The sequence below is a fragment of the Saccopteryx leptura genome, chromosome 8, assembly GCF_036850995.1.
Source record: "Saccopteryx leptura isolate mSacLep1 chromosome 8, mSacLep1_pri_phased_curated, whole genome shotgun sequence".
Classification (NCBI taxonomy): domain Eukaryota; kingdom Metazoa; phylum Chordata; class Mammalia; order Chiroptera; family Emballonuridae; genus Saccopteryx; species Saccopteryx leptura.
The window spans coordinates 55843386-55914374 of NC_089510.1; the positions used below are offsets into that span (position 1 = coordinate 55843386).

The window sequence follows — 70989 nt, forward strand, 5'->3', positions numbered from 1 at the left end:
AACCTGTGATTCCTTCTCTAGTGGCTGCTCCATTTCCAAGTGAATCTCACAAACCTGGTCAGCCTCCTCCGGTGCTTGCTCTAGCTCCAGGGTCGGCATCTCTTTCTCCCACGTTTGCTCCAGCTCCTTCCACTGCTTGGTTTGCAGATCTTGGGCAGCCTCTTCCACAGAGCTCTCGGTTTCCTCATGCATGGCTGTAAAAGTCAGCCAGCCTACGACCCCAAAAGGACAGCCATGGGGAACCATAACAGCAGCCAGTACTCTACTCTACAGCTCAAAGGTGGTGGTGGCTCCTTACTCATCTGTATTGAATCTTGCCACAGACTACGCCAAATGTAAAGCCAGTAGCCATGGCCACCATCATAGCCGCCTGACCCATGCATGTTCACATTAGATTCAGACAGACGGTAATGAAACAACGGAGTAAAGAACTGGTGGGCCATTAGCTTTAATCCTAGCTCACACCCAGTGGGCAAGAAATACACAGAGTGGGAAAAACACTTCCTTTTTCATTCAGGGCTCCCAAAGCCACTAACTTATCCAAGTTTCCTAGAATCAAAGGTTTGTACCTTACCAGCCTTATTCACCTCTGTTCCCCATCTCCTTCTCTCTGCACAAACTGGCTTCTCCTTCAGCACTCCACCATCTTGGCTGCTTCTCCTCTCCTCCACGTGGCCTTTCCTTGCTCTCCTTCAGCATGGGCTTCTCTACCCTATTTTATAGTTTAGAAATCAAAACCTTTAATCTAATATACAAACAAGGAAGTCTCTGATACAAAGTCACTTATCTGAGGCATAATAGGATTCCTCATGAGAGTGCACCGCCCCACATCATGCAATCAGTCAAGGATGTGGGGAAAAGCTTAGTCTTAAAACTAAGCCTTAGGCTATAACGACCCCGCCTGCTTACAGCCTGTCCCCCATCCAATGCAAACTATAAGTGAGCAAACATATATATTATATTTGCAAACTTATTTGACCCACAGTCTATTTCTATAATGTTTGATTTCCCCTGAGTATAAAACACCCACACATACATAAATGATTTAGAAAGTTGAAAACGTTTATAAAAATAAGAAGAACTAAAAATTATTCATAATTTCACCACCCACAGTCGGGCGCTGCTAACTTCAAGATAAACAACATTCTGGGTTCTTTTCTCTGCAGAGTTAAAGCTGAACTGTTATTAGTAGCCATTACCATCATGGCTGCTTTTTTTTTTTTTTTTTTTTTTTTTTTGTGGCAGAGACGGAGAGAGTCAGAGAGAGGGACAGACAGATAGGGAGAGAGATAAGAAACATCAATTCTTCGTTGCGGTTCCTTAGTTGTTCATTGATTGATTTCTCGTATGTGCCTTGACCAGGGGGCTACAGCAGACCGAGTGACCCCTTGCTCGAGCCAGCAACCTTGGGCTCATGCTGGTGAGCCTTGCTCAAACCAGATGAGCCCGCGATCAAGCTGGAGACCTCGGGGTCTCAAACCTGGGTCCTCCACGTCCCAGTACGATGCTCTATCCACTGTACCACTGCCTGGTCAGGCAATCATCATGGCTGCATTTTGATTAAGATGTTAGCATGTGTTCAAGAAACCCATGTTTCGGCGTTGCTGTCCACCACGGCCAGAAGTTGCCCCTCCCGGCACCTTCTTCTGCATCCTCCTCCTCTAGCCTCTTCCACCTTCAAAGGAGAAACTTCCACTTGTGCCAAGGGCTTTACATTCTTTTCCTCTTTGAATCCTTACAACCACCTTAAACTATTTTTTTTTTTTTGAGGGAGAGACAGGAAATGAGAGAGATGAGAAGCATCAACTCACAGTTGTAGCACTTTAGTTGTTCATTGATTGTTTCTCATACATGCCTAGATTGGGGGGGGGAGCTCCAGCCAAGCCAGTGACCCCTTGCTCAAACCAGCAATCTTAGGCTCAAGCCAGTGATCATGGGGTCACATCAATGATTCCACGCTCGAACCAGTGACCCCACACTCAAGCCCGATGAGCCCGTGCTCAAGATGGTGCCCTCGGGCCCTGGCCGGTTGGCTCAGCGGTAGAGCGTCGGCCTAGCGTGCGGAGGACCCGGGTTCGATTCCCGGCCAGGGCACACAGGAGAAGCGCCCATTTGCTTCTCCACCCCTCCGCCGCGCCTTCCTCTCTGTCTCTCTCTTCCCCTCCCGCAGCCAAGGCTCCATTGGAGCAAAGATGGCCCGGGCGCTGGGGATGGCTCTGTGGCCTCTGCCTCAGGCGCTAGAGTGGCTCTGGTCGCAACATGGCGACGCCCAGGATGGGCAGAGCATCGCCCGTGGTGGGCAGAGCTTCGCCCCCTGGTGGGCGTGCCGGGTGGATCCCGGTCGAGCGCATGCGGGAGTCTGTCTGACTGTCTCTCCCTGTTTCCAGCTTCAGAAAAATGCAAAAAAAAAAAAAAAAAAAAAAGATGGTGCCCTCGGGGTTTTGAACCTGGGACCTCAGTGTCCCAGGTCAGTGCTCTATCCTCTGAGCCACTACTAGTTAGGCTTAAACTATATGTTTTGTCACACTCATTTATGGATGAAGAAACTCAGGCTCAAATAGTCAAAATAGTTTGCTAGAGGAAGCAAGTTAGAGAACCCAGATCTTTAGGTTTCAAAGTTCACACCCTTTCAGCAGTGACTGGCACCCTGCCAGAGATCCTTGGGGATTCTCCAGGCTAGAGAAGAAGTGGGGGAAGATTCAGGAAATAGCTCCTGGTCCATGCAGAGGTTTAACTGAGCTAGGGCTTGTCCTGTCCTGAGAACAAAGCTGTGCACATGGTCAGAGGCGTGGCCAAGCACCCCCCAGTGGTAGGGTTATGATGTTATAATGTAGGGTCTATACTAGGACACTTCTTTTTTTTTTTTTTTTAATTTTATTTTTTTACAGAGACAGAGAGAGAGTCAGAGTGAGGGATAGACAGACAGGAACGGAGAAATGAGAAGCATCAATCATTAGTTTTTCGTTGTGCATTGCGACACCTTAGTTGTTCACTGATTGCTTTCTCATATGTGCCTTGACCGCGGGCCTTCAGCAGACCAAGTAACCCCTTGCTTGAGCCAGCGACCTTGGGTCCAAGCTGGTGAATTTTTGCTCAAGCTGGCGACCTCGGGGTCTCGAACCTGGGTCTTCTGCATCCCAGTCAGACGCTCTATCCACTGCGCCACCACCTGGTCAGGCACTAGGACACTTCTGAGAGTGCAGAAGGATGCTATTAGCAATAACCAGGAGTAATGAGCATGAACAGGAATGTGCCAGAGAAACTGGGGGAGTCACCCAACTCAGTGGAGGCAGAGGGCAGGGGAAGGATGCTGGGTATTGCCCAGCATGGTCAGAATGTGAAGGTTTATCCACTCAGGTCACCAGGTCTGGTCACCAAGAGCAGGTCCAAAAAGTCACGTGATTTTTTCACTTGTCCTCTGACTGTCTTCATAGCTGGGCCCCTGGGACCCAGTTTGGTAATCACACTGCGTTTTTATGCAGCAGGCAGCTATGTGGGTGCTGGAGTCACCCAGATCTTAATTTCTATTTCAGAGCAATCTCCTTCCATGGCTTTGGGAAAGTCACCTAACCTTTCTGACCCTCAGTTTCTTGTCTATAAAGTGGGACCAATACAATCTAATTTGTGGGGTAATCATATGAGATAAGCTCTGTGAAAGTGCCAAATACTTAGTAGGTGCTCAATGAAACAGTGTCAGCCTCTGAGGTTGGGTTTGTGAATGGTGGGACTGGGGTCATCAGGGCGATGTTAATTAAGTGGCACAGCCAAGTTTTCTAGAGCAGGGTAAAGCCTTGATTGGCCTGTGGCTCTCTCCTATTTGAACACTTCAAGAGCACTCAGCTAGAAAGCCAAACCTTTTCTAGTCTGAGGCCTGCTGTTTGAGACTCTGGGAAGTAAATGGCAGTGGCAGGTGTATTGGGAAGAAAGCCAAAGCCCAAGTAACATCAAGCCAGAGGGAGTTTTCCTTTCTTTCCCTAGACTTGTGGTCTGGGTGCAGGCAGAGTTCCAAAACAAACTATTTCTGGTTAAAGGAACAGAAAAGGGGGTTCCTAGGGGTTAAAGTAAGTGGAGGAAATCTGCATTTTTTGTTGTTGTTTTGTCTGTTCCCTTTACCCCAGTTTCCCAGGCAAACCGACAGCAGCAGTGGTAGCAACAGCTGGACATGCACCTGACGTTCCGAGGGACAGGATCTCCGCTCCAATCGGAGGATCTGCGGTTCCGAAAGCATGAGGGAAATCCCAGTGCTTGTTTGTGTCCCTCTCTCTCCGCTCTCTCTCTGCGTGGTCAGGGGCATGGAGTCACGGGAAGCGGTGGAAGGCTCCCTTGGGAAGGGAGTGGTGTGCTTCTCTCTTGGGGCTGCTCTGCCCACAGCAGGGGCCACAGAAGGAGGTCCAGAAGACGGAGGACTCGCCTCCAACTAGCGCTGTGGAAGACGCCAGTTACAGACGATGAGGTCTTACAGCTGGAGGCCCGGACACACTGGCGCCCTCCCAGTTGCTCAGTCCCATTTCAAATGATGGGAAAAGATGCTCCTGAGAGACGACAAGACAGGGTGAGGCTGTCTGTGTGCAGCAGATCTGAGACTCAAACCAGGGCTCTGCCTGTGACCTGGGGCCTTCAGACAGGGGAGACAGAGACCGGGCCGAGGAGAGCAGGTGGCAGCTGTGGGGAGAGGTAGAGCCCCAGCCTTCTCCTCCCGGAGACAGGAAGCTGACCGCCAGAGGCGGTGGTATGGGGCTTTCTTCCAACACATGGTCCTTCGTGGACCTTTGTGGTCCGTGGAACTCAGGCCCAGGGAAGGACAGGGACTTGCCTAAAGTCATGCAACCAGTAACAGAAATACCTATTTTCCTCTATTTATGGAGAATTACGTACTGTAAGATTTTTAGAAGTTTCATTAAGGATTTCATTATTTTTTTTTAGCACCATGTGCACAGTTCGAGAAACAAGGTTCTTCTATTTAGATGTCCTTAGTAAATATTTTGCTAAAAATAGCATAATGGGCAATCATTATCTTTTTAGTAACATACTTAGCACAATCAGCCTCGGCAACGAGAACGAGAGGAAAGTGGGAACGACTTCTACCTTCAACCAAAGGGGAATGGTTAAGAGTATTCTGGCCCACGTGCTCATGCACTATGTTTATGACTCTATGATGAAATAGACACAGTGTAAATAAATACATAAATAAAAACAAACAGGACAGACACACCAAGATGGGAAACAGGCCCTGGCCAGTTGGCTCGGCGGTGGAGCGTCGGCCTGGCATGCGGGGGCCCCGGGTTCAATTCCCGGCCGGGGCACATGGGGGAGGCGCCCATTTGCTTCTCCACCCCCCCCCTCCTTCCTCTCTGTCTCTCTCTTCCCCTCCCGCAGCCGAGGCTCCATTGGAGCAAAGATGGCCCGGGAGCTGGGGATGGCTCCTTGGCCTCTGCCCCGGGCGCTGGAGTGGCTCTGGTCGCGGCAGAGCATCGTCCCCTGGTGGGCGGAGCGTCGCCCCTGGTGGGCGTGCCGGGTGGATCCCAGTCGGGCGCATGCGGGAGTCTGACTGTCTCTCCCCATTTCCAGCTACGGAGAAATGCAAAAAAAAAAAAAAAAAGCTTAAAAAAAAAAAAAGATGGGAAACAGTGGTTGTATTCAAGTATCAGGCTACAAATGAGCTGAAGATTCTATTTTGCTATGTTCTAGAAATTCTATAATCAGAATGTTCTTTTGGCAAAAAAAGAAAAGTGTTTTATTTGGGAGGGAAAAGGCCATCTTTTAGGACGGTGGAAGGACAGTAGCTGGAACAATAGCTCGTCTGACTGAGCAGCCTCCGTAGCCGATGAGCCATTTCTATTTTGCTCATGACTGTATCTCTGCCTCCCAGTACAGTGGCGGAGTACACAACAGGAATGTCAGAAATATTTGTTGATGAACAAATGAATGAATAGATAACATATTTAGAAATATTTAATACTTGAAATTTAAAAACACCTAATAGAGAACTAAAGGAGTTAAAAATAAGAATTATTCCAAACGGGAACTGTGTAACTGAGACAAAGAAAAATAATTACGTATTAGAGGAAGTGGTTAGTCTTCTCACCTGTGCATTAGGCTGTAGTTAAACAGAGTTTAGCTATCAGATGGGATGCTGTGCTCATAACCCCAGGGCTATCAGCAGCCAAATCTCTTGTCTGAGATGTAGGCCAGTGTTGATTTTCTGCAACTCTGCCACCCCTCTCAGCTCAGCTCGCCCGCACTTCCGTGGCCACATGAACTCTGAGGTTCTGAGGGGGAGCAAGTCAACGAGAGAAGTAGGCCAAGAAGAAACCGGGAGGCCTTCCCTCCAGGTTGTGCCCTTCTGCAAGCCAGGCCCTGACATGGGGTGCTCACTGCCCGGAGAGGCCTCGGTGGCTCCAGCAGGGAAGGGAGGAACTGGAGGGGCAGTGACTGACTGGCATAGACAGTATTGTCTTACATGAATACAATTTATCTTCTGAGTACCCAACAGTGGCCGCTCAGTTATAACAGGACCACTCAGGGTGTGTTGGGCAAATGAGTTTGTAAAATTTGTATTTTTTGAGTTTGCTCACTTTTATTGTTAAAAAGTGGTGCTGGTATGTGATCTGTGAAACTGCAAATTGCCTTCCTGCTTGGGAAGGACCATTGTCTTGCTGATGAATGCTGGAGGAGAGAGAAGCATGTTTGCAGAGTGAGAGCAGAGAGAATGCAGGGTGCTGAATAAGAAGCCAGTTTGTGCAGAAAGTTTGAAGAAGCAGATGGGGAACCAGAGCTGAGGGGCTTTTGTGAGCTCCGCTGAGACTGGTGAGGCCTTTGATTCTAGGAGAAACCAGAGAAGATTCTCCTGGTTGTGGAACCAGAGAATGTGTCAGGGCTTTGGGAGCCCTGTGTGTTTGCTCGTCGGCCAGTGCGAGACTTGAATAAAGGAATGGCCACCATTTTTTGGCTCCACTGTTTCTTTACCGTCTGAATCTAATGAGAACCTGCATATGAATGGCCACGGCCACAACAGTGGCTACTGGCCCTACAGGATGGGAGGGAGGGGAGGACAAAAGGAAGAAGAAAGGAAGGGGAATGAAATCAAAATGCTGACCTGGAAACTGAAATCCTATTGACACGCTTGCCTAGAGCACCTAAAGAGTTAAGATATAAGTCTGCTCGCTGGCTAGAACTTAAAACCTAATTGTGGAGACAAAGCCATCCTCTGAGGCCACCTTTCCAGCTTTTTTTTTTTTTTTTTTTTTTTTTTTACATAGGCAGAGATAGACAGGGACAGACAGACAGGAATGGAGAGAAATGAGAAGTATCAATCATTAGTTTTTCGTTGTGCGTTGTGACTTCTTAGTTGTTCATTGATTGCTTTCTCATATGTGCCTTGACCGCGGGCCTTCAGCAGACCGAGTAACCCCTTGCTGGAGCCAGCGACCTTGGGTCCAAGCTGGTGAGCTTTTTGCTCAAGCCAGATGAGCCCGCGCTCAAGCTGGTGACCTCAGGGTCTCGAACCTGGGTCCTTCCGCATCCCAGTCCGATGCTCCATCCACTGCGCCACCACCTGGTCAGGCCACCTTTCCAGCTTTTTTCTCTGGGCCTCTCCCCTGCCTCCCTACCCCATCCAGCCACCATTTCCTACCACACTCGGGCTTCTGTGATTCCAGACCTGTGCTCCTTCTAATTTTCCCCTTCTTTGCCTGGCACCTTCTCATCTTTCAGCATCCATACATGTCTTTGATTGTGCTGCCAGAGGTCCTTGTCCCTGTCTATCCCGTCAGAGCTCTTGGCTGGGCGTGACTTAAGGATCTGTGTGCGTGGCCATCTCCCTTCGTTATTGCCCACAAGAGCCAATAACTGCTCCGGAGAACAGCGCGTGGCTAGATGGGACTCCTGAGAAATAAATAAATCATGGGCTGCTGGCCGTGGACACTCAGAAGAGGCAGCCGGGCCAGAGGGGCGGGGAAGGCTGCGGGGAAGGCAGAGTGGGAGGCCATCAGCAGGACCGCCAGCAGCCTCCTGGTGTAGAGCCAGGCTAGTGGCGATAATAAGAGCCACACACAAATGCTTCTCCTCCAAGATCAAGCTGATAATACCCTGAAAAGGGGAACAGCGTGGATAGAAGGTGCCAGTGTGCGTGGAGGGACAGCCAGGTCCACGTCGCATGCTTGGGGAGAAAAGAAGGGCAGAAAGCAGGATTCCTAAAGCCAGCAAACTATATGGTGAGACCAGGCTCCAGGTCACGGGGTCCAGCGAGAGTGCCGTTAGAATGACAGAAAAACCAAACAATCCCATTTAAAAATGACCAGCAAGCAACAAGATGCTCAGCATAACTAATCATTGGGGAAATGCCGATCAGAACACAAGACACCACCTATGCTCATTAGGGTGGCTGCTAACTTAGAAAACAAAACACAAATGTTATGTTGTATATATTTTATCACTAAAAAAGTTAAAGATTAAAAATATGACAGGAAGCCATTTTGCCATAAAACAGAAGACAGCAGTTTAAAAAAAAATAGCCAGTCTCATCACTCAGAAATAATCTACTTTAGTTATTTTTTATTTTATTTAGATTTTATTTATTCATTTTTTAGAGAGAGGAGACAAAGAGAGAGAGACAGACAGACAGACAGAGAGAAGGGGTGAGAAGCAGGAAGCATCAGCTCCCATGGCAAGCCCAGGGTTTTGAACCGGCGACCTCAGCGTTCTAGGTCGACTCTTACCCACTGTGCCACCGCAGGTCAGGCCAGAAATAATCTACTTTAATATTACTTGAATATTAATTAACTCTTCTAAAGATGATCAAATTGCTGTGTTATTCCCCATTCTGTGGAAATAAGGAATAGGAGGTCCTCAGGTTACCACACAGTTCTGTTCTATGACAGTGACGTAACCTGAATTGTGGTGTAAGTCAAAACACACCTTAGCCTAAGTCACTTACCTATCCTAACACAGTTGTAAAATCATAATCTAGAACATAAAAACACAACTAAGCCACAGAAAAAGGAAAAAGATATAAATAAACTGTACTGTACACTGTATTGTAGTAACAGAAAAAATGACAAGAAATGAGTATAAAAAAAATTCTTACCTTTATTCCTGTGGTTGGTGTGCACACTGGAAGGGGCATTGCAAGGTGGGAGAGAGTGACCTATTGGGAGGAGGAAGCCGGAGAGGCAGGAGAACCTGCAGAAGGTGCTGGAGACACTGGGTCAGGTGAGTCAGGATTGCCTGAGGAACATGCAGGAGACGCTGGAGATGATTCTACCTGCACTACAGGTGTTTCATCTCGAGAAGCAGCTGATGTAGAGGATACAGGATCTGTTACAGGGCTCTCTACCTTCTTGAAGAATTGTTCCCAGCTAGTCTGGAAGGTTGATGGCTTCTTCTCTTCCAAACTAGTTCATCCACATAGTCTGTAAGTACTACACTAACAGCATAAGCAGGAACACTCATGTCTCAATTTTTTTAAGTTTTTATGAGTGAGCATCGTAAATTCTAAACGTTATATGTCAAGATTGTCTAACCCGGGGATCCCCTGTGTATTTAACCAATCCCCTATTCCTGAACATTTTGATGGTTTCCAATTGTTTACTATTATAAACACTGTTGTGATTACATTCTATGTATATTTTTAAATTGTTTATTTGAAAAAAGGGGGAAGTTAGGATGGGTAATGGGTCATCAGGGAGGGTGGGTGGGGAGCACAACCCTCGATTAGAGAGGCTCAGGGGCTCCCAGGAGCCAAAGCTCGCCGGCTCTTTGGGATGAGAGTGGAGCTGCCCTAGTTCATTGCATCCACTAATTCTGGAGGAATCTTGGTAACGTGAAGATTCCAGTCAGTAGGTCCAGGAGGGAGCCTGGGTTCTGCATCATTTCTAATAGGTCCACAGGTGATGCTGGCATTGCTGGACCTCATACCACCCTGTAAGAAGGCTCCAAGCCTGACCAGTGGTGGCGCAGTGGATAGAGCGTCAACCTGGGGTGCTGAGGTCCCAGGTTCGAAACCCCAAGGTTGCCGGCTTGAGTACGGGTTCATCTTCTTAAGTGCAGGCTCACCAGCATAAGCCCATGTACCCATGGTCACTGGCTTTAGCCTAGAGGTCAGTGGCTTGATGTCCAAGGTCTCTGGCTTGAGAAAGGGGTCACTGGCTCAGCTGGAGCCCCCCGGTCAAGGCACATGAGAAGCAATTAATGAACAACTTAAGTGCCATGAGTCGATGCTTCTCATCTCTCTTTCTCTCTCTGTTGCTAAAAATAAAGGGGAAAAAAAGAAGCAAGGCCCCGGAATAAAGGGTGAGCACACAGGAAGCTGTGATGACAGGACTACAGATGTTTCTCTCAGAATTTGGTCCAGTGAAACCGCTGGACCAAAACTCTACCTTGTTTCTACCTCACAGAGGCCATCAAGGGAAGGGGACTCTGTCTACCTCGTGCAGCAGCTGAGAAGGGAGAAGCCATGCATCCCTGGGGCCAGAAACAAAGTGCAAACCTCCAGGGGGACGGCTTCAGAGCAGACGCTGGCCCAGTGGGAACTCCCTATGTGAGGAGGGCGTGCATTTTTGTTTAACCTTTTATTGTGGAAAGGTTCATTCATCCTCTTGAGTACTACAATGGCCAGCTTCAATAACTATCAACTCATGGTCATTTCCTCCAACCATCTGGACTATTCTCAACAGATCACTTCATTCAGAAATATAAATATTTTAAAACAAATCTCTACAATAAAAGTCCTCTCTTTTAAAATATATGTTTTGTTTTAATAAAGAAGAAAGATCTTTTCTGGAGAGCCATTTAGTAATACAGTATCTGTTAAAATAATTTGTCACAAAATAAAGATGGTAACAAAATAATGTGTTAAATAGCAAAATTTTGTTTCATTTCTATAGAATGAAAAATATGCAGTCTAAATATCTTTTGAGAAGATGAATTTAAAGATAGAGAAAACCGCTTATAGCAAAATATTAAGTAAAAAAAGGCAGGTTGCAAAACAGTACAAGCCGGATTACCTTATTTTTATAAAACCATTATACATACAACATATATGTACACAGGAACTGGAAGAAATACTTCAAAATTTCAAGTGGCTTTCTGAGTAATTAAAATGTTCTCATTGTGCTTTTCCAAATGTTCCATCCAAGTTAATAACGAGCATGTATGACAATCAGAAACATTAAAAGAAAAATACAGTGGCGGGCGGATTCCCACAGGGCGCTTGAGTCATGCTAGGCCCACTCTGCATGCTGTCCCTTACCCTGTGGCACACTCCCGGGGAGCCAGCCCATGGTTTCCTTTAGGTTTAGAGGTGGCCTCCTTCAGAGCTCCTACCTAGTCCCTTTTGCTGACATTAGATCCTGTTGGCCTCTGATTTTCTCCATATGGTGTTTCCTCTTCTCCCAACTTCCCTGAAATGAATCCCATTAAGGCACCCATGGGCCTGGGCCAGCAGCTTTTGAATTGAACTGATTTTTGGGGCAGTAAGTTTACACAATCTTGATTTTCCCTGACAATTAGTCTGAGGCTGCAATGTCCCATTGTTGCCAGTAGGCGGTGCTGCCTAACACAAAATCACTCTTACCCAAGGGTTCTGAAGATAGATTTCAGCAATCATTAAAATATTGTCAATGCTGGAGAGGGCAGGCTGCCACAGCATTGCTACATAAGGGCATGGGGACAAATTTACCATCTAACACTAACTTTACCATTACCACACAAGAATAGCCATTTCAATACCAAAATTGTAGGAGTCCTTGAAATTAAATATGTTTCATTTTAAGAAAAACTCAATAGTGTGGTTATTATTTCACCTCAGGCCAGGGAAAGCTTGACCCTACTTAGGTCAGCACTGGCCCTGGACTGGACTTCAGGGGCACTAGCCGAGGATGCCAAGAATTGGTGGTTCCTCCATTCCTCAAGTGCAAATTTCTGTAAAAATTTGCTTCAAATTATGAACTCCTTTGTGTTCCCAGGATGCAGTGAGACCAGTGGTGGGATTCAAACAATTTCACAACTGGCTCTCTCCCTAATGATCGTTTTAAGTATAAAAAAAGATATACCAAAAGGTAGTTTATTATTTCATGCATTTAATATTTAAATAAGAGCAATAAAAGAGGTATACAAAACTAGATTATAAGAGTTTTAAAATATTAATGAAAAAATATTAAATAATACCTGAAAAAAAGATGTTTCCAATGACAGCTTGTCACTCCCTGGTTGTTTGGCATTTTTTCTCTATACTTTATGTTTACTGAAGTAACAAATCCATGGGAATGAAAATGTAGTATTTCACCAAACATACAATGACTTTTATGAAATGAATAAATATTACAAGCATAGTTCTATCAAATTTTTTTCACCTATGGACAGAATGAACATTACTAAAGGCGCTTAGAATATTGTTGCTCAGATGAACGTTAGAAAAGAGTAAGGAATGTGAATTTGTGATTTTCATATTGGGCAGCCGCCCAGGCACCCACCTTAGAGAGAACCCTGATTACAAGTGCCAAACTCAACAAAAAAATTAGGTATCTGTTCTGCCGAACCAGTGCAAACCGGCTGAATCCCACCACTGAGACGCATCCGCTATCTTTCCTCCACTCACGGCTGCAGTGGAGCGGCGAGCCACTCTTATGCAGAGTCATCTCGCTAAAAACGCAAATCTGACCACATCATTTCTCTGCTTAGTCTCCTCTGCTGTCTCCCTCCCTTTGTCTACAAAGTCAAAGAACACAGCATTTCACACCAGTGCTTCAGGTCAAGGCGTGCCTCTTGTACCAGGATCGCATTAAAACCACCTCTAACCCACCCCCCAAAACATAAAAGTGTGGGTGCTAGCTTTGCCAACCGTCAGTATTAAGCCAGTTTGCACCTCCATAGCTTTGCACACGCAGCTCCTCTCACCTGCCATGTTTTCATGCCCTCTCCCCTTCCTGGCATATGCTTCTTCTTCCCCATCAAATCAGCCCAATATCGTCTCCGGGGAGCCGCCCACTGTTTTCAAGGCACCTGGCAGATAATGATCTGAGAGCACTCATCATCGCGCTGTACCGTCAGCCTGCCGCAACACAGGCTCTGCCCGACTTGTATCCCGATTTCAGGGCTTGACACAAGGGTACCCAATGAGTCTCGCTGATTTATTGGTTCTCCATGTTGGCAAGCCAACCTAAGTCAGCTTTTTGTTTTAATTGAATTTATTAGGGTGACACTAATTTTTTTATAGGTTTCGGGTGCATAATTCTACAACTCATCTTCCCTACACTGAGCTAGCTTTTCCAACATCCTCCCTTAAGCTCTTTTCAATAAACCCAGGAAATGCTGGGAACAGCTGGCAGGCTGATAAGAAGTGAGAAAAAGAGCAGGAGATCCTGGGGTTTGGGGAACTGTGTGTCTGGCAAGAAAAGTACATTGGGTTTCCTGACCTCCTGAAGGACCCCTAGATGCTTTGTTTCCCCCACCAAAACAGCTTTCTGAAATGTCTTAGCTTTGTCATCATTTACCAAAAAAACAAACAAACAAAAAAAAAACACACACAAAACAAAAAAAAGACATTTTTTCTTAAATGGAATAAAAAACATCCATGATGTATAAAATAGGAATGACGTGTAGCAAAAAAACAAAATGTTTCCAAAATAAATTTAAGGGAAGCCTGATTAGTGGTGGTGCAGTGGACAGAGCATCAATTTGGGACACTGAGGTCCCACATTTGAAGCCCCAAGGTCGCTGGCTTGAGCATGGGATCACCAGCTTGAGCACAAGATCATCAACATGATCCCATGGTCACCGGCTTGAAGCCCAAGGTCGCTGGCTTGAGCCCAAGATTGCTGGCAAGGGCTCACTGGCTCAGCTTGAGCCACCCCTCCCCCTGATCAAGGCACATATGAGAAGCAATCATTGAACAACTAAGGTGCCGCAACTATGAGTTGATGCTTCTCAACTCTTTCCCTTCCTGTCACTCTTCAATTTCTTCCTAAAAAAAAATAAATTAGGGAAAATATGAAGACAATTGTATATACAGCTGTGGTCAGTGTATAATGTAAGCTATATAATGAAGAAATAAAAGTACGATTACTATTTATTGAGTACTTACTGAGACCGGCAGGATAAGCAGCTAGGAAACTGGCTGGCCCTAGGCAGACACAGAGGGCCAGGTCCCATCGGTAACACTTAGCATGGCCTATGCACTAAGCACAATGTTTTATCCATGTGATCTCATTTAATCCTCCTGACAATTCTATAAGCAAGAATCATTTCTCTAGTTTTTAGGCTCAGGAAAGTTAAGTAACTTTTCCAATATCAAACAACTGAGAATGGAACCCAGGTCTAGTGGCAATGCCCAAAGACTACTTAATATAAACTTTTCACTTTTGTATCATAATTGACTAAATTTTTTTACTATTTTTTTTCTTTGTATTTTTCTAAAGCTGGTAACGGGGAGGCAGACAGACTCCCACATGCGCCCGACCGGGATCCACCCAGCATGCCCACCAGGGGGCGTCGCTCTGTTGCATCCAGAGCCATCCTAGCGCCTGGGCCATCTTTGCTCCAATGGAGCCTCGGCTGCGGGAGGGAAAGAGAGAGACAGAGAAGAAGGAGAGGGGGAGGGGTGGAGAAGCAGATGGATGCTTCTCCTGTGTGCCCTGGCGGGGAATCGAACCCGGGACTCCTGCACGCCAGGCCGACGCTCTACCACTGAGCCAACCGGCCAGGGCCTTTGACTAAAATTTTTTAATTGTCTAAATATAATTCCTGTCTCAGTGAACAGAGTAGGCAGAACATGTTTGAATCTGAAGGCTCCTGACCTCCCAGGCTACAGGGCCCACCACACAGACCAGCCTGGGAAACCCTGAATGGCCTTTGTTTTGTTTTTTAACAAACCCAAGCCATCGTCTTACTTTCTTATGATTTACCTCTTTTCCTAAAATTCAGATAATATGGTAAAGCTCAAAGGACTAATTTCTTTGATCCAGTAATTTCCTAAAAACCAGTGGGAAACAGATTGATAATGTAACTTTTTTTTTTTTTCAGAGACAGAGAGTCAGAAAGAGGGATAGATAGGGACAGACAGACGGAGAGATGAGAAGCATCAATCATTAGTTTTTCATTGCGTATTGCGACACCTTAGTTGTTCATTGACTGCTTTCTCGTATGTGCCTTGACCGCGGGCCTTCAGCAGACTGAGTAACCCCTTGCTCAAGCCACCGACCTTGGGTCCAAGCTGGTGAACTTTTGCTCAAACCAGATGAGCCTGTGCTCAAGCTGGCAACCTCGGGGTCTCGAACCTGGGTCCTCAGCATCCCAGTCTGACGCTCTATCCGCTGCACCATTGCCTGGTCAGGCTGATAACGTAACTTTTTTTAATGGGCCAAGGATATTAATAGGTAACTCATAGAAAAGGAAATAGAAATGGCCTAACTAAATTTTTTAAAATGTTCATTCATTCAAGAAATGCAGATTAAAGCTACAGAGACACCATTTCGCATCTGTCAGACTGGTTAAAAACCAGGAAGTTCCATAGAACATGGAAAGTGCTCACACACCAGTGGCTGTGGCAACTGACCAGCCTCCTCAGGAGAGCAGCTCAGCATTCCTGCACACACTCTGAGGACTCACACTTCTGGGAACTCAACATCAAGTGGAAGATAATCCACACACGCCATTGATTGCAAATGCGAAGTATTAGAAACAACCAAATCCCCCTTCATCACAGGAGCCTGGTAATAAGGCACTGCCAGACATGCACGCGACCCTACACAAGAATAGGGAAGCTCTTTCAGTAGTTAGGAGCTGTTCCAAATACTGGAAGTGAAAAAAACAAACACACGAGACACTGATGGTCAAATCAGCTTCTGGGGAGGGGAGGTGGGCCGCTGGGGTGGGAGGCTTCCCTGTATTCTCTTTAGTACCTTCTGAATTTTGAATCATGTGAAATAACAGTTATTCAGAAAAACAAAATTAACATATTGAAGTTTTCCTTGTTACTAAAGTTCCTGGCTTGGCTCCAGCTGAGTTTCTATACTCTCTCCAGCAGTATACCGGACTTACATGGCACTCTAGAGCAGGGGTCCCCACACTTTTTACACAGGGGGCCAGTTCACTGTCCCTCAGACCATTGGAGGGCCGGACTATAAAAAAAACTATGAACAAATCCCTATGCACACTGCACATTTATTTTAAAGTAAAAAAACAAAACGGGAACAAATACAATATTTAAAATAAAGAACAAGTAAATTTGAATCAACAAACTGACCAGTATTTCAATGGGAACTATGGGCCTGCTTTTGGCTATTGAGATGGTCAATGTCTGATTTCATATTTGTCACTGCAAGCCGTAACAAGTGATATGACGTGCTTCCGGAGCTGTGATGCATGCGTCCCGCGTCACCAGAAGTAGTACTGTACGTGAGCGACGCCATGCTTTGTGGCACTGCCACATACAGTACTCCAGGAGCACATTGGTGGTCTCACTGACCACCAATGAAAGAGGTGCCCCTTCCAGAAGTGCAGCGGGACTGGATAAATGGCCTCAGGGGGCTGCATGCAGCCCGTGGGCCGTAGTTTGGGGACCCCTGCTCTAGAGCAAGGACATAGGGATTGTGAGCCAGTTGCTAGCCAGGTGGGGGCTCTGTCAGGCCAGGACACTGGGCCTGCACTTCCGTCCTCTGCCCACAGGTGATGCTATGAGGCCGATGCTCTGAACAGAGGTTGGTGGCCTGGGGAGCAGCACCCCAAGGCTTCAGGCTGCTGACCAAGACACAAAAACAAAGGTAGGCACAAGTAAGTAACATAAAATAAAAACTAATTTTATTTCTCTGGAAGAAGCAGGTATCCATAGCTGGGACAGCAACTTTGGCAACAGAGGCTGGTGGGAAAACACGGAATGGCACAGGGGAAGAGCTGGGTCAGAGGAAGCACTCGCATCCCTCCAGGGCAGCTACCCCTTGGTCTCCTTCCAACCTGGTCCCCGCCAGAGAACTATCTGGCACTAACGCTCCGCTTCCTGAGCCACCTCAGGCTATTCCAGGCACAAGATCCTAAGACCAGCCAAGTCCCAAAACAATGGCCATGGCGAGGCCACAAGTCACATTCTGTACGACACCCCAACTATCCGCCAGGGTCTCCGTGTAGAAGGACCCCACCCTGTGCTGGTCCACTTTCCAGTGTGGTCAACACACCCTCCCGGCCTAGGGTCAAGCCTGGCTTTCCCGTCGGCAGGACTTGGGGACACACTCCAGCCACAAGCCCTACAAGGGTGAATGAAGCCAGAGGCAGGTCAACCACAGGACATGCTGAGGCCATCCCCAGGCCTGCTTTCAAAGGACAACTTCCTGCATCCTGGCTTGGGGCACCGTGGGCTGAACCGAAGTTTCAGGAACGGCACTGGGTGAGGGAGGGACAGGCAAGGCGAGGCTCCCAGCCTTCTGCTGCCTTGAACTCGCTCAGCCAGGAGCAGCAGCAGCTGGCAGCAGGTCCTCTAGGCCTCAGACGGCCCTCCGCCCACCCTTGTCAGATGGACAGGCTCAAGTGATCCCTTCAGGGCAGACCCTCGGGCTCTCAAGACATCTCAGCGCCTAAAGGGTGGAAACCAACAAGAAAACCCTTCCATCAACAGGGCTGTTCCAGGGCCTCTCTGTGCCAGGCAGGCAGTTGAAAACTGGAGTTATAGGCAGTAATTTCGGACTTTATCTTGGGATGCCTTTTTTCTAAAAATAAGAGGCTGGCAGGATTGTGTACTGGAGTACCCGACGGTGACAGGCACAGTAAAGCCTAGGTTTATTTATTAGTCTATCACTAATAATTTACTAATGGTGTTGTGTGTGCCAGACACGTGGTATGAAGTGTGACAGATGCTTCGCTCATTAATTCTACTAATCAGGTCTATGAGACAGGCACCATCATTTACAGATGAGGACCCTGAGAGACACGTGTGTCACCTAAGGCTGTGATGCGCCCCAGCGGGCTGGCAGCCCAGTGTGAGACCCCGCCTCCCACCAGCGCTCCTGCTGAAATGACGCTGCAATTTACCACATCCACCACTTTCTGACTTGGTAGTAACTTCTCATGTATATATCTATACTACATACCACTGTATGTTATTTAGGTAACTATCATATATGAATACTTACATTTTTTACAGGAAAGAATGGATTTTTTTTTTTGGTTAGACATTCTTTTAAAAAGGCATTAAAACTGGTATTGCTTTAAACTGAACTTCAAAATCTAGGGGTGAGAAATATTTATTCTAATCACTGGGTCCTGAACTGCTGCTCTCTGGAGACTACTCAGGGTGCAGTGGGGGGAGCTAGGGAAACAAGCTGGGTAACCAGAGAGGTTCCAACTTCCTCTTTTACTCATTAATTCATTTAACCACATGGCTAAAAGTCTAAATAAACATGCTTAGGAGAAACTGTTTTCACCCCAAACCGTCTGCTTTCTGGATTGGGGCCCAACATCCCTCCCCCAAGCTGGGGAGCCCTGTGTCCCTGGCCCAGTGTGGCCTGCGGAGGTGTTGGGCCTTTTCCTAGAACGGTGTGCTCCAGACCACCCCTCTGGGACAGGAGGCACAGCGTGGAGCTCACTCACTTGTGGTGGGCGGGGCCGCAGGAGCCCAGCAGGTGACAGCCGGCTTGCTCCAGATTCCAGTCAAACATCTCCAGCACCTTGTGGCACTCGCCTCGTGGCCGCAGACCCAACCCAAAGAGCTGCTCCACCTGAGGAGCAGAGGGTGGTGCCATGGGACACACTGGGGCCAAGGGGCACCAGGCAAAGGTGGGGGCAGAGGGGGGTAAAGAGTAGGGGAGAGCAGCAGAACAGTCTTCAGGGTCCCTGAAAACCAGAGTGGCAGGTGGTACCTTCAGATACTGGGCAGCCCTTTGCACGTTCCAGCTGTGGCTCTGCAGGGCCGCCTGGCACTCCTCTGTGGTCACCCCATGCACCATGGCCTGCAGCTGGGCACACCCACCCACCCGTTAGCACCACTTGGGCCCCTTCCTCTGGGGCCCTCGGGCTCCTGACCCTCCTCACCAACAGCCAGGCCTGGTACTCACCAGCTGGATCTTATCTGTCGGCCATCCTGCCTCTGGCCCGTCCCCAGGGCAGCCCCTCTGTGGCAGCCGAAACGTGGCCCTCAAGGCTGGTGGCCGGACCCCTGGATTGCTGTTGTTGGTGGAGAAGTTGGCCTTGGGGTCTGGGGCAGCCTGGGGCATGGGTCGAACAGTGGCAGTGGGGGCAGCAGGGGCTGGGGTGCTGGGCGGGGGCAGCAGGGGCACAGGCAAGGGGGCCGGCTCTTCAGGGCTCTGGGCCTCACGTAGGAAGCGCTGGTAGCGCTCCAGGTAGGGCGGGCGCTCAGGCAGCAGGTAGTAGTGGGTGCTGCTGACCTTCTTGCCGTCGCGGACAATGGGCAGAATGCAGGGACCGGCCCGTGGGCCAGGTGCCTGGATCACCTGGGGTGAGGCATACTTGGGATCTGAGGCAAAGCTTTGGGTGGTGGGCATGGTCTTCCCAGGTGAACTTGAGAGCCGGGGTGGCAGTGGGGAGCTGCCACGTGGCACCAGGGGGCTGGGGGTTCTTGAGCCTTGAGGAGACAGGGGCTCCCGGGGAGGCACCCGGGGAGGGGAGGCAGGTCCAGGCCACCGCCCCATCTCCTCCTCGCCAGAGGGGGCTGGAGATAGCTCGCCACGTGGACGTGTGGGCCTCGGAGGGATGGGTACCCGGGGGGGCACCTGGGGCTTGTCGTCACCCACCGGGCTGGGTGAGGGGACCAGCGAGCCGGCCGGGACCTGCAGTTGCCGCATGCACTCCTGCTGCAGCGCCTGGAAGATCTCTGCGGTCTGGGCTGAGGTGGGTGGCTTGCTCGCACCCTGGGGCGGGAGGAACAGGTTGTCCTCCAGGGGAGGGAGGAGCCGCCCCTGCTCAGGCACGAAAGCGTAATTGGTCTCCCCCTGGCTGGGCCCAGGAGAGACCCCTGTGCCCACCAGGGTGCTGTTGATGGAGCAGACCTCAAAGTCATCCTCATCTTGGGCTACATCGTCGTAAGCAGGAGGCGGCGGCAGTGGGCGTGCATCCCAGTCCACCACAGGCGTGGGGTGCAAGGGTCGGGGCAGTGCCCGCGTGGGGCTCTGCGGCGGGGTTTTGTCCAATAAGGAGCAAGCGTCCATGGCCAGCTGTGCCAGTGAGGGTGCACAGGGCCGTGGGGACGGGACCACAGGCTCCTCACCAAAGTCGATGAGTGTGACCTCGCCACTGCTGCCACCACGGCCTGTCTTGGTAGCGGACACCCGGGCCGAGGGCTTTGCCAGCCACAGCCCACGGGGCAGGCCTGGCTTCCTCAGGCCCAGCCTCTTGAAGTCGCTGGACAGGGGGTCTTGGTCCTCACTCACAGGGTCGTAGGTTGGTTCTGCAAGGGGAGGGAGACCCGCACAAGGAGGCAGTGTCAGGCAGAGGGACAGGGAAGGTGGGGTGTGGGAGGAAAGCCAAGTGTCTCCTCCCAACTGCCCTGGAGAGCAGCCCTCGGCTGCCTAATTCTTACTCACAACCACCCTTCGAACAGAAGGGCGAAGCCTGCTATGGAGCTGCCAGCTCTCTATGTGGCAGGTGAGCCCTTGCCTCCCTCTCAGCAGCAAGTGACACCCCACACGTGCCCGCCTCTGATGCCCCTCCATCACCACAAGACCCCAGAGGCCCTGCCCCTGGTTAGTAACCCTACCCCCAACCCATTACAGCACCATTAGTGCAGGCAGGGGGTTACGGGTGAACCCCACCAGGAGCAGCAGGAGCCCCGACCCACCATCATGAAAGCCCAGCCTCCGCAGGTCTCTAGGGAGTGAGGCCAGGCAGTGGCAGAGAGGCAGGGGGCTATGGGTGAACCCCACCAGGAGCAGCAGGAGCCCCGACCCACCATCATGAAAGCCCAGCCTCCGCAGGTCTCTAGGGAGTGAGGCCAGGCAGTGGCAGAGAGGCAGGGGGTTATGGGTGAACCCCACCAGGAGCAGCAGGAGCCCCGACCCACCATCATGAAAGCCCAGCCTCCGCAGGTCTCTAGGGAGTGAGGCCAGGCAGTGGCAGAGAGGCAGCGGTGGCACCAGAACCACACGCTTGCTCCAGAAGCCCAGGATTTCTGTTTTTGTTTCTGGTTTTGGTGGTGGGGGAGGGGTGAAAGGAGAGGCAGGCATGCCGGGCCAGGTCAGCAGCAAAAGCTCACAGCACACCCCCACCCCCCCCCACCAGCCAGCAGGGTTCTGTACCTTCCAGGAGAGGAGGAATGAGAGGACAGAGGGAGAGGGGGCGGGGGCCGAGGCGCCGAGAGCAGCCCCACTTACTCTGAGTGAAGATGGCAGGCTGAGGTGGGCGAGGTGGAGGCTCCCCTGCAGGAAGGGCCATGCAGAGAGTAGAGGGGGGCACAGCAGGACAGACAGAGGACAAGGGAGAAAGACAGAGACAGACAGAGGGCAGAGCGTGGAGAAAGAAAGAGAACGCAGTGAATAAGGCGAGTGAGCATGCAAACCCAAGAGCAATGGGAAGCAATGGGGTGCAGGGTGGGGAAACCGTGTTCCGGAACCACAGGCCCAGGACCCAGGGAGTGGGTGAGGCTCCCGGCCAAGATGAAGCCTGCGGGGTGGTTTTGGCTTGGGAGAGGGGAGAGGGATTAGAGTGGGTGAGGGAGGCTGGGCTCCGGGCACGGCGGGAGGAGGAGGGTGGAGAGCGCAGGCAGGCCATCGCAGCACTGACCAAGGGTGCCCACCTCAGCGGATACAGCTGCCTCTCATCGTCCACCCCACAGCCAGCTGGAACCAGGGACCCAACCGTCCCCCCGCTGTTCTGACCCAGCGTCAGAGCCAGAACAGTGGCTCCGGGTTGGTCTTAAGAAGACAGTGCCCCTGGGCAGCCAATAGATGCCAGGGAACGGGGTTCTTACTTTTCACCCTTCCTAGATGCTGGATGGGACGGGAGGTGCTCTGCTCCACGCTCAGCAGGTCAGGAGGGTCCATAGGGTTCCCCAGATACAGTCTGTGGGGGGAGAACCAGAGCAGAGGGTGGGGGGCCAGTGTGGGATGGTGGCAGTGAGGACACCTCTAGAGGAGATGGGCCTATCCCCAAGCGTGAAGCATCCAGGGAGGCACCTCGTCCAAGCCCCGTGCAGGCATGGGTCTGGAGCACAGGACTTCTTAGCTCCCTTCTGTAGAACTAAGCTATAATCAGGGAGGGTGTTGTGGAGAGAGGGAAGGGAAAGGACTTCTGTCTGCAAGTCAAATGTTTAGCTGTTAGGGGCTCCAAGAACACCGTACAAGGGCAGAGCTGGCCCTCGGCAACGCCCACAGCACCCCAACCCACGCCCAGCAGCCACCTGCTGGCACACTCTCTTCTCTCCTGCCAGGACCAGAGGCATCCGGCTATACTCCCCGGTCAGGGTGGGCAGGAGACATCCTTCCACCCTGCTCCCAGTTCACCCTCAACCCCTGTGCAGACTGCCAGGATCTGGGACTTAGTCACTGGGGCTGATTAAAGCCCGGAGGAATGGGGCTGGGCTGGCCGCAGCCCGCCAGGAGCAGGGCGGAGGGCAAAGGCCTCATCCTGCAGGGTGTCTGTGCTCTCCTGCCCCAACCCTCTCAGGCCCTCACCTCGCTCTTGTGAGCGGGGCACACCGACTGACCTCCTAGAGCTTAGTGCTCCGCTGTGTGGAGGTGTGGGTGTGTGCGTGGAAGGGAAGGGCTTGCTTCACCATGGCCAGGACAGAAACGTGTGTCAGAAATCAGAGGAGCAAGGGCTCCTGGGAGCAGAGCCTAGAAGGCCCTGGGGCTGGCAGAGCTGTGGAGGCCTGGCCTGAGGAGCATCCAGCTAGAACCCTGGGGCGGGGCACCCCGGAAGTGACTAATTCTCCTCTGTGTCCTCCCCAGACACCCCCTCATGACCTCATCCTTTCACTTAAAGGAGAAAGAACCCCCTCCCAGGTACAGAGTGAGCAGGTAGGCAAAGCGCTGAGCTGCTGCCTAACATGAGCTCTGAAGCTTCCCCACAGGGAACTCTCTCTGTGCCTCACACTCCTGGGCCTGACCCAGTGGGCTCCCACCTCCTGGACTCGGCAACCACCACCAGGAGAAGGGAAACTACTACTCAGATGATGGTGGTCATGAGAAAGGCTTCCCTACCGACCTGCTTCCCAAGGCTGTGCTCAAGTCCATTTTCTTAAGGCTAGTAATGCCGGGGGGGGGGGGGGGGGACTTAAGGCTGTGGTGCCCCGGTGCGTTTCCACCAAACGAAAGTATAGGTCCATCCTTCGAAGCTCCTAACCCTGGCTCTGCCCACGGGGAGAAGCTGCTGGGCCGTGAGAGGCCCTCTGCCCCTGGTGTCCTAGGGACCTTGGCAACCTGAGAAACCTCCATGCCCAGGGAGGGGATGCCAGCCCCGGGATCCCAGGCGGGGCCCTGCCCAGTACTCACTCATCAATCTTGTCAGGGAAGCCCCAGCAGTGGCGGGGGTCACTGTCGCCATGCCCCGTGTGAATGAAGCTGTTCTGCAGGGGCTGGCTGATGTCCTGGGCCGACAGGCCAGCCACAGAGGTCACCACGTTTCGAGGGAAGGGCCCCACACACAGTGTCCGCGTGTTCTGCCCACGCCACCAGTAGTTCTCAGCCCTGCCCAACAGAGATGACATGGTAAACACCAGGGTGCAGTGGGATAGCCCCCAGGAGTAGGACCCTTTCCATACCAAGCTCTTTAGCTGTGACAACTAACCACGTCAGTAGAAAACCTAGGCTGTGTGCCATCGGCCTGCCCTCTCCCAACAGCCCCCGTGACCACTCCCTCAGTATAGGGCCCGGCTGTTTGCACACAAACTTACTCTAAGCTTCCTAGGTGGGTCAGACAGCTTTTCCTAAAGTTTACAATAACGAAACAGGTTCAGACAGGTAAAATGACTTGTCTACAGTTACCAGAGACTACAGAAGACCCAGGATTCAAATTCAGTTGTTAATCTGTAAAGCCAGCGCCCTTCCCACAATATGGCTTTGCCGCCCTCCTCCCACAAGGCCTGGGCCCCAGTCCTTTCCTGGCCACCGGATTTCACTCTTCAGCCCAGTTTCAGAAGTTCTGAGCTTCAGGGTCCCAAGGAAGCACCACAGCCTTGGCACAGGGCTTGGGGCCAAGCCCGCCAACCACAACCTATCTCCTATGTGAAGATCACGCATGTGAAAGCACTTGGGGCAACGCAGGACTTCACGGCAGCAATTCTTGCATCTCCAGTGCCTTCCACCACCTCCCGACACAGCTGTGGGACGTGGGAGGAGCTCTAGTCCCGTCTGAAACAAGGTGTCCTAACGAACCCAGCCTCCCAGTGCGGCTGGGCCCCCAGCACGCATTCCTACCTGTCAGCAGCCTGAGCCCCGTGGGGTGGGTGGGAATGGGGGAGGGGACAGACAGGCAAAAAGAACAGAGCATCCTCCTGGACACTTCAAAGCACCAGTAAGCCAACAGGCCATGAGGCTCCTGCATCCACTGCTGCAATCACTCACCCCAGACGACATGGGCAGAATCTGAGCTAAGGCAGAGGTGGTGACAGCTGCACGCTGCTAGGGTAGACACGTGTGCCACCAAGCTGCATGCTCTCTTGTCAACCCCCCACCACGTCACCTGTCCACAGCCAGGAGTGTAAAGAAAGGTCTCCTCCAAACTGCAGTGAGACCAGAGGGATCGGAGCTGAAGGAGGCAGTGAAGCCTAAGCAGCGGGCTTTCCTCTGTGGGGTCATGCAACCCACTGGAGCAGCATGAGCTCCAGACAGCTTTGTCTAGAGACCGAAAGTCGAACCTCATGAGCACAGCAGTCCTTGGGAAGCCGAGAGGGGAGGCGAGGGAGGGTCAGGAACCCAGCCTCCTTGTAAACAAGGCCGCTGACCAGCCCACCAGAGACACAGCAACCCTGTGATGACCACTCCGTTCTCTGGAGGGGAAGGGCAAGGAAGGAAGGGAGAAGTGAGGACAACGCCCGGGAAGGGACAAAGCCCATCTGAAAATAGCAGGGCCATTCGACAGAGAAGGCCCCAGGGCCGACTGAAATTGAGGGCCCCCATGAAGAGGGTGGGGGGCACATCTGGCACTGGGGGACCCTGCTGCAGCTCTCCCCCAACACTCACTGGCTCCCTGGGCTCTGCGTGCCCCTCCACAGAACTGTCTCAGGCACCAACCCCAGGGCTGTGTCACTGTTCTCCACACCTCTTCAGAGTGCTCGTTAGCCTGGGTGAGAAACACAGCTGAGGAGAAGATGCCGTTCAGAGTAGAGTGAACTTCAGTCCAGCGACATGCCCACGCCCTCCCCGTGTGGACCCTGAGCAAAGCCAGACTGGCATGACATCCCTCTCTCCATTCCCTTTCTTTTGCCAACACAGCCAAGTTTCTTCCATAGGAACCTCATCTGGCTCCACTTTGAAGAGCAAGAGCCCACCTCCCTTCACTTCAGATACGGCCAAGGTCAGAACCCCATGACTGCTGGGGGTCCTGACGCCCCTCCTCAAAAACCTCCTGCTCCTGGGAGGGGGAGTCAGATGCAGAGTGTGAGAAAGAGGCCCTTTGGGACTCGTACCCCCGCACATCGGCCTGACAAGGCTCAAATGTAACTCCTGAGACAGCCAAAGAGTTCGTCAATGCTGTATTACTCTGTCTGCCTGCTTCCCTCTGAGGCTCAGTGGGACCGAGGTGCCAGTCGCCCGGAGGACCAAGCCCAGTCCTTCCCACCAGCCTGCTCTGGCCACACTCTCTCCCCCCTCTCCACCAACAGGCCAGTCTCCACAGCAACAGGAGGGCCAGGCCCACCATGCCATTCAGCAGTCACTGCAGCAAAGACAGACACAGACACGAGGAGCCCCTAGGGCAGTGAGAAAAGGCCAGGACCTCCAGCAAGGATTTTCTATTTCCTGCCTCTTGTCATCATCCTGGGACAAGCAAAATGCAAAGCAGCACCTGGGAAACCGTGGTCTGGGCTAAGAACTGCGCAAGGGGCCCAGCTCTACTAGGAACCAGCCTCTGATATCCCAGCCCCTTGTCCCAGTCCTGGGCTAAGGCAGTCCAGAAACGGCTGGCAAATGTGAAATAATCAGCTCAAGACACCCCCCGCCCCACTGCCCTGGGTGTCCCAGGAGCGCCTGGCCGTGAGGAACAGCACACACCCTCGCTTCCCCTTGCCCCACCTACTGCGGAAATCAGAGGCTCCCAGGACCAGGCCAGGCCAAGGACCTGCAGGATTTCAAAACCTCTGTCCCCCTTCTCCAATTCTACAAACACAGAACATAAAAGTGCTGTCAGCCATCCCAGCCTCCAAATAAGACCCCCTGGAAAAGAGCAGTCAGCATCTGTCCCAGGCTAGAATGAGCCTTATAAGTATAGCTCTCCGCCCACTGCCCGGTACCCCAAGAGGCGTGGAACCCACAGAATCAGGCAGAGCCGAGGGCAAAAGGTTCCCAGACTCTGAACAAGGAAACAAATACTGGAGATAGCTTCCGCCAGAAGTAATCCCAGACTGACAGAAGAGGTCAGAAATGGAGAGAGCTGCGAGCCTGGCTAAGAGGAGACAGAAAACCAGCCAGCACCCCCACACACACGCACACACACGCACACACACAGACCCAAAGGGACACACACAGAGAGCCCATCCGCTTGGATACATGAAGACAGAGCCAGCCAAACAAGCAGAGATTTTGTCACCGAGAAAACAAGGGGGCACTGACACCCAGGCCCACTTCCAAAGCCCACCTGCTATCATGGCCTCCCACCCCTCACCTCCCACCTCCTGAGAAGCTCCAGGGACCAAGGGCAGGCACTGTGGTCCAAGTGGCTGGTGGCCCTGGAGGAGGAGCCCAGCAAGCCTACACTGGCCGGCAGCAGGGAGCCTGTGACAGAAGGGTGGGGCAGGGCATGCCCACAGCAGCCTCCTGGGAGGAGCGATCCCTAACCCTACTCCTCCCCCCACCCACCCCCCACCTTGTTCCAGAGGTGATCCAGGGCGCCCGCTCCAGAGACACACGCCTTAGAAACACAAGGAGCTACTGAGTCACACCCTGGGGAACAGGAGGCCCTGGCATCCAGAACCCCCACTGAGAGCAGGGATGGGCGAAGGAGGGACCTGGGGGCTGCTGGGCCCAGGTGGGTCAGGGTCCAGGCTCCTTCCTGAAGGGAGGAGTGACTGTAGGCCCAGACTTCTGGCTTGTGGTCCTGCCATACACCTCAAGAGGGTCCTCATCCTAATCTTCCAGAATGTTCCCCAAAGTGCCAAGCTTGCAGTCCCTTCCCGGGCCCCTTAACTCCAAACCAGACTATATATTCCTTCCTATCCCCAGGCCTCTATCCTAGAAGCTTTCTGCCTTCTTCCACTGCCACGACCTTGCTGGTATGAAATTCTTATTCCCAAATACTGTTCCCAAGGTGAGGGGAGCCCTGGCCTAGGGAGGAGGTGCTGGGGCCACAGCAGGTGCAGGTCATGCTCTGCCACACCAGCCTGGGTTCCAGCACCACTTCCAGCACCGACTCAGACCCCGAGGCTCTCCCTTGTCACCAACCCGCTGTGCAGAATAAGGCTTAACCAAAGGCCCAGACCCCCACACCTGAAGCCCATGCAGAAAGGACTCTGTGGGGAAACAGCCCCTGTCCTCATGCCTGCCTGGCTCTAAATCAGGAGCTTGGATCACAGAATGCCCTCGGCCTTCCTCCTTTCCAGGCCCTCCATGCTCACCACTACCCCAAAGGCACCTCAAGCCTGCCCTGCCCCAACCAGTTCCTCAGACACCCTGAGGGTCAGATAACAGAGGGTGGGGTGAGTGACGGGTGTGGCTTCAAGGCAGGAGTCTACAGGGCTTGTAGGCAGAGGTGACTCAGAAGATGCTGCCCACAGGCAGAGACACATGTTGCCAGATGTGCAGGGGAGGGGAGGATCAGGAACGGGGCCATGAGAGGGGAGCCCGAGGACAGAGACAAGGGCAGAGAGGAGAGTGTGAGGCCCTGCAGAGGAGGGAGGAGAGCACTGGGAGAGTGCCGCGGGGCTCTGGGGGAGGGTGGACACTGCTAGGAAGAGGCGGGCTGAAATGCACCCAGTTGTGTCGTGAAGAGTCCTTATCCTAGAAGGACGTGGGAAGGGATGGGGGGAGAAGTAGAGGAGAAATGTTTAGGAGCTCCAGTCTCCAGTTGTGGCTGAGCGGCGGCTGCCTCACTGTTACAGCAGTTCGGCCCTGACCCACACAGCCAAGGCTGGAGCCTAGGGTGAAAACGGTGCTCGAGGCGGCACCAGGTCGGGAAAGCCCCTTGAACGCGCACCTACATACTACACTTAACCCCGAGCACTCGGGCGGAGACCCAGGCCCGCCCTTCCGGTCGTGGCACAGCTCAGGCCCACCACAGCCTGTGTGTTGCCATGGCGGCCCTGGGGGCAGAAGAGCTGTTGGCCAGCAGGCCCCACCTCCCTGCACCCCTCAAGGCAGTGCAAGTGCAGCCCTATACTCCCTACCTCCCCTCGATGACGGTGATGACATCATTCATCTGGATGTGCAGCTTGTCTGGTTCCTCAAAGTCCTGAAGGGCCCGCATATCAGTGGGCTGGGCCTGAGGGTAGAGACAGGTCACCCCCCACTGTGGGACTGACCCCAGCTTGGATACCCCAGCCCCTGTGGGCAGACCTGCCCATACCTCCAGCAGGAAGTCCCGCAGTGCCACAAAGGTGGGTCTGTCCTCTGGTTTGTGAGCCCAGCACTGGACCATGACATTGTAGATATCTTGAGGGCAGTCCTCAGGCCGGGGAAGACGCTCCCCTTCCTTATCAATCTTATGCAGGATCTGGAGTGCAGGCAGAGTGAGAACAGGCAGAGCACCCAGTGTTTCACCTCCCAGCCTCCCTCCAGCCTACGGAACAGCTGGCGCTTTGGGCTGCCACACCCATACCCCAAAGAGAAGGTCTACCTCTTCTGAAGACAGGGCCTATCTCCCGTCCTCAGACCTTTACCCCCAGGTCTGCGGCTTCTGGAAAGGTGGCAGAGGCAAGAGCTAAGAATGGGAGCAAGCTCCACCATCCTACTCCTGACCATTGGGGCCTTCTCTTTGCTCAGCTGAGAGGTCACATAGACATGAAGCCTGGGGAACGGGACTCTGGCAGATAGAAGCCAGTTCTGACAAAGCCAGATTGGGAGCCAGGGATCAAATCAACCCCACCCACCCTAGAGGGGGCACATCCCCAGCCCCCTCACCTGACTGCCATTAAGGCCAATCCAGGGCTCCTGGCCATAGGTGAACATCTCCCACAATGTCACCCCAAACATCCAGGTGTCACTGGCATGGGAGAAGGTGCGGGTCTTCAGGCTCTCAGGGGCACACCTGGAGGAGGCAGGGGTCAAACAGAGGCCTCTCAGAGTATCCCACCCACATCAGCCCCAATAGATATAAAATGCTCATTCAACAAGCATGTTGTTGCCCCCTATGCCTGGCTCAACAGCAGGCAGTAGGGCCTGTAGGCAGGAGGTATGAAGGGAAGGACAGGATCTGACCGTGGGGTACACAGACCTGGAGAAACCCATCATGTTCAGGTCTCGTACCCACATGCGGCCCACAGTGGGAAGAGGGTGAAGGTGCTACGTCAGGAAAGCAGGGAAAGAAAGAAGGTCAGAGGCTCTAGAAGGGGCAAGGGGAGAGGGATAGAGCTCAGGCTGTTTTCTGGTCATGGTAGGAGGATGACAATTTCCAGATTTTGGGCAGGATTCTAGTATTTGGGTCATTTCAGCAGGAAAGTGTGGGTGGAAAATTTGGATAGGGCCTGGGGAAGAACCAAAATGAGTGGAAACAGTCACACTGGCTTTGCTCAAATATCTGCACACTCCCTCTGGGATACCCTCTGGGTGAGGAGGACAAACGCCACAGCTGGCAAAGAGATATTCCACCTGAGCCTACACTGAGGCGCGGGCCTTGAAGGAAGCCACTCTGGATAGAGAAGCAAAGGGCTGCTCACGGGGCTGGAGAGCCAGCCCTGCCACGCAAAGAGGGTCGAGTCCAGACAAAGTCACTCAGGGTCTCTAAGCCTCATATTCCTCGTCTGTGAAAGGGGAATGATAATAATCTGCTCACTTCACAGCAGAGTTGTTTTAAGGGAGCTGCATAAAAACAGGTGACCTTATCCTGTGTCATCATTTGCTATGGCAATAAATAAATAAGAAAAAATAAAAACAAAGAAAAAAAAATAGGTGACCTTATAATTTACTGTCCAAACCAGGACGCTTGAGTATGAAAGGGAGAGCTATTACTTACTCAGGACAACAGACATAATCCAGGATGCCTGGTATCCTAAAGTACAAAGTCAGTTACTAAGCAGGGTGACTATACAACTTGGATTAGAAGGTTTTCTGGCAAACTGAACTGGACTGACTCCTTTCACCCCAAAGCAGGGACACCATACTCCTGAGGGTGCCTTCAACACCAGACAACCACACTGGTCTCAGCACAGGATAGAAACACAGGGGCCAGGGCAGGACCAGGGACCACCTCATGTGAACATCTCTGCTCACAGTCAACAAGTCAGCGTGGTCTGGCCCTGCCTGCTACTTCCTCTACCTGGAACATGCTTACCAGTCAGCCTACTAATTTCTGACTATTTCAGGAGGTTAATACTGAGTCCTCCAGGAAGCTTTAATAAGTCCCCATAGCACTTATTCCTGTATATTCTAGTGCCTGGCACATGAGAATTCCTGGATGAGTGAATGAATGGGCATACAAGAAGGGCACCGTAGGGCCAAAAGAGACAAGGGCTGTTGTGAGTATAAAGGCCCCAGATACTGAGCCTCGGTGTGCAGGGACCAAGGTAAGCAGGGTGGGGTCCAAGCCCTGTGAGCTGGCAGCACCTGCCCCTCACCAGGCAAAGGGCACCTTGCGATGCTCCTGCATGACATAGTGGTCGTCATTCTGGGGTAGTGCTCGCATTAGCCCGAAGTCTCCAATCTTGACCAGGTCGCGGGTGGCCAGCAGCAGATTGCGGGCAGCCAGGTCACGGTGAATAAAGCGCTTGGACTCCAGGTAGCCCATGCCCTCAGCCACCTGCACAGCATAGCGGCTCAGAGTACCCAGAAGGAAGTGGCCCTGGTGCTTGCGAAGCCGGTCCAACAATGATCCCAAAGGTGCCAGTTCTGTCACCTGAGGCCATGGAGGAGGTAGGAGAAATGAGTGCGGCTGAACCCTGCCCCTCCCTCAGCACCCCTGTGCTGGGCTCCCAGCCATCTGTTGAAGGCCTGCCAGAGTCATGCTCAATGCTCTTTCCTGGCCTGTCCTCTGGGGACTGCTAGGAGTCCTATATCTTCCCAACCCTCTCCTTCTAGGCAATGTGGAACACTGAGGCCAAGAGAAGCAACCCAGAGGCTCATGTTAGAAATTCTAAACATTAAACTCTAGGACAAGCTCCTCCCACGGATATAACTCTGCCAATGAATACACGTAAAATGCAGAGATGGACAAGGGCTTCAACAGGCATACAATAGTATTGGGCTAGACCCCTGTGAGCCCCTTTTCCACATCAGGTGGGGGACCAAAGCAGGATCTGGGGGCCCTCTGACCTTAGTCAGGATGAGAGGAGTAACCACAGCACTGGCAGGAGACGGGTCAGACCTGGGGCCCGGAGACCGCAGGCCCCTCCCATGCACGGTACTCACCATCTTCATGGGTGGCGTGAGCACCACACCATAGAGGCGGATGAGGTTTCGGTGGTCAAGCGAGTGCATGGCATTGACCTCCCGGATGAAGTCATCCATGGCCTCTGGCTGGCTCAGCACATCAGGCTTCAGGCACTTCACAGCCACACTCACCTGCCCAGAGTGAAGATCACAGGGAGTCAGGATATGCCTCTCCCTCTAACTCAGCTCAAACATCCCAGCTTCGGATCTGCTCATCTGGGTACCTTGGCCTGGCTGGGAAAGAGGAGGTGGCTGACCCTCCGGGGCCATTCGCTTGGCCTTCCCTTACTGGAGGAATACCCAGCTTAAATAGCAACTTTAAGGTAAGAGATGAACCTCATGATGATAGGATATCAAAATGTTATAAAATAAAATATTAAAAATGGTTTTGGTGTAGAAGAAAAATGCTTTAAATATAACGCCAAAACACTAATCTATGGTGACAGAAGTCAGAATAGTGGCCTTCCCTGGAGGAAGGGGACACTTGGTAAAGAGGCAGGAGGGAGGATCTGACATGCTAGAAACAGGTTCTATATCATGATGTGGGCATGGTTACCTGGGGCATATGTAAACATTCACTGAGCTGTACACTCAAGAACTGCATGTTTTATTATATACATGCTATCTATGCCTCTGGGGAAAATTTTTAAATAGTATACCAAGAGAAAGGGCAAGACTTTAAAAGTTATATCTAAAATTCATATCCTAACTAAATTCAACAAAATACCTGATGGAGGAAAGGCAGAAATGCTAACTTGCTTCCTCTGACTGGTGATATTACAGGTATTTTCCCTTGGTTTTTAAAATAGTTTGCAAATTTTTATAATAAGTGATTTTTTAAACAATTTTTAAAGACTTTATTCATTTTAGAGAGGAGAGAGAGAGAGAGAGAGAGAGAGAGAGAGAGAGAGAGAAGGGGAGGAGCTAGAAGCATCAACTCCCATATGTGCCTTCACCAGGTAAGCCCAGGGCTTCGAACAGGCGACCTCAGCATTTCCAGGTCGACGCTTTATCCACTGTGCCACCACAGGTCAGGCATAATAAGTAAATTTTTAAAAATATTTTTGATTTTAGAGTGAGAGAGAGAGAGAGAGAAACAAGGAGGGAGGAGCAGGAAGCATCAACCCATACTTAAGTACTTATAGTAAATTATCTGTATAATTAAAAAAAAGAAACCTGCCTTAAACCTGAGTGTAGACTCCAGGGAAAACCACTCAGACCTGTCCCCAACCTCTTTCACATCCTAACTGAGAGGACAGATCTACCTCAGAGGGCAGAATGGGGCCTCTGACAGTCCCTTAGGGGCCTTGTCGTTTGCCACACCCCAAAGGACCCGGAAGCTCACCGTCTTCCCCGAGGGGGCGTTCCACTCGCCCCTGCGCACCACGCCAAAGGAGCCGTCTCCGAGCTTCTCGAAGAGATGCAGGTCTTTCTCCCCAATGAGGCAGGTGAGGCTCTGCAGGGGCCCCTCCCCTGTGAGGCCTCCAGGGATGGGTGAGGTCTTCCGGAAGGTGCTCTGAGAGTGATGAGGGGGGAACTCAGCGTCCAGCCGCTTTCCACTGAATACCTGTTTGAAGGCAGTCAGGGTCCAGATGAACCCCGAGGCCCCAGAAGGCCTCCAGATAGGTCTTGGCTTTGCCACACTGCCAGGGGGCAGCCTGGCAGGAGGCCTATGCCACCTCCTGACCACACCCCCAAACAGGAAGCCAGTCTTACTGTGGCCTCAGGGTATGTGCCAGAAATGGACTGACAGGTATGCAGCCTGTGGCTACGGTGGCCCCACACCCACCAACAGGTCTGGCACCACCTTCTGCCCCACCCATCCCCTCCTGTGCCCCCTGCCCAGAACAGACTCCCGCCCATAGACAGAGCCTAAGGGGCCTGCCACAAACACCTCTCTGTCCATTTTTAGCCTTGGCCCCTTCTCTGGGCTGCCCATTTGGCGCTGTCTGTCTCCACCCTCCCTGGAGAGCCGCTGCCCTTCATCCTGCCAGGGGAGAGGATAATTTGAGCCTGAGGTTAGACTGTGAGTGTGTGGGGTGCAGATGAAGCAAGGCCTTGCTGGGAAGGGCCTGGGAAGACAGCTGGGTTTCTGGAGGGGCGCCTAGAGCTGAGGGCTGAGAAAGAGGGGAGACTGGAAAGCACTCTGCAGCCTGGGAAGTCAGGGGACAGGAGGAAGGAGGCCCGAGGGTCAGAGCTGGCCCGTCAGTTTGACTTGGCATCCAAAGCCTTGGCTGCAGAGCCTGCCCAGCTGGGCCCCTGCCCCCAAAGCTGGCAGAGCCTTATCTGTACAGAGCTCTCCAATCTGAGGGCCTCTTCTGGCCACTGCTCTGTCCTTCCTCCCAGTAACTGAAATCCCTTACATTTGCAGTGTTCAGCTGACAAGGACCCTCCACATGCCTGATGAGGTGAGCTGGGGAAGAGTGGCCAGCACTGTCTTACTGAAGACATGCCTCAAGTCTGGAGAGGTTCACTGACTGGCTCGGGAGCCTCCTGCAAGTCCATAGTAGATCCAAGACCCCTGAAACCTGGCACACTGCACAACTCTTCCCTCCTGCCTTCACCCGCCCCAACATGCTCATCCTTCCCTAAAACCTGGGCAAGGGACCAGGACAGTGTCCCCAGAAAAGGCCACAGGATCCCATGAGACAGCCCCTTTGCCAGATCGCAGCCAAGAAATCTCTGCCGCCCAATTCCAGTCCAGCTGTTCTGCCCTGCCCGTCCCCTACCCCAGCCCTGAGGTCAGAAGTGGGGAGGGAAGGCCCTGGCTGGTTCATTTCCTCCCGCATTGTCTTCCAGACAATGGGCAAAGTTCCACTGAGTCAGATCAGGGACTCACCACACTCCACAGACCCAAATTAGGACAAGAGTGGGTGGAAGGAGGTAGACTGTGGGGAAGGAAGCTGTCAGCAAGGCCAGATGACTAGAGAAACCTTCCACAGAATAAGCGGGTTGGGGAAGCAGAGAAGCAAAAGCAGAGATATCCTGGGTCCAGACAGTCCCCACCATCCTATGCTAGACACAAGCCCCAACACTCAGTCAGAACAAGGGCTCAAGTTACGGCATACTTGTCAACCAGTGCCTGTTCTACACCCAGCACCATCACACAGCGGGAGAGGAAGTGAAGCCACGGTTGCAGAGGCTACTCATGCGCCATCTCTAGCGGAGACAGACACTTAGCCAAGCAGCTCTGTAAGCACCCTGCCCAATAAGACCCTGGAGGAGGGAGGTCTGTACAAAGTACGAGATTATACTGCCCGGGAATGCGGGAAGTTTCCCAGGACTAACATCAGAGTGGGGCCCCACGAGGCTGCCCCAGCCCATCTCACTCCTTGTCCACCCACCTTGCTCATCCAGGACTTTCGCTTGCACAGAGCCTTTCTCCTCTTCACAGCCTCCCACAGCCGCCGCTGCCCTGCAGGAGGGACAGTGCAGTTAAGGCTCACCCCCTGCCCAGAGAGGCTGCTGCCCACCAGCAGACTTCCTTGCTCCCCCTGCAATGGGTCCAACACTAGATACTGCCCAGCACAATGAAAGCAAGGAAACAAACCATCCCAACCACCCAGGGGCTACAACTAATCGGATGGTCACTGCATTCTACTTCTAGCAATAGTTCTTGAACTGGATGGAGGTGTTTAAACCACCAAAACCGAACAGTAGTTCTCTGTTCCCAACTCTCAAGAACAAAGGAAATGAAGGGGATAGAATTTTCCCAATTTTGAGTTTTTCTCTCATAAAATTTTATTATGTTACCAGCAACAAACACCAACAACCCAGGCCAAAAGTAGTATAAGTCATGTCTAATTTAGCACATTATTACCTATTTAGCTGCTTTAAGTTGAATGCACAAATAAGTTTCTATGTTCTGTAAGTAGTTCTAGATGTTGCAACCACTACTTTTAGGATCAATACATAGAAAAGAATTGAGTTCAACAGAGCAGATCTTTGTGAAAAATACAGAAAAAGAAACAGAGATTAAGAGAAAATCATCTGAGGGTTTTTATCTTCTCTTCTTCACATAGATCTCTGGACACTGAACCCTTGGTGTTCAGAATGGTGAACAGGACAGACTCATGTATAAAGGATGAGATGGAAGAAATACATCCTACAAATGTCTGAACAAACAAAAAGGGTGGTAGTTGTCCTGTGTAGCCAGAGCTTTCAGACTCCTCGAAGTACAATTCAGTTTTACAAGTGCAAATTGTTCTCATGCACCTCCCTCCCATTTCTGGGCCTCTTAGGCAGGGAGCATTCCCAGCTATGCCACCCCATGGGATAAGGCGGGGAGGGCTCTCCCATGTGGTTGGTGATCCTGAGGACAGAGGAGGTCAATGGTCAGTGGGGAAACAACGAGCTAGGCCCACGTCTCCACCTACCAGGCCGGCCCATGCCAATCTTCTCCAGGTCCTCATTCTTGACATACTCGAAGTGGGACAGGCGGGTAACGTTGAGGTCGTCACGAAGTCGCAGGAAGTACTGTTGCAACTGCACCTCAGAGAGCAGCTCCAGCAGCCAGCCTGTGCCCTCCTCTGGCTGCATGCTGCTGCTCCCCAGCCTCTGTGGGGAGGGGAGAATGAATCAGGGACCAAGGGATGCAGGGGTAACAGGGGACCTGCCCAAGTGCCTTGGGCTCACCTACATCCTACTATGCTGCTTCCAAAAAGGAATCAAATCACCTTCTTGCTCCTCTAACCAGCTTGCAGAATAGCCTGTACTTACCTGCCCCTTTCCTGCCAGAAACAAAGGTAGAATTAGGACAGCTGGGAGACAGCCCAGGCACTGGAGTCAGGGTCTTACTCCCCAAATCCATGGCCCAGTGACCTGAGATCAACCTCTGTGTGCTCAGGTTCTCCACTGGCTTGGGGGTCACAAGCCCTTTGAAAATCTGATGAAAACTATTGACTTATGTCTCCAGGAAAAATACACATTCTTAATCATAGGAATTTCAATAAAAAATACTGGGTGTTCCAGTGTCCCGTGAGACCCATCCATGGGCTCCCAGACCTGAAGGACCCCACAAAAAGAACCCAGGACTAGATGAGTCCTCCCAAAGCCTGGCATAGACAAAGCCCTCCCCCTCTCCAATCCAAAGACCTCTCCATAAGTGCCTCCAGGACTACAAGAGGGGGTGACAAGAGGGAAGGGCAGGGGTTGGGTGGGCTTCCAGACCCAGCTCAGAGAGGCAGCACTGCTCAGCTCCTGTCGACAAGTCACAACAGATTGTGGCCCAGTGTTGTCAAAGCTTCCAATTTTTTAAAGAAATACCAGCAATCTAATCCAGATGTGAAATCTTGCCATTGAAAACTTTTTTTGAAAAGGCAATATACGCAGTTGGTAAAATAGTCAAATGGCACACAGAAACCATAAAATGTCTTCCATTCCCTCCCTTACCGCACAGCCACCTAGCTTCTATACCCAGAGCCAGACGCCATTAATGACTATATGTATCCTTGGGAGACGTTTTCCCCCATACACAAATATTCACTCATTACTCACACCATTGTATTCCTTGTTTTCACTTAACATTATCTTTCTCCTGACTCTTTATGTCAATGAATTCAAGTTTGAAATACACACACACACAGATACAACATACTCTGTTGGCCCAACACAGGTATGTGCAGGCTATAATCAGCCAAAGGACCACCAGTGAGTGACCTCTGACCTACACTTTCTTGGGCCCAGAGAACAGGCCAATGGCACCCTCAAAGCAAAGCAGTCTGACCCACTGGACCCCAAACCCATCCTTGTCCAAGTAAGACGCCTCAGAGCTGAGGGCTTGGCCAGGCCAGCCCTAACCCATGTTCAATCCCATGGAAGAAACAGGCAAGAGGGAAAGCCAGCTGCCTGAGACCCCCTTCTCCCCAACTCAGAGGGGCCTCGTCCCCTAGCTCTCATCACAGGTCGCACTGAGAAGCATGAGCCTCCTGCCCCCACAGTTCCCAGAGGTACTGCCAACCCAGTGCCAGTTCAGACTTTCCCAGGCAGCTCAGGGCAGTACAAAGAGCAACAAATGGCAATGAGAGGACCTCAGCTCAAATCCTGGCTCTCCCACCTTGGCGGCTGGGCCAGAGGGGGTTTCCAAACTGTGAGCCGTGACCCTTGACCCAGATGGTTCTCACAAAGGCTGTACAGCCCTCTAGGGGGCATTTTTGGTTTCACAATGTTGGGGGCCACTAAAGGCCTTTAGTGGGTAGATGGGGGACAAGAACATGAGTTATCCTGTAACGTACAGGACAGTCTCAAACACTGTCCTAAATTGCATTCACGGAGGTAAAAACTTAGTTTATAGTCATCTGAATCTAGAATTGAATTCCACTTTACATTTGAACAAGGAAGTATTTTTGTAGTTTTACACATACTGAATTATCCTGGAATGAAACTACTATGTAAACTAAAGGAAAACGGGCCTTTGCGTTCAGAACTTAGCAAAAGTTGTTCACTATTCAAAAAAATGTCAAAAAGGCAACCCATCCTTATTATTTCAAAGCTCCCCTCAGTCAGAACTTGTGAATGCTGCCTCCACGGTGGTTCTACATGAGTCTCAGCATCCACTTCATTATATCAGAGTACTGACATATCAGAGTACATGAAATGGTATAATTACTTCCCTTTTATTTTCCTTTTATTGTATACTACAGATGGCAATATGCTTGTAGACTACAAACACATATACACGGTAAACAGTTTATAGTTCTATTAATTTTAAGAAGATGCCTGACCACTGCTGGCACAGTGGATAGAGCATCAATCTGGGACACAGGTTCAAAAACTCAAGGTCACTGGCTAAAGTGCGGCATGAGCACGGGGTTGCTGCCTCGAGTGTGGGATCATAGACATGACCCCATGGTCACTAACTTGGGCACCAAAAGTCACTGGCTTGAAGCCCAAGGTCACTGGCTTGAGCTGGAGTACCCCTCCCCCACTCTGGTCAAGGCACATATGAGAAGCAATCAATGAACAACTAAAGTGCCTCAACTACGAATTGATGCTTCTCATCTCCCTTCCTGTCTCTCTTGCTAAATAAAAAATAAAATAAAATAAAATAACAAGAACAGTAAGTACATGTCTAATAACTATACATACTTACTATATGCTGGCCACAGTGCTAAGCATTTAGCTGTATTAACTCAGTTATCCTCACCAAAACCAAAACCATCTGTTACAAACATGGGATTATGGGCTTAATTAAGAGGGCAGGGCACCATGCTTTATAGAAGAAAACTCCAAAGGTGTACTGTGAAAATCACTGGCCCTGTGGGGCGGTGCCCACATTTCCACTGTCACTACCCTGTCCCTGGAGTAAAGTGATCCTACCCTCGACATAGCTTAGCCCCCTGATGGGGCTTGTCACCAGGGTAAGCAGTCTGAAGGTCCTCTCCTCTTCTTCCCAGACCCCAAATTCCAGGACCCCAGGCTCCCCATTCCTATCCTCCTCTGAGGAAGAAGGCAGCCACTTCTGAGAACAGCTCAAAGCCATGTCCTCCCTGGTGATCAGGGCTAGGGAAGACCCAAAGGTCCCTTCCCTGAAAAGTACAGTCTAATCTGTTCCTTTTCCTTAAAACACCAGCCAACAGATCTCCCAGCTCAGCTGCTCTCCAACCCCAGGCAACAAGGCTGTTCTGCAAAAGGGACATGTGTGGGAAGCCTGAGAGGAACACTGAGGATCCCAGTGAGAAGAAAGCAAGGTCCCAGTCCTGCCTCTACCACCAAGCCCAGGGTGACCCTGGACAAGTCCCCTCCCCAACCCTAACAGCCCCTTCCAATCCAAGTTTCTTTGTGAAGCAGAGCACTGCTGCAGCTGTCCCCCGCTCAGACAGTCAACAGTTCTGCATGTGCCTGGGCCCCAGAAGAGCCCACAGCCCTCACACCTGTGTCTGACACCCGCAGCTCTCATGGCTGCACGCACACTTTCCCAAATACACTTTTCTAACACTCGCCAACAAGAATGCAGCAGTTGGAGGGGAGAGGCCACTCGGCCCAGACCGCCCTATCAAACCCTCACTGGAGATGTCCCGCAGCCTCCGAGTCCTTGCTCTCTGCCCCTCAGCGAAGTGCAGGCTCTGACAAGCGGATCCAGTCTCCAGTCGTACCAGCCCCAGCCCCCCACTCACTGTGTATAGTCTTCGCCGTAGTCTGGCCAGGAGAGGAAAGGAAAGCTCTAGGCCAGGGAACCGACGAGCTGTTGGCATCTCCACGGAACTGGACTGGACCCCCTGATTGTGTCACTGAGACTCTGGCTTCAGAAGTGGGGGAGCAAGGGCCTCAGCTCCTGAATTTCAGGTTCTGCCCAGAAGGAAGTTGGCCAGAGGTCTATCTCAGGAGCCCCCAAGCCCAGGAGTGGGGAATGGAGCAGAAGAATAGGACAGGCCCTTCTCTGCTGCACAGCTGTTCTACAGCTGGTTAGTCTGGCCGGGAGCAGGTTCGTTCTTCTCTGGGCTGGCTGCAGCCTGGGTGCTCTGTCCTGTTCTCTGTCTTCTCTCCAGTGCAGTGGTCACAGCTCCAGCCCTGCTCCCTGGCTCCCCCACCCGACTGTCCTCCCTCCCTTTCCTCCCTCCCTCCCTCCCCAGCTGAGCAGCTCTGACACTGGCTGAAAAAGGACCTTTTTGAATCACTGCCAAGAGGGCAGCGAGAATGGGGGGACTCTTCCTCCCAGCCCCCCGCAGTGGCCCCCCTGCTGCCCCATACACAAGGCCCCCTGTCTCCGGCTTCCACCCCAGCCCCCACAGTTGCAGAAACCTCCTGGGATTTTAGGGTGGGGGATATGTGAATCAAGCAGCAATGTACAAAGAATGGCTGCAGGCCCCCACATGGGCTTATCTGGGGCTTGGGAGCTAGTATACAGTCTGGGCTAGGGGCTAGGATCCTAGAGTTACTCCTGGACCTTGCAAGAAGACCCTTCAGATACCCTCCCCCATCTCCCAGTCCCAGCCTTGGCTGGGCGTCTCCTGGCTCAAGCCCTAATGTGGCCCTGTTACCCTGGTGCCCGACGGAAATAGGAGGCCGGCAGCCTGCCAGAGTGGGGCAGTCCAGCCAAGATCGTGAGGGGGTGTGGGGGGGTAAGGAATCTCCACCTCCTTCCCTGGGATTGCCTTGTCTGCTGCCCACAACACCCAGGGTACCTCCTCCCCAGACCAGCTGGCCAAAGACCCAAAGCTCCTTCAAAACAAATATGCCCCTAGACCCTGCTGGGGTTGCCTCCACCCCAAAGCTGTAGGACTCCAGGCTGCAGGATGTCTCTTGTATAGCACCCACACAGAGACAACAGCCCCAGCTAAAGGGAACTGGAGACACTCCATCAAGCCCCTGTGGGCCCCCCACGTTCCTGGAGCTGACAAATGATTCCGCTGCCCCTCCTCAAGGGCGCCAGCTGCTCTTACACCCCCCTCACAACACCCCCCAGACACACCTGACAGCTGCAGGAAGTCCTCTCAGGCTCCCTCCGCAACTCCCAGCCCACCCCCAGCCAGGCCCAGGGAGCCCCTCTTTCTTGCACACTGCTTTCTTGTCCCTATCCAGCTGGCAACCAGTGCTGGGAGCCGCAGCTGGCTAGTGGGGCAGGCAGCTGGAGTGACTGAGTTTTAGGGAGTCAGCATCGCAGGCTCTTTCTAAGGCCTCTGCCTCTCTCGGTATTTGACTTCCCAGCAAGGAAGTACCCAGAGGGAAGCCACTTCCTGGTCTGAGCCCCAATGGGGGAAGAGGGAGACATACTCCGGCAATCAGTTCCTGTTCCCCAACCCCCACTACCCAAAGTTTGTGGAGCCAGCCAGGTGCAGCACCCCCTGTCCAAATGAATCACCAGTCTGAGGCTGGGGTCACACAGACAATGGACAAGATAAGGTTAGGCTGAGGTCACACTGGAACTGACTTCTCCCCAAACCCTGGCCCCCGTGTCCACAGCTCAGAGAAGCGTACTGCCTATCTTCCACAGGCTCCACCTTGGAGACCCAGAGAGACCTGACCTCAGGGGACAATTTAAACAGGATTATTCCCTCTACTGCAAGACTGGAGCTGCTGGATCAGAATGGCCAAACTAAACATTCTAGCCACCCACTGAAAGATATGCCCCAAATCCACCAGAACTCCATGTCTGACTCTCCCCTGGACAGCAGGTAAGAACAAGCTTCAGCGACTTGCTCAGCAATTCAGTTGTGGGAGACTGTAAATCAAAGCAATGCATAGTCAAGAGGTCAGAGCTCAGGCCAGCTTTGCACCCCTTTCTCCCAGCACTGAAAAGCAGCTCCCACCTTTCTGCCAACTGTTGTCCTGTCAGCTACTGCCCTCTGTCGGCCAAGGGAGAAAGTGCTTGATCTCTAAGGAGAAGGTAAGTGGTCCCATAAATATGGTGATCTTATTTTCTAAAGCAAACAGGGATATTTGGCTTTATATGCACATTCAAAAGGCCAGTAAGCGGGAATGTCCAGGGCACAGGGACTTGGTGCCCATAAAAGACTAAACCCAAATTCTAGCACTTCCAGGGCTCTCATGGGGCATTGAAAAAAAGCCCAAAGGGCAGCTTAATTGGGACCCAGAGAACCCAGAGACACTGAGACAAATGTCAGCATCAGTATTCACCACCATTGATTTATCTCCCCTTAATGCCACCCCAAAACACCCATTCTTTACCCAGCCTCCTAGCCCCCAGGATCTGTCCTGGGGCCCAGAAGCATAGACACCCCATAGACACCCCTCACTCCTGGGAGGCTGCTGCCGAGAGCAGGGCTGGGCCATAAACTCACCAGCAGATGACAGGGGCTAGGGCTGGGGTACCCAGCTATCCCCCAGGCTCCTCCCATTACCTGCTGTCCCTCCTCGCCCCCTGTCAGGCGCTGATACGCAGATCTCTCCCCCATGGAACCCAAACTCCCCGTGTTAAGGGCAGGGAGGGGAGCAGAGCCCTCCCGCAGCCCCCGCTCCTCCAGCGGCACACAGCGTCACTGCCCTGCGTCCTGAGGGGCCGGGCCTCGAGCATCCTCCTAGAAGGGCAGGGCTCCTAAAGCACCTCAGCCGGGGAACCTGGCCCCTGGCCGCACCGCAGCACGTACCCCACAGCCTCCTATCCGCCACCGGCTGGCCTGGCGAGAGCCTGGTGGTCCCTGTCTCTCCCGCGGGACCGTAGCAGGCCCCTCCCCCAATCCTGTCCTGTCTCAATTAACAATCCCCAGCCGCTACTTCTCCGCAGTGCCACAGGCTGACCCCCGGAAAGCCAGGTACCTGGCTGCACCTTCACTGACCACAGAACCACAGCTCCCCTCAGCCGTCTCCAGAACCCCCACATTCCACGATGGGGGGGGCATTCAAGAAACTCATGGAAGAGAAGCACCTCCTGTCCTGACTCAATCTGAGATCCCTCTTTCTAGACATCCGGGCCTGAAGCCTATCCCTCCACCTGCCCAGCTCCCCCTGGGCTTCAAAAATAAGCCCATCTGCTGTCCCTGCCGCTCCCCTCCACACTGCAGCACTCCCGCTGTGCTGGGATGTACACAGCCCACTCCTCCCCGTGGAGGTGGAAGCCATGCCTCTGGCACACCTCCCCCCCCCCCCCCCCCCCCCCCCGCAGTCCTTCTCAGCCCCGCCTGGACATCTCCCTGCCTAACCCCTCCCCCAAGTTAGCAAGGGCTGTGCGCACGGGCGGGCAGGGCAAAGCAGAGCCCTGGGACTGACCTCTCTGGCCTCAGAGGAGCGCCTTGAGTGCCCACACTCACTGCCGGAGGAGCTGCTCCAACACCTGCCCACGCAATCCTGTCACCCAGCACTCAGGTGAGGCCACTGCTAGGAGAGGAAGCTCCACTGCAGAGGCTCCTCCTCTCCCTCCAGCCCCCAGGGCCTCAAGGCACACCACAACGCCCTCTCATTTTGCTGGCATCTGAAGCATCCATTTACTCCAAAGTACCAGGTATTTAGAGCTGAGCTCAGGGCAACTTCACTCCTTCCAGGGTTGGGGCAGAGAAGGAGAGAGATGACGAAACTTCCCCCCACACACACTCTACTTCAAGATTGAGGAGAGACCCCAGAAGGGCTCTAGGTGAGTTTTCCATATGGCTACTCTTCTCACAAGCTCCTCCTCTACCCTAAAGCATGCTAGGGGAGGGGATGACCCGGCTGGGCAGTGGGTTATTCTAGGTAGAAGCTCCTCTGTATCTTACTGCAGCCATGGCAGACACTAGTTTTGAGAGCAGCTGTAAGAACCCAAAGTGTGGAGAGACAGAGGCTGGAAATGCCAGGCTCACTCCTCCTGGCTGGGTGAAGGGTCTGATCCAAACCATTCCTCCCTTCCTTCTTCCCTACCTCCTCCTCCACAAGCCCCCTCCCATCTTGCTGTAAGATATCCACAGGATCCAATGTGCCGCTAGGACCTGGGAAACCCAGCTCCCACACACACCTCTCTGATCTGTAACTTGCCCCTTTATCTGAAGGGAGCTGGGAGTACCCAGGAATCTGCTGTCCAGCCTCCTCCCCCAGTCTCTCCAAAAGCATCAGTGAAGTGACAAATCCACACTGAGGAGCAGACTGACATGTAATTTCCGGCCAAGAGAATTTTTCCAAAACAATCTACCGTATTCTCAGGAATATGCCAACCCACCTCCAAGCCAGCCTTTGCCTACCTCTGCCCGCCCTCTTCAAGCCTGGAGGGAAAACAACACACGGGGCGGGGGAGCTTATAGCTCCTCTCGGACAGAGGATTATCTTGCCTCCACATGTCAGTACCACCAAGCCCAATCAGCTTCAACTCACCCTCCCTGAGCAGGGCCCAAGCTCTGGACCCTGCCAGGCTGGTTCCCCTCAGAACCTCATCCCAGAGGGAACTGTACCAGACAACCCCACACCTTCAGGTCAGCCCAGGTCTGACATCACACTGGTCAGGGGAGGAGGCTGGCCAGGAGCCAAAGGAGAGAAGGGGATGATTCAGAGACAGACCATGGCTGTTTCACCCTCTCCGTCTCCAGGACACAGGGGCCCACTCCTTTCCAGGGGAGCTTGGCATTTGAGGTCCTGAGGACAGGAAAGGCTAAGAAATACTTGCCAGTAGTGTTGGGCCCACAGGCAATCTTCACCATTCTCTTTGACTGTTGGTGTTTTGTAAGACTTCTGAACTTTCCCTTACTTTCTCAATGGATGCTCTCTCCCAGGGGGTCACCTCCTTGGACTGCAATTACCACCATGTGCTGTCCATCTCCATTCCTGAGCTCCTGAACTCCAGACCCACACTTCTACACATTTACAGGGCAGCTCCACCAGGAAGATGCATAGATACCACAAATTCTGCATGTCCAAACTTAGCTCATCATCACCCACTTAAAACTAGCTAATGTATGCTTCTATATCCTGACTGAAAACATCACAAGGCAACATTAGGCTAGAAATCTCAGCCCTGCCCCCACCCAACCATTCTACCTTCCCCACCCACCTGGCAGGCCCAGCAGCTTCTTGTTTCTGCCTCCTCATTATCCCTCTCTTCAAAATCACTGGGATCAAGTCACACAGACCTGGTCTGAAATCCTGGCTCTTTCACTTTCTACTTTTGGGCAAATGACTTAACCTCTAAGCCACAATTTCCTCAACTGTAAAATGGGGATAAATGGTGCCTCCTTCAGAGTGTGGATTCAATGAGATAATGAATGGCATACTTAGCACAGCACCTGGCACACAGTTGCCTGTTGTTGTTATTGTCATCTGAACACAAATCTAGAGTCTTTCTGCAGCCTTCTGTAACTCCTCACTGAGCCAAATACAAGGCCCTTCAGGATCTACTCCTTGGCTTATTTGTTCAACTCCATCTCTTACCATTTCCTTCAAATGTCTCAAATCCAGTAAAGCAAGCACTTTCACCGGAAGAGGGGTTGCCAATCTCATTATAGCCACTCCTGTCCCAGACCTTCTAAGCTACTTTGCCCCTGGGACATGGCCAGTTACTCAGGCCAGGAGTCTTGAATATGTCTTCTGTTCTCATTGGAGGAGAGAGAAGGGGGGGGGGGGGACAGGTGGGGGGGAGTGGACAGGAAGGAGATGCAGGGCTCAGAAGCAGGGGCAGACCCATCAGATAGAAGGAACTTCCTATGCCTCATCTCCTTAGACAATGGAGGAGGTGTAACTTTCAGAGATGAAAGAAAAGGATCTAAATACTGTGACGCAGACCAACATTAAATTCAGCACCTCCCCACATGTACCAACTTTGTCTTGAAAGTATTTTGTAGCTATTTCATGCTCCACTAACTAAAGATTGGCACGCCAACCCTGACACCCAGAGACAGGACACTGAGAACCCTAAGGCATTCCTGGAGCACTCCCCTCCCCCGCACACAAACACCATTCCAGTGTGACAGAGGATAAATTCCTGCAGCTGTCTGGGTCTCCTGTATATGCACACCACGCATGCCGGACTGCCGCCTCTCAACAATCGTCTGGCCCAGGCATCATCACGGCACCAAGGCTCAGCAGTCACTCCCAGGAAGGAAGGATGTAGTCCCAGCAGCCAGCCACTGCCGGAGCCTTTCCAGCACCGGGCAGAGGCTGCCCGGCTAGTCACCCTGCCTGCTGGCTCAGGCCGCACCCCACCCCCACCCTCCAGTGAGAGCCTAGAGCTGAAGCAGCCTATTGTTGGGCTCTGGAGGTGGGGTGGGGAAAGAAGTCAGAGCTGTGTATTGTAAATCCTTTACTCCGCAAGAGGGACTGCTCATCCCCTAGGGACCATGTCCACACCAGAACCGCAGGAGCTATGAACATCTAGCAGGGCAGGGCAGGGCAGGCTGCGGGCCCAAAAGAAGAAGTGTCTGAAACCTGGAGTGAGAGAAACGTCAGAGACTTCAAGAAATTTAAGATACCACATCCTGCCCACCTATTTTAGTGATAAAGAAACTAAGGCCCTAAATTGGAAGGGACTTGCCTGGTCCAAGGCACTTAAGAACTTGTCACAGGGAATGGACCTCCAAAAGTTGGGGAAGGTCAACAGCCCAGAGTGATGGTAATTCTCTTTTGGCCAAGGAGGGGTAGCCCTGCCAGGGACTAGAGGAAGTCTGGGCCCCAGAGAGAAGACCCTGCCTGATTAGGAGACACAGCACACAGAGGACAGGCAGAGAAAAACACCCAATGTTCTTACACCCAGCTGAGGCCCCTGGCTTCAGGGCTCCCAGGACATGTAGCTGCTAAAGGGAGACCAGGTGTTGGGAAGATAAAGTTATTTTTTCTCACCCTTATTGTTAAAGATGGTGCTGCCCGTCACCCACACGATAATATTAATGCCCTTCTTGCTTGGGAAGGGGTGTGGTTGTGCTCATGTGTGTTGAGGGAGGGCTTTCGTGCCAAAAGGTTTTAAAAGGTGGAGCTAGGAGGTCATTTTGGGAAGGACAGTGGCCACGTGGAGGAGGCAGCCAAAATGGTGGAATGGGGAAGGAGAAGCCAGTTCATAGAGGAGAAGGAGATGGGGAACAGAGGTGAATAAGACTGGTGAGGTGGAAGCCTTTGATTCTAGGAAAACTGGGATGAGTCAGTAGCTTTGTGAGCACTAAATGAGTGGGTTTTGGAGTGTTTTTACTCGCTTGCTGAGTACAAGTCTAGAATAAAGGAAAATGGAACACCAGTTTTCAGCTCTGTTGACTCCTCACCGTCTGTCCGAATCAAACCTGAACCTGCGTTGGCCAGGCAGCTTTGATGGCGGCCATGATTACTGGCTATACACCAAGCCAAACCTCTCACTCCATACCCCTTCTCAGTCACTCACCATGTACCTACCTATGCTTTCACTTTGTGCTAGAGTTTGAGGGAAATATGAAGAAGTCACAGTCTGGGTTCTCAAGAAAACACTATGTGCAGGTTCCTTACTAAAACCTTTATTTTCATTGACCGATTTAAACAGCCCCCTCTTACTACCCTACATTATCCCCATTTTATAGATAAGAAAACTAAGGCTCTAGAGAGGTGACCAGGGTCAACCCACAAAGGGAGATGAAGCCAGGATTCATCAGTTCATATACACTGTACACTAAATTGCTTGTCTAAAAGATGCAGGCCCATGGAGGGCAGAGCTGGAGTTTTATTCATAAAATATATACTGAACACATGGATTCTCTGAGTAAGTTTAAAGAGGTGATAGAAGTACCAGGAAGAAATACTGTAGATTGTTCATATGCATATAATTTCACTCCTTCCCCAAACTATAATTAAAAAAAATTTTTTTTGAATGACAGAAGCCCCCAAGAATGAGAAGAACAGTAGAGACAACCACAACAAAACTTTGGAAGCTGGGAAGCAGGGTGGGCTAGTGACAACTGAGAGGATGTGCTCCACCAAAACTGGCGAGTAAACCAACAAAGAAGACACAAGATACATGAAACAGGAGATCCAGCACAGAAGGGCTATGAATGAAATGCCCAGGATGCTTAAGGGAGATCCCAAGGGACAGCTAAGCATCATGGTACAAAGCAACCAGTCCATGCTGGATGGAAACAAGGAAACAGGCTCTGAAACTTTCCCAGAAAGATGAATTTGAGAATACCCAATGGAAAATGACATCTTGAGAAATTTAGATAGTTACTGGAGAGTTTGACTAATTGAAAGGTACATAGAAAACTAAGTACATAGAAAAAGACAACTCTAGGGAGAACAAAAAGTTGTGTAGGAAAGGAAAAGTCATCACAGTTTACCACACTCTTAACAATGTTAACTCAGACAGTAGCTTAAAGAAGAAAATGAGATGTATCTAGCATGAATGGGCTGAAAGATAGTAAGAGTTAAGGGGTGGAAAAGTGGAAACAAGGGAATTAAAGTCAAACCCCCATCTCTGACCAAGATGGAATAACGAAGATAAAATTTAACCCCCAGACCAAAATAAATAAATAAAAAGGATAAAAGATACAAAATGGTTTTGAAGATACCAATCAAGAAACAAAAGACAGTTATATCTATGAGACAGGAAATAAAGGAGCTCAGCCCTACCTACAGTTGGCTTTATAAGCTATATCACAGGGAAAGGAACCAGTCAGACCCCAAAAGATTCCCTAAGTTGAGGACATAGAGCTAAGAGTCTGGGGAGACTCAGTTGGCCAGAGTTCACAGAACAGATCATCAGAGAAGAGAGAGTACCATACAGGTCTGTAAAGGCCCCTCCCCTTAAATATCCAGCTGAGTATTGACCATCACATGAATGTGCAGGAACTACCCAAGGCTGGGGGAAAAAAACACCCAAAAAGATTAGAAGAAATAGTGCCTAGTGCTTACAAGGCTGGAAAAGCTAGGCACTGGGTAGAATACACAAAGGGGTCCTGCCTCAGAGGTAGAGAATTATTAGCCCTAGATTGAGCAGGCTCTGATCCCACCTAACAAAGGAATTTTTTTTTTTTTTTTGTATTTTTCTGAAGCTGGAAACGGGGAGAGACAGTCAGACAGACTCCCGCATGCGCCCGACTGGGATCCACCCGGCACGCCCACCAGGGGCGAAGCTCTGCCCACCAGGGGGCGATGCTCTGCCCCTCTGGGGCGTCGCTCTGCCGCGACCAGAGCCACTCTAGCGCCTGGGGCAGAGGTCAAGGAGCCATCCCCAGCGCCCGGGCCATCTTTGCTCCAATGGAGCCTTGGCTGCGGGAGGGGAAGGAGAGACAGAGAGGAAGGAGGGGGTGGGGGTGGAGAAGCAAATGGGCGCTTCTCCTATGTGCCCTGGCCGGGAATCAAACCCGGGTCCCCCGCACGCCAGGCCGACGCTCTACCGCTGAGCCAACCGGCCAGGGCCCACCTAACAAATCTTAAAAACAAGACCCAAGAGGATCATACTGTTTCCAAGTCACTGAACTATATCCCTGAACAAAGTTCAAGAATATTTATGAGAAAAAAACCCAAAAAACAAAACAGCACCTGACAAGATAAAATTCATTGTTTGGTATGCAATAACAAATTACTAGACATGCAAAAAAAGGCAAGAAACTATAACTCATCATGAGAAAAAGCAAGCAATCAAAACCAACCCAGAACTGACTCACATCAAAATTAGTAGACAGTCATTAAAACAGTTATTATAACTATACATTTTAAAAACTATAATTGAGCCTGACCAGGCAGTGGCGCAGTGGATAGAGCCTCGGACTGGGATGCGGAGGACCCAGGTTCGAGACCCTGAGGTCGCCAGCTTGAGCCCAGCTCATCTGGTTTGAGCAAAAGCTCACCAGCTTGAGCCCAAGGTCGCTGGCTCAAGCAAGGGGTTACTTGGTCTGCTGAAGGCCCGCGGTCAAGGCACATATGAGAAAGCAATCAATGAACAACTAGGGTGTTGCAACACGCAACAAAAAAAAAAACAAAACTAATGATTGATGCTTCTCATCTCTTCATTCCTGTCTGTCTGTCCCTCTCTGACTTCCTTGCTCTCTCTGTAAAAAAAAAAACAAAAAACTATAATTGAACTTTTAAAATAAAAACTACATTGTATGAGATAAAAAAGTAAACTGAAAGGAATTAAAGGCAGATTAGACACTGCAGAAGAAAAACTTGGTGAACTTGAAGACACAATAACAGAAATTCCAAAATACAACAGGAAAAAGAGAGATTCTTTTTAAAATGAACAAAAAGCCTCAGTGAGCAATGGGATAATTTCAAGGAGCATAACATATATATAATTAGAGTGTTTGTAAAAAGGAGAGAGTTGGGAACAGAAAAAATTTTTGAAGAACTTACGGCTGAAATTTTCCAAATTTGATAAAACTGTAAGCCCACAGATTCAAGAAGTTCAGTGAGCTCCAAGTACAAGACACATGAAGTAAACTACACCAACACACCTCATAATCAAACTGCTCAAAATCAGTGACAAAGAGAAAATCTTAAAGAGTAGCTGGGGAGGGCAAGGGAGACATGCTACAGATGAAGGAAACAAAGATGACAGCAAATTTCTTGCAGACACTATAGAAAAGGAGAAGACAATGGCACAACATCATTAAAGTACTGAAAGAAAAAACTAACTAGAATTCTATTCCAATGGAAATATTTTTTGTTGTTAGTTCATGTCCTTTATTAATTCATATACAATTACTTGTCTTCTGGTTTGTTAAAGCAATAGGCCAGACAATATATACCACAATAATGTCTGTCAAAGTGGCTGGCCATAAAAACTCCAGCACCACATTCATCTGAAGGGGACTCTGAATGAAGGCAACTGACTCTGCCATTCTCATCCACCTTGTAGCATTTCAGGACAGCCAGCTTAACCTTTTTTCTCTTATGTTTATTCTTCTAGGCAGTGGTGTTTAAGACTTCCTCTTCATTTTCTTAATACCACCACCACGTCTCAACACAAGATGAAGAGATGAAGAGTGGACTCCTTTGGAATGTTGTAGTCAGACAAAGTACATCCGTCTTCCAGTTGCTTGCCAGCAAAGATCAGTCTTTGCTGATCAGGAAGAATTCCTTCCTTACCTTGGATCTTGGCCTTCATATTTTCTATTGTATCAAAAGGTTCAACCTTGAGATTGATGGTCTTCCTTATAACAGTTTTCATGAAAATCGGCACCTTGGCATTGGTTCTACCAGATAGTAGATCAGAAAGTGAAAATAACTTTTAAAATAAAGGCTAAATTAACTTTTGAAACACACAGAACCTGAAAGAATTCATAATCAGCAGACAGACTTATATTACAATAAATATTAAAGACCTTCAGACAGAAAGAAAATAATATCATATAGAAATATGGATCTCTGCAAAAACATGAGCAGCACTGGAAATAGCAACTACATGGATAAATAGTTAAGATATTTTTTCTTATTATTTAAGTCACTTTAAAAGATAAATTGACTAAACAAAAACAATACCAATATAGTATGGAATTTATAACATGCATAACTTTTGACAATAACAGCACAAAAGGAGGAGAGATATTTTAAGGCGCTTATACTAACATCATTTGGAGGCTGACTATGTTAAAGATGTATATACAAATCCTGTGGACATCACACAAAAAAAGAAAACTATTTTAATAAACATAGATGCAAAGATTCTTTAGTAAATAGAATTCAACAATATACATAAAGAGTAATACATTATGACTATCCTGGCCAGATGCTCAGTGGGTTAGAGCATGAGCCCAAAGCACAGAGGTTGCAGGTTTGAGCCCAATCAGGGCACATACAGGAACAGATCGATGTTCCTCTCTCTCTCTTTCTCCATTCCTCTCTCGCTAAAATCAATACATAAAAATTTTGTAAAAAACTTTAAAAAAATAAAATAGAGAGTAATACATTATGATCAAGTAGAATTTGTCTCAGGAATTGAAGTTGCTTTAACATCTGAAAATCATCAATGTAATTCAACATATGAAAAAACTAAAAAAGTCCTATGATCATTTTGATAAGTACAAAAAAAGCATTTGATAAAATCCAACATCCATTCCTATTAAAAATCACAGTTAAATATGAACATAAGGGAGCTTCCTCACCCAATCAAGGTCATATATGAAAAACCAGCTGACAGTTGACATCATTGTGTATGGTAAAAGCCTGAATGCTTTCCCCTGAAGATAAGAAACAAGGAATCTAATGTTCTATTCAACATTATACTAGAGGATACAGCCAATGTAATCAGGCAAGAAAAAGAAGTAACAGTAAAAATCAGAAAGGAAGAGTAAAACTGTCTTTATTAGCACATGACATGACAGTCTATGTATAAAATCCCATAGAAAATACAAAAAAGCTACCAGAATAAGTCAGTTTAGCAAGGTGGCAGGATCTGAGTCAATATACAAAAATCAATTGTATCTATATATACTAGCAACAAACAATTGGAAACTGAAATTTTAAAAAGTAACACCATTTTACAGCAGCATTACTGACAACAGCCAAAAGGTAGAAGCAACTATCTATGAATGAATCAACAAAATGCACTGTATTTATACAATTATTCAAACTTAAAAAAGAAAATTCTGACACATGCTACAACATGGATGAACCTTGCTATATTACTAAATGGAAAAAGTAACAAAAGGATAAATACTGTATGAGTCTACTCCTATGGAGTATTTAGAGGAGTCAAATTCATAGAGACAGAAAGTAATTAATGGTTGGCAGAGGCGGGGGTGGAAGGTGGAATGGAGACTTAACTGTTTATAATAGAGTTTCAGAATATTTTTGTTTGTAGAAAGAGAGAGAGAGAGAGAGAGAGAGAGAGAGAGAGAGAGAGATGAGAAGCATCAATTCATAGCTACATCAGTCTAGTTGTTCACTGATTGCTTCTCATATGTGCCTTGACAGGGGGAGCGGCTATAGCTGAGCCAATGACCACTTGCTCAAGCCACTGACTTGGGCTTCAAGCCAGCGACCATGGGATCATGTTGATGATCCTATGCTCAAGCCAGCAGCCCCATGTTCAAGCCAATGAGCCTGCACTCAAGGTAGTAACCTCAGGGTTTCAAACCTGGGATTTAATCATCCTGAGGCAATGCTCTATCTATCCACTGTGCCACCTCTGGCCAGGCCAGGGTTTCAGTTTTGAAAGATGAAAAAGTTCTGCCTGACCAGGCAGTGGCGCAGTGGATAGAGCGTTGGACTGGGATGCGAAAGGACCCAGGTTCGAGACCCCGAGGTCGCCAGCTTGAGTACGTGCTCATCTGGCTTAAGCAAAAAGCTCACCAGCTTGGACCCAAGGTCGCTGGCTCAAGCAAGGGGTTACTCGGTCTGCTGAAGGCCCGCGGTCATGGCACATATGAGAAAGCAATCAATGAACAACTAAGGTGTCGCCACGAAAAACTGATGATTAATGCTTCTCATCTCTTCGTTCCTGTCTCTGTCCCTGTCTATCCCTCTCTCTGACTCTCTCTCTGTCTCTGTAAAAAAAATAAATAAATAAAATAAAAAAGTAAAAAGCATATGGAAATGCAAAGATCCCAGAATAACTAAAGCCATTTTGAAAAGGAAGAACAAAGTTCAAGATCTTATCCTGATTTCAAGACTTACTAGAACTAACTCTACAGTGATGAAGACAGACGAATGGATCAATGGAACAAAAGAAAGTCCTGAATTAGATCTACAAAAATACACATACAGACAATTGATTTTTGACAAAGATGCAAAGGCAATTCCATAGAGACAAGATTTTTTCAACAAATGGTGCTGAAACAACTGGATCTCCACATGCAAAAAAATGTACTTCAATTTATACCTTGCACCATATACAAGAATTAACCCCCAAGTGGATCAAAGACTATAACCATAAAACATAGGAGAAAGCCAGTGCTTTGGGTTAGGCAAAGATATCTACAACATGACAATAAAAGCACAACCCATTTTTTAAAAAAGTTTGTAAATTGGAATTCATTAAAATTTAAAATTTCTGCTCTTCAAAAGACACTGTTAAGATAATTAAAATGGAAGCCAGAGATTAGGAGAAAATATTTCCAAATCACATATCCAATAAAAGGATTGTATCCAGAATATATAAAGAATTCTCAAAACTCAATATGGAAAAAAACCCCACACAATTAAAAAATGAGCAAACAATCTGAACAGACACAATATCAAAGATATACAGATGGTGAATAAGCACATGAAAAGATGCTCAGCAACAGCAGTCGTTACGAAAATGCAAATTAAAATCACAATGATATGACTACAAACTTATTAGAATGTCTAAAATTAAAGAGACCAATCATGCCTGACCCGAGGTGGTGCTGTGGATAAACCATTGACTTGGAATGCTGACATCGCTGGTTCAAAACCCTGGACTAGCCCGGTCAGGGCACATACGAGAGGAAAAAGCACCTGTACTACAAGTTGATGCCTCCGACTCCTCCCTCTTTCTCTCTCTCTCTGTCCTCTAAAATCAATAAATAAGATCTTTAAAAAAAGAGAGAAATCAATCACACCAAATGCTGACAAAGAAGTGGACAAACTAGAACCTTCACACACAGCTGGTAGGTATGTAATATGGTATGATCACTTTGAAAAACAGTGAGGCAGTTTCTTAAAAGTTAAGTGTACACCTACCATATGATTCAATCACTTTGGTCCAAAGAATTCATCCAAGAGGAATAAAAAACATTTGTCTATACAAAGACTCCCACAAAGGTTTGTAGTTTTATTTATAATGACCAAAAACTAAAAACAACCCATTGATAGGTGAATGAATAAACAGACTGTGACAAATACATACATACCATGGAATACTACTCAGTAATAAAAAGGAATGAGCTATTGATATTTGCAACAACATGGATAAATCTCAAAATAATTATAGTGAGTAAAAAAAAGCCCAGGAAAAAAAAAGAACACATGTTGTTATGGTCTATTTACATAAAATTCTAGATAATGTATTGCATAGTGACAGAAGGCAAACCAGTCCGTTACCTGGGGAAGGGAGATAGAAGAATTACAAAGGGGCCCAAAAAACTTGGCTTGGGAATAATGAGTATGTTCATTATCTTGGTTGTGGTGATGGTTTCATGGGTATATAAATATATTAAGACATTAAGTTATATTTTAAGTATGTTCCATTTACCATATCATTATACCTCAATAAAGCTATGTTAAAAACACAAAAGCACTTCATGTTCCAGAACAAAGCACAGGGCAGGAGAATAATTGTGAGTTTAGGGAACATAGGAAAACATCGGGGAGCACTGGCCCTTCCTCCTCAACATTTGCCAGCCAGCCCGATTACCAGACTGGCAAAGAGGGTCTGAGCCCTCTGAGGAAACTGTAGGAAAAGGCATGGCCCACTGCACAAGCCAGGAAACTGAAGCCCAGAGGCATTACTTGCCCAGCAGGTTACACCGCTAGTAAGTCATCTAAACCCAGATCTGGCAAAGTCCTTTTCATCTTCATCAATCACAAATTCAAAAAAGTCAACTTCTGCCTGAGCCCCACCAGGCAGTGGCGCAGTGGATAGAGCAGGGGTCGGGAACTTTTCTGGCTGAGAGAGCCATGAACGCCACATATTTTAAAATGTAATTCTGTGAGAGTCATACAACAATCCGTGTACGTTAAGCATTATCCAATAAAAATTTGGTGTTGTCCCGGAGGACAGCTGTGATTGGCTCCAGCCATCGCAACCATGAACATGAGCAGTAGGAAATGAATGGCTTGTAATACATGAGAATGTTTTATATTTTTAACATTATTTTTTTATTAAAGATTTGTCTGCGAGCCAGGTGCAGCCATCAAAAGAGCCACATCTGGCTCACAAGCCATACGTTCCTGACCCCTGGGATAGAGCATAGGACTGGGATGCGGAGGATCCAGGTTCAAAATCCCAAGGTCGCTTGCTTGAGCGTGGGATCAGAGATATGACCTCATGGTCGCTGGCTTGGGCAAAAGGGTCACTTGCTCTGCTGGAGCCACCCCCATCCTCCCCCCTCAAGGGACATATGAGAAAGCAATCATCGAACAACTAAGGTGCCGCAATGAAGAATTGATGCTTCTCATCTCTCTCCCTTCCTGTCTGTCTGTCTGTCCCTCTCTCCTTCTCGGTCAAAAAAAAAAAAAAAAGTCCAACTTGAAATAGGGTGAAGATGTGTGTTTGTACGTATGTGTGTAGAATAGACAATTTTCTGCACTGAAGCCTGAGACAGAACCAGTATGGCCAACCCAGAAGAGCCAGGGACCATGGACAAGCACCTGAACTTCAGATGCCTGAGTGTTTGGATGGCAGTGAGACAGGCAGGTGTGGGATGAAGCTGACAGACAGGTTTCTGTTTGACTGAGGAGCAGGTTAACCGGCTCCTCCAGTGGCTGCCTACTAGGGAAGTCACCACCACTCCCACCTCCCAACAATCTCCACCCTGTCTGCTTCAGATTGGGGTCTGGGGGCCATGTGACTGAGAGCCACACCTTGGGCTGGGGCAGAGGTGGCTCCTGCTAAGGCCTTGAGGGCAGACAGCAGTTCTGCACAGCTTCCCCCAGTCCCCAGGGCTACAGAAGCAAAATCCCAGACAGTACCAGATGAGAAAAGCAGCCCTAGGAGGAGAGGCCCAGAAGTTGGCCAAGCCTTTTTGGGTCAGGAATGAGTAGGCATGGTACCCAGGCCATGAAGGAATCAACAGGAAGCAAAATCTAGCCCCCACCAGTGCAAACCTCACCTCTAGGTTGGTCTAAGAGCTGTCCCCAGCTGGTACAGAACCCATGATGCCATAACTGCCCATCTTCCACCTCCACATGGCAGGGCTGAGGTCTCTGCCACAAAGGATGCCCCGAGTCCAACAGTGCAGATACCCTGTCTTCTCCTACCCTTTCAGGCTGGGGTCCTGACAGCCAACACAGACAGAAAGCCGATCCAGTAGCTCTCCACCCTTCTACCCACTCTCCATCCTTGGCTCTGGGCCCTCAATATTAATCAGCTGTAACAAGGTGTGGCAGGAGCAGGTCCGGCTCGTGCCCAAGTCACTGGCTGCCACACTCAGACCTCAGCTCACGTGGCAAACAGGGTTGCAAAATAAGATCCTGTTAACACAGAGCTGTCCCCTTCCCATCTTTAGAATGTGTTTTGAGGACTTGAGGCAACAACCTATGCTCATTGCACCATCCCAGCGATGGCATGGAGGCATCCCTATCTCCGCAGGTAGAGACAAGAGACTAGTACCTCCTCTGCAACCTCAGCCTGCCGCTAACCCTCTCTTCCTTCTGCCCATGCCTGGCAGCCACCCAGTCTCACCTCCAACCTACACTCTAAGGAAATGCCCCATCACTCTAGTTGGCATATAAAGTACTGGGGGGAGGAGACCTGCCTCGCTGTTAACTGCACTGCTCCCTCCCCCCCACCCCCTCGTTTAAACGCAGGGGAGTGAACAAGGGCCGTCTGGAGAGCACCCCACCTGAAGTAATGCGCTTCCCTGCTTCCAAACACACCAATTCCAGCTGAGAGCAGAAATGAGCTTCCTTACCTTCTGCTTCTCTCCAGACAGTTTCGATGATGTTCAGGCTGAGGTCGCAGAAGAGGATCCAGTAGGACACAGCCTGCTCTCAGGCCGTGGCTTCCAACGCTCCTAAGTTCACAGCGCTCTTCTGTTCCCCATTCCCCAAACCTCTACATCCTGTGCTCACTTCAGCCCTGGAGCGATCCCGGTGCTGGGCACCCAGCTTGTGAGTTACCACCTCCTCCTCCGCCTGCGCCTCCGGATCCTGCGCTCCTCAGGGGGCCCCTCTCCCTCCTGGGACCCCTTCCCGGCCAGGTACGTTTCCTGGACAGCCCGCACCACTTGTCCCTCCTGCACCCCAGGCAGCCAATTTGCTTCCTGCACCCCCAGGCGCCCCTCCCCCTCAGGCCCCCGGGGCCCCACAGGCCGTGCCCTCCCCACCAACTCGAATCTCTCTCGGCGAGCTGGGGCCTCTCCTAGAACCACCGCCTCCCGTCTGAGGTGCCCGCAGCTCTCCCAGTACTGCCCGCCCAGTCCCCCGGAACTTTCGAGCCCGTTCCCGCGCTCCCAGAAGCGGTCCGCGAATTCCGACAGCTGCAGAAGCCGGCGTGGGCTCCCCTCCCCCTGCTCCTGCACCCCGGCGCGGGCCTCCCCACGCTCCTGCACTGCGGGGACGCCTCCCCCCTTCTCCTGATGCTGCTTGCGGACCCCCAGCCCCTCCTCCTGCACCACAGGCCAGCTCGCGGAGCCCGTCCACAGGGGCGGGCGTCTCCAGTCCGCGCCGTCCGGCGTCCCCCACACCACCCCCAGGCTGGGCTCGTGGCCGCGGCCGCCCCGCTCCTGTACCCCCGCGCCCACCCCGCCCTCCTCCTGCACTACCGGACCCACGCCCCCCTGCTCCTCCACGCCGAGCTTCAGCCCGCGGAGCTGCTGCGGGCCCCAGCTGAGAACCCCGACCCGCTGCGGCTGCTGCTCGGGCAGCGCGGGGCTGAGCCCGCCCCGCTCCTCCTTCGCGCCCCGCTGGGGGTCCCCCTCCCGCCCTGCCCAGCGCACTCGCTTGCCCCCCAGAGGCCGCGCGGTCCCGCCTCTCCAGATGGTGCTGCCCTCGGCGCTCGCTCCCGCTGCCCCCCACCTGACTCCTTCTGCCCCTTCCCCCCGGGGAGGGGGCTGCGGGGTCGCGTCCCTCCGACTCCGCGGCCAACCCCGCGTCCCCGGCACGCCTCCCCGCCCTCGCCTCCGGGCGTCGACGTCCGCCCAATGGGCGCCGCGCCCTGCGCCGGCCCGCGAGCCAGGAGCGCCCGCCCTCCCACCTGAGTTCCCGGAGCCCGCCTGCGCCTGCGCCGTCGGAAGGGGGCGAGGGGCGGGGCCCAGTCCGCCCTCTTAAAGAACCAGTCCCTCTTACTCCTCCCCCTGCTATCTCTCTTCCGTCCACCTAGCGCTCCCTCTTCTTTATTTTACTCCTCCCTCCTTCTTCAGGCTCTGCTGGCTCCTTCCTATGATGCCAAAAAAGGAAAGAGAGGTGAAGCATAAGGTAGTGAGTTCACACTGAGAAGGTGTAGTTAACCACATCTAATGGAACAGCAGTTCAGCTGTGCGGATTTACCATGTGACAATGTGAAAAGTTATTTACATCTGGACTCAGTTGCTTCGTTTCTAAAATGAGGAGGTTGGATTGGAAATTTAGAAGGTCACTATCTAGTGAGTGTTTGGCTGCAGCTAGAGATTCTAGTCCTAATCTGTAGAAAGAAGCCCAGAGGCCTAGGAACCTGGGCCAATCCCACCTTTTCCCAACGGAGGGCAGAGGGTACTTGAAGGGTACTTCAACAAGAGAGCTGTCAGGCTTGTCGCACCTCCTGCTGGGAACGTGGGCAGAAAGAGCCACAGGCAAAAAAAGGAGGCTCTTCCTCCCTCCTACACTCCTCTCTCTTAGGCCCTCTTCTCCCTGCACACCCCAAAGGGGGAGAAAACTTAGAGCTCCTCCTCCCAGTGATAGTGCAGCCTGCAGAACCAGATCCTAGCCCATCCAGAGGAGTTTAGCACCAGACAGCGCAAGTTGGCCATGCTACTGACTGTACCTCATCTATAAAGGGATTATAATAATAAAACAACTTCAGGCAGAATTGTCCCCAAAATCAGACATCAGAGAACTGTGTAAGGATGGCTCTTTTCTGCACTCCTGTTGTCTGGCAATGGGCCCAAGGGCCCTGGCCAGAGGACACGAGAGCAATGAGAAGGGGATGCATTTCAGACACCTATGGTAGGGCTGGACTGGATGGATTTGGGTCATTGCCTCTTTCTCTGCAAGGTGAACAGGGCAACTTCCTACTAAATCATTTCTTAGTGTATGTAGCAGCTGCCCTTCCCCCTGGAGCCAGGGTTGCTGAGCAAGTAGCTAAATGTATCCTTCCTGGGCTAAGAGAGGGTCTAAGGCAGGCAGGACTCCTGACCCGCCTACAGGCACAGCCAGGCTAAGGTCTTCTCCCTTGTGTGCCTGACCTCAGGGGACAAAATCAGGGGGAAGGAATCTGAGGGGAGCCCTCTCCCCAACCTCCCTCACACTACTACCTCAGGAATAACAATTGCCAAGGTTTTTAGAGCCTTCCTATGGGTAAGGCCCTGCGCTTGACATTTATTCCCATCCAGCCCCCACCCCCACAACCCAATGAAGTACACATTATCATCCCCATTTCACAGATGGCTGAACTGAGGCTCTACATGGTGAAGTAACTTGCTCAGGGTCACACAGTGGTAGTAATGAAGCCAGGATTCAAGTTCAGTTTTCTAACCCCAAAGTTTGCTCTGAACCACTGAGTCACAACAAAGCAACACCAAACCCAAGAGCCTCACCTTGGGAAGCATTAGTTCTGACTAGATTTTTAGGGGTCAATAGAAGTAAACAACTGATTGGAGCAGGTTTCTGCCGGTAAATCGAGCTCCAAATCAAATAAAGCAAGGGATCAGAGCACCTGCATTCTGGTTGGTCCTGTTAGGTGATTCATTAGGAAAGCTCAGTTCCCCTTCAGTTGCCCTCAAGAGCCAGAGCTATCCTTACATCCTTAGCATAGAGTTATCTGGAGCCTTAGGCTCTCAGAAAAGGTCTCCTACTCCCTTCCCCCATCCAGACTAGTCCCAGCTCCTAGACTGGCTAACCATCCACCATGTTGAGCACTGAAGCTTTGCTGGGAGATATCCTTCTCTGCTCTCTTCTGTGACTCCAGTACTAGTAGCCACGGAGATACCTAGGGAGACTACTCTGCCCTCAGGGAGCTGACATCAGAAGGGCGGAAATGAGACAGTCTAGAAGCATGAGGCTCAGAAGATTCAGGAGGTGGCTGTAGGGATAACTCCAATCTTCTAACGTGCCTGTGCCAATCTCCTCCCAGATTTGGGATTTAAGGAAAGTTGCCCACAGCAGAGTAACTGCAGGGAGAAAGGCTTGTCAGGTCTAGTTCTAAGTGAAGGCTCATGATAGTACCCTTAAGAATCTCCACTGTGATGCCTGACCAGGCGGTGGCAGTGGATACAGCGTCAGACTGGGATGCGGAGGACCCAGATTGGAGATTCCAAGGTCTCCAGCTTGAGCGCAGGCTCATCTGGCTTGAGCAAAAAAGCTCACCAGCTTGGACCCAAGGTCGCTGGCTCAAGCAAGGGGTTACTCGGTCTGCTGAAGGCCCACGATCAAGGCACATATGAAAAAGCAATCAATGAACAACTAAGGTGTCACAAAAAAAACTAATGATTGATGCTTCTCATCTCTCTCCGTTCCTGTCTGTCTGTCCCTGTCTATCCCTCTCTCTGACTCTCTCTCTCTGTCCCTGTAAAAAAAAAAAAAGAAGAAGAATCTCCACTGATGGTTGCACTGTGGGGGAGGCAGGGTAAGGCAACTTAGGGGTGGTGATGGCAGGCCTGACTCACACCTGTAAGCAGGTGCTAAGCCAAGAGTAGTGAATGCTGCTGAGTGCTTGGGCTGAAAGTATTTTTGTTCTGTTTTGTTTTCTAAAAAAGAACCATATTTTTAAAAACTACTGTTGCAACATATTAGTAGGAGGCAAACTGAATCTAGTGGGTTTTGGCTGGCTTGTTTTTTAATGAAAGAGGACAATAATAGAAAATATCAGAATGTAATCCAGAAAAATGCAAAAACATGCAAATTTTACAAAGAATATACCCAGCACCCAGAACCAGCATCTGAAATTCCCCCAATTGCAATCATTTTTTTTATGTTTATATACTGATTTCAGAGAGAGAGAGAGGAGAGTGAGAGAGAGAGAGAAGGCGGGGAAGCGGGGAGACATCAACTCAGTAGTTGCTTCTCTTATGTGCCTTGACTGGGCAAACCCAGGGTTTCGCATTAACTTGCAACCTCAGCATTCCAGGTTGATGCTTTATCTACTGTGCCACCACAGGTCAGGCCAATTGCAATCTTTAAAAGAAATTTTATTATATTACTCTTCTAGGATGCTCTTTGTGGGAGAGGAAACCCCCAAGGTTCTTCTGGCTGGTCAGTAATCAAATAGATATGAGACAGATTAGCAAGAGAAAATAACCAAATTTAATACATACATATGTATGGAACCCTGCATACATGGGAGAGCCAGAGACCCCACATGCAGGAGAGGTTCAGAAATAGAAAGAGAGGTTGAGGTATGTAAGACATCCAGAGCTAGGAATGAGGTAATGTGCCTTAGGGGTTCAAAGGTTCATTGCAGAATGACAATAAGAACAGACTATTTAGCCTGACCAGGCAGTGGCACGGTGGATAGAGCGTCAGAGTGGGATGTGGAGGACCCAGGTTCGAGACCCCGACGTTGCCAGCTTGAGCGTGGGCTCATCTGGTTTGAGCAAGGTTAACCAGCTTGAGCCCAAGGTCGTTGTCTCGAGCAAGGAGTCACTCGGTCTGCTGTAGCCCCCCAGTCAAGGCAGATATGAGAAATCAATCAATGAACAACTAAGGAGCCGCAACGAAGAATTGATGTTTCTCATCTCTCTCCTTTCCTGTCTGTATCTGTCCCTCTCTCTGACTCTCTCTGTTTCTGCCACACACACACAAAAAAAGTACAGACTAGCTTGACCTGTGGTGGTGCAGCAGATAAGGGGTCAACCTGGGATGCTGAGATTGCCAATTCAAGACCCCGGGCTTGTCCAGTCAAGGCACAGACAAGAAACAACTGTGAGTTGCCTTTAGCTCAAAGTAATCTGCATATATCTTGTGTAGGTAGCTCAGTAAGTAGCTCGTTCTGAACCTCCACACCTTCATACTCATGATATTTAACTTTCTAACACCCCCTTCCACACACACACATATATACACACACACACAATGTACACTCCACAATGGCAGGAATTTTTGTCTGGGAATAGACTGGCACCCAAAACAATGCTTAGCATGCTGTAGGTGCCAACAATATCTTCTTCTTTTTTAAGTGAGAGTGAGAGACAGAGGAAAAGACAGAGACAGGAAGAAGAAGAGAGGGAAAAGAGAGATAAGAAAATCAATTTATAGTTGCTTCACTTTAGTTGTTCACTGATTGCTTTTCATACATGCCTTGACTGGAGGGCTCAAGATGAGCCAGTGACCCCTTGCTCAAGCCAGCGACCTTGGGCTCAAGCCAGCCACCCTGGGATCATGTCAATGATTTCACACTCAAGCTGGTAACCTCTGGGTTTCAAACCTGGGACCTCAGAGCTCTGGGTTGATGCTGTGTCCAATGTACCACCACTGGTCAGGTCCAACAATATCTACTGAATAAATGAGAGTGCATCAAAGGTGGTAAAGGTATTGTTTTGTGACATTTTTGTTTCATTGCATATACACGTGTGAACTCTACATCTTGATATGAAATCTGTTTCTTTCTGTAGGTCATAGTCAAAAACTTCTAAAAGCCACTGCTCCGGTTTGAGAAACTTGTGGAGGGTGTGATTCAGGCCAGAGCAACAAGCATGGGTGAAGCAGAATGACATGTTAACGAGATCCATGTTTCTCAAACTTCAGTGTGAGACCGCATGACTGGGAATCCTGTTGAAATGCAGATTCTGATTCAGCAATTTGGAAAGGGGATGCTGAAATTTCTGTATTTCTGTCTACACTTTGAGTAGCAAAGCCTTGAACCCAGAGATTTGCAATAATGCTACATGTAAGAATCACATGGGAAGCTTTTAAAAAACAATGATGCCCAGGCCCCACCCCAAAATAATTAAACTGGAATCTCTGGTGCGAGGCTTAGCATTCATAGTTTTTAAAAGCTCCCCAGACAGTCCTGGCCATATAGCTTGGTCGGTTAGAGCATCATCCTGAAACACAGAGATTGCCAGTTTGATCCCCAGTCAGGGCACATATAGGAACAGATTGATGTTCCTGTTTGTCTCTTCCTTTCTCTAAAAAATAAATAGATAAATAAAATTAAAAACCCCCAAGTGATTCCAATGTGCAACCAGAAACAGCAGGTAATTGGTTGGTTCCCTAGTGTCCTCCAGTGCCCAGAAAATGCCTGAGCTGAGGGGGGAGAGAGTGAGGTATGGGATCAGGGCTGGTATCTAAGCAGATAATCTGATTTGACAAAGGGCAAACATTTCTTAGTCAGGAAGGGACCCCTTGCCTCTTAATGGACATAAAGGGAGGGACATCCAAAGGAATTCTTGGGCATGGGGCTGTTTGCTATCCTAGGCCTGTCCTCCCAGGACCAAGAACAGACTGTGCTTTTACCCAATCTTGCAGGTCAAAGCTCCCCCAAGCTGCTTAAGGGACCAGGTCACATGCCCCCAAGCAATTCAGACAGTTTCAAAACCTTACTAGGGCATTGCGAGGAGGCACTGCCAACTGCTCCCACATGTCTGCCCCCTCTGCCTGGCCAAAGAGAAAGGGCCAACTGAGCCAAGAGATTACAGACCCTGGGTCAGCACAACAAACTATTCGAAATGGAAGGCAATAGTCCTGGGTTCTGATGCCCCCTGGCGGACACCTAGAGTTGAAGTTGGTAACCAATAAATGGACGCCAGGCTACACAGGTACTTTACTCATCTATCCTGAGTCCAGGCAGTGTCAGACACAATCATATAAGACATGGTCCAATATATGTACTCAAGAAAACTGCTAGTGAAGAAAACAAAACTAAACATATGAATGACTGGCTCCTTTTATTCACCTGCTCTTTTATGTTCATGAAATCGGGCTTTCCCTGGGACTCACTATAGTAAGTTTAGACATGAGGAGTAAGGGCTTACCATTAAACTGTGAGGTTTCCCCCCCCCTTTTGTACTTCCCTGCTATTCCTCTCTCCTTCTTTGTTCAACCCTTCCTATTTGTAGTGTAGTCCTTAGCTGACTGTTCTTTCCTCCTCCTGCTCACATGACCACCCCAGGGAGGGTCATACTAGTATTTGTCCTATAGATAAATCATCTGTGTTTATGCACAGAGATAGATACATGATGATAGATAGATAGATAGATAGATAGATAGATAGATAGATGCTCAGTTAAATATGTAGTAGCAAAAACAGTAGAACTAGCTTAGATGTTCCTTAAAAGGAGAGTGATAAAAAAATGTATGGCACATACATCTGCATAATGTATAATGTACAGTCTATTAAAATGTGCTTGACACAGTGGATAAGTGTTGACCTGGAATGCCAAAGTCGCCAGTAGGAAACCCCAGTCTTGCCCAGTGAAAGGCACATGAGAAAAGTGGCTGTGGGTGGATGCTTCCTGCCCCCCACCCATCTTTCCTCAAATCAATAAATAAAATCTTTTTTTTCTTTAAATGTGCTTTAAAACATAAAGCGCACTTATTTATATAGATATGAATCATTCAAGATCTATAATTAAGTGAGCAAAGCAAGATACTGTGGTGTACATTTTTATTTTATCACCTTATTGAGGTATAATAGATGTACCTCAATGAGAGTGCATCAAAGGTAGAATACATTGCACAATTTAAAATGTACAATTTGAGTTTGACTTAAGTATACATTGTGCAAACATCCCACAATCACATTTCCATCGTCCTCGATAATTTCCTTATGCCCCTCGGTAATCCCTCCCTTCCACACTTCCCACATCTTCTAATCCCCACACCCATCCTCAGATTACCAGTGATTTCCTTTCTGTCACTACAGATTAGTTAGCACTTGGAATTTTATACAAATGGTTTCTTTTCAGAGCTAAGTAGAAGTCCATTGCATAGCTATAATACTTTTGATAGCTATTTGGTTTGTTTCCATTTTGAACTATAACAAATAAAGCTTTCAAGAATCTTTGAGTACAAGCCCTGTGTGGTTACATGTTCTCATTTCTCTTGGATACACCTAGAAGTAGAATGGCTAGGTCACGTAGTGGGTGTATATTTAACTTTTTTTTTTTTTTACAGACACAGAGAGAGGGATAGACAGGGACAGACAGGAACAGAGAGATGAGAAGCATCAATCATTAGTTTTTCGTTGCGCATTGCGACACCTTAGTTGTTCATTGATTTCTTTCTCATATGTGCCTTGACGGGGGGGGGGGGGGCTACAGCAGACTGAGTGACCCCTTGCTCAAGCCAGTGACCTTGGGCTCAAGCTGGTGAGCTTTTGTTCAAACCAGATGAGCCCGCACTCAAGCTGGGAACCTCGGGGTCTCAAACCTGGGTCCTCCGCATCCCAGTCCAACACTCTATCCACTGCGCCACCGCCTAGTCGAACTGTATATTTAACTTTTAAAGAAACTGCCAAACTGTTTTTCCAAAGTAGTGCTAGTATTTTACATTCCCTCAAGTAGTATATAAACATTCCAATTGCTCAACATCCTCACCAACACGTTGTATAGTCAGTCTTTTTAATTTTATTCATTTAAAAAATTTATTTATTTTTTATTCACTTTAGAGAGGAGAGGGAGAGACAGAGAGAGAGAAGGGGGGAGGAACTGGAAGCATCAACTCCCATATGAGCCTTGACCAGGCAAGCCCAGGGTTTTGAACTGGCGACCTCAGCATTTCCAGGTCGATGCTTTATCCACTGCGCCACCACAGGTCAGGCCAATTTTATTCATTTTAATGAATGTGTAGAGATAATCTTATGGTGGTTTTCATTTGCATTTCCCTGATGACTAATAATGTTGAATATCTTTTCATGCTTCTTTTCCATTGTACATCCTGTTTTGTGAAGTACCTATTCAATCTTTTGCTCACTTAAGAAATTTTGGTTGTTGCCTGACCAGGCGGTGGCACAGTGGATAGAGCATTGGGCTAGGACGTGGAGGACCCAGGTTCGAGACCCCAAGATCACCAGCTTAAGCGCGGGCTCATCGGGTTTGAGCAGGGCTCACCAGCTTGAGCCCAAGGTCGCTGGTTTGAGCTAGGGGTCACTCAGTCTGCTGTAGCCCCCCAGTCAAGGCACATATGAGAAAGCAGTCAATGAACAACTAAGGAACCGCAACGAAGAATTGATGTTTCTCATCTCTCTCCCTTCCTGTCTGTCTGTCCCTATCTGTCCCTCTCTCTGACTCTCTCTGTCTCTATCACAAAAAAAAAAGAAAAGAAAAAAAAATTTTGGTTGTCAACCTCACCAGATAGCTTGGTTGGTTTGAACAGTGTTTCAGTATGCAAAGGTTGCAGGTTCTATGCCCAGTCAGGGCACATGCAGAAACAGACTGAAGTTACTGTCTCTCTTGCTCTCCCTTCCTCTCTCTCTAAAATTAATAAAAAAAATTTAATTCGGTTGTCTTATTATTCAGTTGAAAATAGTCGTGCCTGACCAGGTGGTGGCGCAGTGGATAGAGTGTCGGACTGGGATGCTGAGGACCCAGGTTCGAGACCCCGAGGTCGCCAGCTTGAGCACAGGCTCATCTGGTTTGAGCAAAAAGCTCACCAGCTTGGACCCAAGGTCGCTGGCTTGAGCAAGGGGTTACTCGGTCTGCTGAAGGCCCATGGTCAAGGCACATATGAGAAAGCAATCAATGAATAACTAAGGTGACGCAACGAAAAACTAATGATTGATGCTTCTCATCTCTCTTCGTTCCTGTCTGTCTGTCCTTGTCTGCCCCTCTCTCTGACTCTCTCTCTGTCTCTGTAAAAAAAAAAAATGTCATAATATATTCTGGATATAAGTCCTTTATCAAATATCTGATTTGCAATTACTTTATTCTAGTCAGTGGTTTGCCTTTTTATTTAAAATAGAAACTTCTGAAAATCAAAACTTAGGAATTTGGATGAAGTCTGGTTGATCACCCTTTCTTTTGTGTGCCAGGTTTTTTATGTTCTATCTTTGTTGCCTATCCCAAAGATTTTCTCCTGTATGTTTTTCTAGAAATTTTATAATGTTAGATTTTTAATGTAAGTCTATGATCTGTTTTGAGTTGATTTTTGTGTGTGGTATGAGGTAAGGGTCAGTGTTCATTTTTTTCTACCTGTCAGTAACCAGTTGACCCAGCACTGTATGCTAGCAAGACTTGTCTTTCGCTTACTGAATTGCCTTAGCACCTTTGTAAAAAATCAATTGACCATCTATGGGTGGGTTTATATCTGAATTCTTTTCTCTTCTATATATCAACCTTTTTACCTGTACCAAACTCTCTTGATTTCTACAGTTCTAGAGTCTTGAAATCAGTTAGGCTAATACCTCCAACTTTGTCTTCTTCCTCCTCTTTCTCTGTGCACCATCATTCCTGGAAGTACTGCAGTAACAAATCAAGGAGTGAAGCAGATGAAATAAGCTCCTATTTTATCTCCCTACTCCAAAAATACATTTAATATATTATCCTCAGTAGAGAACATGTTAGATAATAGGAAATAATACATTTAAACTTAATCAAAAGCCAAGAAATTCTTTTTTTCAAAAATTGCTTCTCGAGGCCCTGGCCGGTCAGCTCAGTGGTAGAGCGTCGGCCTGGTGTGCAGGAGTCCCGGGTTCAATTCCCGGCCAGGGCACACAGGAGAAGCACCCATCTGCTTCTCCACCCCTCCCGCTCTCCTTCCTCTCTGTCTCTCTCTTCCCCTCCCACAGCCGAGGCTCCATTGGAGCAAAGATGGCCAGGGCGCTGAGGATGGCTCTGGATACAACAGAGCGACGCCCCAGAGGGGCAGAGCATCGCCCCCTGGTGGGCGTGCTGGGTGGATCCCGGTTGGGCGCATGCGGGAGTCTGTCTGACTGCCTCCCCGTTTCCAGCTTCGGAAAAATGAAAAAAAAAAAAAAAAAAAGAATTGCTTCTCTAGGTCCTCTGCATTTCCATATACATTTTATTCTACGTTTGTCCATTTCTGCTAAAAAAAACCTGTTAGAAATTTGATTGGGATTGTATTCACTCTTTAGATCAATTTGGGGACAATTAATACCTTAAAAATATTGAGTCTTCCAATCCATAAATATATATTTCTGCATTAATTTAAATCTTTATCTCAGCAACATTTTGTAGGTTTTAGCATTGAAATTTTAGACATCTTTTGTTAGATCTTTTTCCTAAGTATTTTATGGTTTTGGTGCTATTGTCAATTCATTTTTTTAAAATAATTGCTTGCTGCTAGTACACAAGAATGCAATTGATTTTAGTATATCAACCCTGTATCCTATCCCTTTGATAAATTCACCTGTTCTAGAAGTTGTTTTGTAGACTCTTAGGATTTTCTATATAAACAATTATATACTGTGCAAATAAGGAAAATTTAAATTCTTTCCAATCTTTATGCCTTTTCTTTCTTTTTCTTGCATTATTGCATTGGTTAGTGTCTCCAGTACAATGTTGAATAGAAGTGGTGAAAATGGGCATCATTTCATTGTCCACAATCTTATAGGTGAGCAATTAAGACTTTCATAACAAAGTATAAGTCTTACTTGTAGGTTTTTCACAGATGCCCTTTATTGGTTTAAGAAAGTTCTCTATTATTTCTAGCTTTCTGAGAACTTAAGAATAATGAAAGGGTTTAAATCTTTCCAAATGCTTTTTTTTTTTTTTTGTATTTTTCTGAAGTTGAAAACGGGGAGGCAGTCAGACAGACTCCCAGATGCGCCCAACCGGGATCCACCCAGCATGCCCACCAGGGGGCGATGCTATGCCCATCTGGGGCATCGCTTCACTGCAACCAGAGCCATTCTAGCGCCTGAGGCAGAGGCCACAGAGCCATCCTCAGTGCCCGGGTCAACTTTGCTCCAATGGAGCCTTGGCTGCAGGAGGGGAAGAGAGAGACAGAGAGGAAGGAGAGGGGGAGGGGTGGAGAAGCAGATGGGCGCTTCTCCTGTGTGCCCTGGCTGGGAATTGAACCCGGGACTCCTGCATGCCAGGCTGATGCTCTACCACTGAGCCAACCAGTCAGGGCCTCCAAATGTTTTTTGGAATCTATGGCATAATCACCTGAGTTTTCTCCTTTGTTCTGTTAATATAGTGAAATGTGCTAATTAATTTTTAATAACAATGTACATACTATAAAAATCACCCTTTAAGAAAGTAAAATTTGGCCCTGGCCAGCTGACTCAGTGGTAGAGCATTATCCTGTCATGTGGAAGTCTCAGGTTTGATTCCTGGTCAGGGTACACAGGAGAAGCAACCATCTGCTTCTCCACCCTTCCTCCCCCCATCTCTCTCTCTTCTCCTCCCACAGCCATGGCTCAATAGTTCAAGCAAAGTTGGCCCAGGACACTGAGGATGGCTGCATGGCCTTGCCTCAGGGGCTAAAATAGCTCGGTTACCGAGCAACAGAGCAGTAACCCAGATAGGCAGAACACCCCCTGATAGGAGGCTTGCAGGGTGGATCCCAGTCAGGATGCATGCAGGAGGAGTCTGTTTCTGCCTCCCTGCCTCTCACTTAATAATTTTTTTAAAAGTGTAAAATTCAATGGTTTTTAAAAGATATTTTATTTAGGGCCTGGCTGGTTAGCTCAGTTGGTTAAGAGCATTGTCCTGAAAAACAAGGTTGCAGTTTGATCCCTGGTCAGGACACATACAGGAAGCAACCAATGAATGCACAACTGAATGGAACAAATGAGCACTTCTCTTCCTTCTCCTCTCTCTCTCTTCCTCTCTCTGTCTTAAAAAAAAAAAAAAAAAAAAAAAAAAAAAAAAAAAAAAAAAAAAAGCCCTGGCTGTATAGCTTGGTTAGTTAGAGCGTTGTCCTAGAACATGGAGGTTGCCAGTTCTATTTCCCAATCAGGGCACATACAGGAGCAGTTCAATGTTCCTGTCTCTCTCCCAGCCTCTCTCAAAAATTTTTATTTCTTGATTTTAGTGAGAGGATAGAAAGGCAGGGGAGGAGGAGGAAGCATCAGCTCATAGTAGTTGCTTCTTGTATGTGCCTGACTTGGCAAGCCAAGAGTTTCAAATTGGCTACCTCAACATTCCAGGTTGACACTTTATCCATTGTGCCACCACAGGTCAGGCAATTCAATGGTTTTTAATATGTCCACAGAGTTCTGTGACTATCACTCCTATTCAATTTTAGAACATTTTTATCACTGCAAATAGAAGCGCCATAGCTATTAGCAGTCACTTGGTATTCCCTATTCATCTATCTGCTTTCTGTCTCTATAGATTTGCCTAATTTGAACATT

General features: G+C 49.6%; 1 protein-coding gene across 10 annotated transcripts; it reads right to left on the reverse strand.

Moving 5' to 3' along the window:
* Positions 1–16772: 16772 nt before the first annotated feature.
* On the reverse strand, positions 16773–57962 carry TNK2 (tyrosine kinase non receptor 2). Of its 10 annotated transcripts, none has more exons than XM_066347927.1 (16): positions 57509–57962; positions 36044–36224; positions 35012–35082; positions 33013–33234; positions 31647–31799; positions 30857–31134; positions 29205–29331; positions 28651–28797; positions 28472–28566; positions 23427–23621; positions 21905–21996; positions 21234–21353; positions 19038–20386; positions 18843–18938; positions 18574–18701; positions 16773–17561 (listed from the first exon to the last, which is right to left on the reverse strand). In XM_066347927.1, the coding sequence occupies exons 2-16, from the start codon at positions 36204–36206 to the stop codon at positions 17555–17557; spliced, it is 3243 nt and encodes a 1080-aa protein (XP_066204024.1). In that variant the 5' UTR covers positions 36207–36224; positions 57509–57962; the 3' UTR covers positions 16773–17554. The 10 variants fall into 10 exon arrangements, with proteins under 10 accessions (XP_066204024.1, XP_066204025.1, XP_066204026.1 ...); XM_066347928.1 differs by lacking the exon at positions 57509–57962 and adding an exon at positions 44403–44422; XM_066347929.1 differs by lacking the exon at positions 57509–57962 and adding an exon at positions 44050–44069.
* Positions 57963–70989: the final 13027 nt, after the last annotated feature.

What these genes read in the sequence shown, in the direction of transcription:
- TNK2 (XM_066347923.1), bottom strand. Translation starts at nt 39,859, where the DNA reads ATGCCAACAGCTCGTCGGTTCCCTGGCCTAGAGCTTTCCTTTCCTCTC. An exon ending in TGCGGGACTTCCTGCTGGAG is followed by an intron (nt 28,567 to 28,650) that starts GTATGGGCAGGT and finishes CTCTACCCTCAG; the next exon opens with GCCCAGCCCACTGATATGCG. An exon ending in CGACAGATAAGATCCAGCTG is followed by an intron (nt 18,939 to 19,037) that starts GTGAGTACCAGG and finishes GGGTGTGCCCAG; the next exon opens with CTGCAGGCCATGGTGCATGG.